Raw genomic sequence first — 72089 nt, 5'->3', positions numbered from 1 at the left:
GTTTTGGATTTGCTCCACTGGAATAATATTAATATTTATCCCTGTTAATGTTCAGGTATCCCTCTGCCCCCTTTCATTGTTTTTTTTTTTTTTCTGTTTGTTTTTCACTTCTCCTCAGCTTCCATTCTGGTCCCCATTCCAGCTGTTAGTCATTTCCTCATTTGTCTCTACCTGCTCCCTTCCACAGCTGCATCTGCTTACCTGTAATTAGCTCTTCTGGTTTTTAGTCTCTCGCTATTTTTGAACTGAAAGTGTCTGTCTCTACCATCAAAAGGAGATTAGTTTCCCTTTCAAGGGAGATGTGTAAAGAGGAAATTTTTGCTCTCTATTGCCCTAACCTTATAGCTCTAATTCATGGAAGATAAAGCAAAGAAGGTGAGTGAAAATTCTTCAAGAAGAAATTCTAAATCAAACAAAACTTTTCCATAGCTCTTGAGCATAAAGCAACTCTCTGAAGCTAAACCCTGTAATTCCCATTTTGTCTTAACTTTTTTAAATGCTTTGTTCTTCTTATCTTTTTAAGAATTCTTTATTTTCTATCTAATTTCTCCCATATTTCTACACACGTTGTCTTCTTTTTGAACAGCCACAGCAAACTAGACAAACACGAGCACAAACACCTTCCCCCAGCTCCTCCACCGCCCCGCCTCCATATCCCATGTGGGTAGTTGCATCAGGAGCCTCTGACTGTTGTCATGGAGCGAAACATCCCCCAAAGGCCTCGGCGGGATCACGCAGCCTTCCCTTTGCCTCCAACAGGCGACGTTAAAAAGCACCCTGCCAAGCTGCCAGCTGCCTTCCACAGGTGTTGTCAACAGGCAGAGGAAACAAGGAGGGGAGGCAGGGAAACAAACACAGACAGACCCTCTTCTTACAGATGCTCACCGTGTCGGGTACGTGTTCTCGGCACGGCCCCTGCTTACTTTCGCAGTCTGCAGCTGCATCGCTGCCGATCGCGTAGCAACCCCAGCTGGCGTCATCATCGGTACCCACAGGAGATTTGGCAGCACACAAACACTGGCTGCATGGATGCACAACCAGCAGGCTAGAAAGAAAGCTGGCGCTTGGTCTAAAACAGCAATTTCACCAGTCAACTTAAGCGTCTTAAAAGAGATCAAATGCTCGATCTGATGGTTTGATCCACATTGTTGGGCAGATACAGTACTTGTCACTTCAGAGAAACCAGACACAAAACACACCCCAGGTTCATCTTGGAATGTAACAATGGAAAAGCATGCAGGAACATCGCAGGAGAATGAAGAGTCAACAAGCATTGATTCTGATCCCTTCTCTGAGTTCACATTGCGATGGAACAGCAAGTCCCCCCATTAGTTGCAGTGCACTCAAACTCAGTTATATAGGATTATTAAGTCAATGTGTTTTGTACACCACCCATTAGAGGTTTCCTGAAACTAGCTAGGAGAACCAAGGATCTCTGGCAACACCATAGAGTCCCTGAAGAGGACTTGGTAAATGTAGGATGGATGTTTTGAAGCAGAGGGCTTGGTTTGATTTTAAACCAAAATTGCAACATTTGTTAAAACAATATGTAACCCTCTGAAGAAGACACTGAGGGAAGCTTTCATCAGATGATTGTAGGATTTCTCTTTTGCCTTTGTCAAATGTACCAAAGAACACTCTTCAACAATAAGATGAGGCAGAAGGCCATAGAGAATGTTGCGCAGCACCAGTCCACTTCCTGCTTGTGGAGGAATCTCTGGTCTGCTTGGCATTCACATATGAACCACACCAGAGTTCAGTTCGACCGAGCGAAGACCGAAGTTTGTAGGAGGACCAGGTGTTGTTTTGGTCTGCAATAGAGCTCAATTGAGCATTCAGAGCTAGAAAAGCAAACTGGAGCAAATGAGCTGGAGTTGGGTTAAAACAGACTGAACTGACTGGTGTGAACACACCTGCTGAAACATTAACATTACTGTATCTGTGAAGTGGGCAGAAGGGTTGTTTTTATAATAAGAAAGTTTATTCTGGATGGAAGATGATTTTGTGCACTAACGTCAAAACTTTTCACCCTGAGGGGCAAAATCCCCAAAAACTCCAGCACCCATATCTTCAATCTCTACGTAAATGTTGCTTGATGTGTGTGGTTTGTAGAAAATCTAAAGCCAGGCCTTTGTCACCACAAGATGATGAAAACATCTAAATCTTTACTTTAAAGGAAGTCACATATTCAAAGTAAAGGATCAGACTTTGTCTAACAGAAGGCAGAATGCTCGCCTACCATAGTAATGTGTGCAGCACAATTAAAGAGCCAGGACAAATACACACAGACAGACTGGAATCAGCAGTCAGCTAATGGTCAGAATGGGGCAGTCTGCTTCCTGAATTGTTAATAAACCCTCTCTGAGACGGAGGGTTTGATTGATTGGTGCAGACCTGTAACAATGTGAGCTTTATTTCTGCTCTCAAACTCATTTACCTTTTCTGTCTCTACTGTTCAGTTCCTCCTTCTTCCTCCTGCTTTATCAGCAGCGGCTCCCAAAAAGCCTTGATGAATCGTCTCTGAATGTTGGAGCGCAGCTATGGAGTCCAAACACCACATTCATCACTGGTTCTCACCAGGAAGAGTCATTTTTACATCGGTGTTTGCTCACTGTAGATTTTTATCAGCTTCTGTTTGAATGGCTGTTGTGGACGATTACCATCTGTGTGTGTAGGTGTGTGTGTGTGTTCTGAGATGTTCTAAATGGGTATGCATGTCCACTATGCTGTCTTTATCACACCCGACTTCAGGATAGCAATCAGTTTTTGCTTGTGCTCTTGCCTAGTAGATAATTATCACTTGGTATGTGTGTGTGCATGGTTTTTCTATTTGTCTGTGAGTCACGTCTCAGACAGACAGGTAAACACACCACCTCTCATCTTGTTGACTTCACCTAAGCTTCCAGATTGTATTTTGACAGCGCCGATCGTCTTGTACCAAATCCTGGAATCCTGCACCAGACACGACGCTTCCAGGATCTTATTAAACAGAAAAGGGATACAGGAGTGAAGAAGTGGCACAAAATAAAATGGACGTGCAGCATGGAGTAGAGTACTCTTTGTTAGAAATGACTGCCTGTTTTTGTACAGGAAGGTCAGTGTGGATAAGGGGAGAGACAGAGATGTTTAGCAGCAAAGTGCTTTCTAATGTGTTGTCAAGGCCGAGACGAAGACGATAAGATAGCGATCCCTGGCAGCTGTGTGAGTCTGGTTGCCAGAGAGCTTCTCCAGCTAATCTATGCACACCAGAGATGGGGAGCCGAACAGCCAGAGATCATTGAGATGAGCGTGAGGAAATGAAAACGGTCAAAAACAAAAGAAGAACAGTATCCTTTTGGAATTGTCTTGATTCACCCAGAGAGTGAATCTTATTGAGTGAGACAGGCCCGTTTAGAAGCCTATCGAAAGCAGTGTCTTTCTACTTTTGAGAAATGCATCTCCTCCTGCAGTCTAGCATCTCTTTCTTCTCCTCCTTACCTGCTCACCAATACCTTCTCTCATTTCTTTTCTTCAAGCCTCCTGAGCTAAGGCCAATCTGTCTGCTCACCATCCATCCACTTCATCCCCATCTTCTTCTTCTCTCCCATCACTCCTCTTTCTCTGCTGCATTTTTCTCCTCTCACCTTGCCGTCTCATTTCTCCCTCCCTCACCCTCTTTTAAAAAGCCTGTTGCTGATCCATCAGCCTTGCTGCTGGAGTGCGCTCCCACTCCTTTCTCACGGCAAGTGAAGTCTCTTTCTGAAGAGGAAGGTAGCCTCTACTCCACTTCGATACCAGCCAGTTATTAATTACTCCCCAATTCCTCATCTGTCTGCAGAGGGAAGTAATTACGTCGCGGCCCGTTTCTCCCCCTTCGCCGGCATCAGAAATGACGCGATAACCAGAAACCCAAATTACTCCCGCTGATGAGACAATCATTGAGCGAGAGAGAGCAGGCCGAAGATTTTTCAGCCCCACTGTGCTTCGCCCTGTCAGAGTAATGGCGCCTTGATTCAGTCTGGGATGTCTTCCCGACATATTCGCCGGGCGTTTCCAATTTCCTTCTCGCAAAACACTAGAAGATGGGTAGGGAGAGATAGGCAGAATGAATTAAACACGGATTTTCCCTCTGTCTTTCTGTTTTTTTCCTTTTCCTACTCCGCTTCTCTATTTTTTGCTCCTTAGAAGAGAGAGCAATCATGAGTTGTTTCCAGCTCCAATCAGCGTTCTGCAGCTGGAGAGGAGTGATGATGGAAGAGGAACATTAGCACCGGATCCTCATCTGCCTCTGAAGACAGAAGGAAGGAAGAAGTGAAAAAACAATTAAAGATTCTTTTCATTTTCAGGCTTTCTGCGTGTTTTTCTTCAGACACACAGGTGTACCTTGATATATTCTGACACTTCCTTCAATCAGTGTGTGGAATGTATATCAATAAATAATTTTCCACTATGTCTCTTGTGATTAAGAAATAGTAGATCCCTAAATGTGGAATTTAGCAACAATTAAATATTTTTTGGGGGGTAAATCCCGCTAAGCTACTTTGGTGCAAACAAATCCAAATTCAATATAAAAACGCTGTACTTTTTACTTTTGAGTAATTTTATCATGAAGAATCGTGTTCTTGTGTAAAATTTCTGGATTCTACACCCACTGAAAAACAAACATGTTTTATCCAAAAATTCACCAGGCACAAACGCATACCTGCAGTTTTGGTTAGTTCCATAAGTTTTATATTGAAAGAAATTGATTTGGAAACATTTTTTGGATGTAAATATTTTTTGTTACTTACATAAATTATTGCCATTTTGGTCCCTAAAATTGTCTACTTAACTTTATATTTTAGTCCATGTGATTATGTAATTTTTACATATTAAATGACTGGTAATTTGAGCACTTCAGTAGACTTTTTACCAAATACTTTTTTACTCTTACTTGAGTAATTTCCTGGGTGGCTACTTTTTAGTTTTATTTGACCATAAAATATATTGAAGTAGTGCTACTTTTATTTGAGTACAATTTTTGGGTTCTGTCTACCTATCTCTGCTTACAAGTTCTTAATATCATGTAAGGTCACATCAGGTCAGGCCTTTTGACTAAGCATTTCTGCTTCTGCCCTTTCAAACTGCACCCATAGAACTCCAAAGTCAAGGACATTTTTAATTAAAAACACTAACATACAATAACACAATTAAGTTGCAAATCAGTTTTAAAGTTATGCGGGTCATAAGTATTCTTTTCCATAAATGATAATGAAAAGAGAATATGTGATCACATTACATAGTGCGTCACCACGCCTTTCTAACAGTTATGCTAATTGCTAATTGCTAATTGTCACAGTTGCCAATTAGCATAATTGGCACTGTGACACAGGTCACGGATGAAGTTGGCGGACGTAACTTGTAACCTGTGTGATCCTGGCTATTTGAGGGTCAGATATTATTCATAGTAGATCCAGATTGTGGCAGAACTGGTAACAGCTATTCAGAGCGTAGATGAAATAAAATTCCAATCTCATATAGTGTTTATTTGTTGTTTGAGATGCCAATTTTGGCAAAAGCAAGTTCAAAATTGCTGATGGTTGCAAGCAAACAACCAGTTAAGCATTTTGCTATCACCATGAACATGAGGGCCTTTGATGATGTGTAAAGATCTGGTTTTAGTCATGCTAGTGTCCAAACACACAAAGTTAAATCCTGCCATTTTTTTTCCACAATGAAACCAAAATTCTGCATCTGAATGGATCTAAAATGTAGCATAGTGTCTATGAAGTGTAGACTGTTCCCTAATCATGTCTGAAGATCTTCAGATCTTTGTTAGTATTCATTTTTAGAACTTTCCTTAATGAGGGTTTGTAGACACACTTTGCAGACGAGACATTTCAGAAAGCATCAACCTTATCTTTACACCAAAGCTGTCAAACTGCTGTTTAAATTAAGCAAAGGAAAATGAAACTAACTGGCTGGAGGATCTTTCTATATTGTATTACAGCAGCTGTCAAGTGCTTATTGATTGGCTACAGTGGATAAGGGTGGCTCCATTTCTTCCAGGCCTGTGTACATTTGACACATGCATGTATTCAAGAGGTGTAGTCACAGAGCTGTGCATGAGGTCTCACTTAATTTGTTCTACAACTTCCCCTGCTTGGCTTCTCAGAGACTCTTCAGTCCAGTTGGATCGGGATCCTTATAGTCTTTTTTTTTTTACAACCACTCGCTAATGTTGCCATGGGGGAATGTAACAGGGCCATAACGAGACGATCTCATTCCATATGCGGAGGATATGAAGGGGAATTTGTCTGCTTCAGCAGTGACAGAAGCAATCTGTACTGTGGGTTAGCTCCAATGAGGAATCAGTAGGAGGAAAAAAACTCAGTGTATTCAGGATTATGGTGTAGGAGCCCATTGAAAATCTAATGGACTAGTCGCATCAAATAGACTTGGTGGGAGCTTGCATGTAAGCCACCAACCACACGAACTCACACCCCGAAAGAGAAGCCATTACCAGCAGGAGTTGGGTCATTACTCTCTGTCCAGTATCCCAGTGTGTGAGCCCCGGTCCTAATGTCTCCAGTCCCAGGGGGGGTTTCACCGCAGTTTGCTCTTTCTGAATAATTATCAGTCAACCTTGTATTAAATACAAAGGCTATAAAAAAGTATGATACTTTATTGTGCATATTAAGCACCTATGAAGTGGAAGGAAGGCCACCCAGAGACGTGTCGGGGCTTGATTTAACAGCTTTCCAGTGAAAACATTTTTGCAAAACTAAAATGCTGTAATTTGTTGAAGTAAGGGATTGGACTAAAGAGTCTGAACCAGAGTAGCTCCAGTTACTGGAACAAAAACCAGGAAAAAAAAATTCACTGTTCATTTTGAAGGCTTAATTTTCTACATTGAGCCTTAAACAACATTAAACCTGGATGCTAGCAACACTTAGCATCCAGTGTTTGGGATGATAAGGACTCTTTGATGTTACTGGGAAAAAAATCTCTTCTTTGCAGATTTGTTTCAATTTGGAGAGTTTTAGGCATGTTCCATTTATGAGATTAAAGTGTGTACTTTGACTAGGTCAATTCAAAATCTTCCTATAGATTTCTAAGCCATTGGGGAGAAAATGGCTGGATAACCCAAGTACCTTTGTGCTTAAAGTCACAAACTGATGACCGGACATCAGAATTTATGGTTCTAATAATTACAGTTCAGATTCTGAGCCATTAAATTATGCCTGTAACATAATTTTACTGCAACCAGGTTACTTTTACACCAGATACAATGTGACGCCAACTTCTTAAGGTTCACTGTTTTGTTTTTTGTTGAATCATGCACTTTGACCTTAACCAAAGTGGGTGAGGCTTGGGAAAAGGGCTTGTGGTATATTGTTCTAGATTTGTTGGAACAGTTGTTAACGAGATCTCAGATTAATTTAGATAGACCACCAATTTCTGAAACTGTTTGCCGCTGTTCCATGTTTTATCTGTTCATGAATAATAGTTTTCTGAGTCCTATAGATTTGAAATGGATTTCAATCTGTTCTTAAATTAATTTCCATCTGGACCTGATGTGTTGATTCTTGAGATCTTCTAGACTACTTTGTGTTGTCTTGTTTAAGGTCTTTATTGAATCTGTTGGCCTTTGCATAATCTGACCAGTGATTATGCAAAGGTACAATCACTGGCCAGATTATGCCTTTGCATAATTTGTAAAAACTCAGCTCAGTTTTTACAAAAAACATGGAGAAAAATACTTTGTACAAGAAAATGGCTTTTGAATAGCTGTGAATTGAAGAGACTATGCATGAAACATTTAAATTGGGTTTCTTAATAATAAAGCCTATAGGCAGTGTTTAGACACATAACATTTTTAAGTAATTAAAATGTTATCCCAGCAGGTGTCAGCTGAACATATTACTAATGCTTTTCCCTGGTGTTCCACACTGTTTAGTTAGTAATGAAATGATTTACTGCCTTTCAACTGCTTGACTGTCTGTGAATCAGAGACACCATAAGATATCATTTTGACAGCAGAAATCCCTTTTAGAAATAATGTTCCTTTCAGCTTCAGTGGTGACTGGGCGTTTTTCAGAAGCACATATCTAAAAGTGCCATGTTGCAGCGCAGCTTTAAACACATATCAATGCCAAGCCCTCAGGCCATGTTGGGTGGAGAGATGTGAGCCTGGCACATAGGCTGCCTGTTCCCTAACATCCCCCCCTCACCAGTCATAATCTGCGTAAGTCATCCTTGATTAACCCCTGCTGAATGACTCTAATTACAGCCAATTAGCTGGGGCAGAATGAGACGCTCTCCATGCAGATGAACACGATGAAGAGGTGGAAGGAGGGATGGAGGGACGGAACGAGGTTGGGGGGGTTGAAAAGGAGATGTAGAGAGCTGGGGGGACGCGTGGGATGACGGAGCGATGGAGGTGCTTGGGGCACGTGGAGAGTGCCGGGATGCGGTGCGAGGTTGCAGGAGAAATAATGAGGGGATGAAAGAGAGGAAGAAGCCACAACGCCACAATGACTATCCGGCTGTGCAGCACACCAGTCAGGCAGTCATGAGTAAACACTTGTAAGGGCAGATTAGAAGTGATGAAATGTGACTTTATGCCAGGGTAGAAACACTGCCGGTGTCTGGTTCACTTGCTCAGGTCGCTGAAAATCAATGCAGTACTTCTATCAAGATATTGATCAAATCTGCGCTTTATGCAAGATGCGGTTTTGGAAGGGAAGACAACTTCATTTTAAGTGCTAAAGGCTTCAGTAGTTGCATGAGGTGTGCCGAGATGGAACACCTGCATGTTCGAAATATGCCTAAACCAGGAGAATCACTCAGAAAGTTCTAATAACATATCAATACTTTGCAAAATCAAGGAGGAGGATCTGAAAAGAGAATGTTCCCAGAGATATAGCTGGAACAGAAGTCTGTTAGGATTAGCATTTGGTAGGGAAGAAGCAATCAAGCAGATAGTTGATGTTTGAAAAGTATGGGACTTCTGCTGTGGTGTAGCTCTGATAGCACAGCCATTGATTCATTTAAAGGTGAGGACGTAGATCTTGTATTCAGCAGTCTGGAGAATGAGATTAATGTGGGCATCTCATCAGGATCTGTTTTGGATATCCTGCAGCGTTTAAATGTTTTTGAATCCTGATGCTAAGTGTTATACAGGCTGGAGAAGACCAAAGTGTGGAAGAGCTTCTTGATTTCAGGAATACAGTAGGTTGCTACGGCAGCAGTTCTGGCACAGACAGGACCAAACTTAAGCTTTTTGTCCTTTTCCTCTGAAAAAATTACTTTTTTTTTTACTTGTGCCTCTGCAGAGTGTTGCTTTTCTATTTCATTGTGGGAGGGTTGCTACCTACTTGAAAGCATTGAATATAACACCCTCTATTTCCCAGCTGTGTTTCAAACCATTATGGCAGATTTGCATAAATTCATCCACACGTAAAAGTCGTCATCTGTATGGATGGCAGCATGCGCTCCAGATATTGGCGACTGAAAGAAACGGCTCAAGGTTGAAAAGCTGCCTTCTCTTACAGCCGTTCCATTCCATGCTGGGTTGAATGAGGCCTACAGCTGGACTCATTGCTGCAACTGTATCTCTTGCTTTCCTACAACTTACAAGTTACGTTCTTGGAATATGAAGGCCACTTTACTAGAACTTACCGGGTTCTTTAGTTGACAGAATTGTAATTCGTGTTAACTCGTCTAGGTCATAAATGTCAGGTAAAATTGCAGCTATTCCAGTCATCTACACAATTTCCAGACTGTGTACTTGTAACCTTTTAATATTTTTTTAACTTACAGACTTATGTCCTACATTTTACTTTTCAGAGCAAAGTGTACTTCAGACATCTGAGCTGTGTTAAAACTTGACCGGCACCCACATCGAACTTGAAGCATCAAACGCAATTTTGATGCGGATAACTCATTTGTTGTGAAAGCACCATTACATCGCTGTTCTGCATAATTGTTCTCTGGAATGTTCTGGAACTTTCAGGTTTCTTTTTTGGGATGTCTAGTTCACTTTAACTTGCTTTTTAGCTTAATTTGAAATTTAATTTGAAAGGAAACAGTAATTTACAGGGAAGTACATGTATTAAATTATCTTCTATTATTTTTGCTTTTTATGCTACAGTTTGTATTTATCATTTATGCAAAGTAAGTAGTAAATAGACATGCAAAACTGGGAAACTCAACACAGAAAAGGTTCTAGGATCGTCTGAACCATAAAAATCCAGCACAATGTATGACTCCAATTTAAATGACAGATACCCTCATTATTGGGTTTGTTGTTTAGATTTTCTATCCCCTCAATCTTTATCCATCCAGACAGCAAACATACCAACTAAATACCTATGCCAACATCCCTCTGGCCCTTTCTCCACTATCAACCAACAGCAGGGTTGGAGAGGCCAGAGTGAAGAGCCCACTCAGACTGCCCAGTGATTGCCTCAGTCTATCATCAGCCAGAAGATTTCTATTATTGCAGATGGATGATTGGTCTGGCTAGCTGCCGGCCTGGCAAAGCAAGCTCATTTCAGAGCAGTTTGAAGTGCAAGCTCCGCTGCACAGAGGCGAGCAGGAGGGGTGCGAATTTGCAAAGGAGGGGCGGGCGGATTTGGTGATTTGGTGTTGAAATAATGGAGCAGAAATGGCCGTAATGACAAGGCACGCTGGTGGCGGGAGCATTATGTGCTAAAGGACGAGGCTGTTAATGTGGACGGCCTCTATTTCCAACAACAATTTAAACGCTAATGGGGAGCGCTTTCCTGCCAAACAAATAGATGCCCCACTCGCAGAACAAGGAGTGTTTTCGGGGTTTTGTACCATGTTGTTGGATCAGTCAAAATCATCTCCGCCTGCGTGTTTTATCAACCTGGATCCAGTTCCAATCAAACAACCCAGTGCAGTCATTGTTTTTGAGAACATTTCACATCATTTTCTTTGTATCACACAAAAGACTGCCTGTATTCTGTGAAAAAAAAAACAAACCCAAAGGGCCTATGCTTGAGATCAACCTTAACGTCATATGACTATCACATGGCTGCACCCGCCTCTCCGTCCTTTGTGTTGTTGCTCTGCTGCAGATCGAATTACCACAACACATTTCAGCCATGAATGTAACTATTTAAAGCACTTCTTCACGGTCCTTCTCTGCAGCAGCAGCTCTGCTCCAGCGCCCTGCCCCGGGGTCAGCTGGCTCTGCTGTCGACGAGGCTCCCGATTCTGCAACCTGCAACCTAAATCGATAATCTTAAGGGAATTTACAGTATCTGACTGCATGGCCTCTGCACTTGGGAGATTGGAGACGCACCAAGGAAATGCAACCCTACATGTTTTTTTATACACTATTGATCTCTGCGTTCATAGGTTTAAAGCCACGTTTAGGGGGACAAGAACAAATGTAGAATACTATTTGTGATCTGAAGTGCTTGACTTTTAAAATAAACAGGTTTGATTATCAGGATAAAATTTAGTTCTTCGTGCAAGTGAAAGGTAGAGATTATAAATTGATGATTTACTCAGCCAACTCTTCACTTTCTTTTCTTTTTTTTTGCCTGTCTGATTTTATTTTGTTTCATCTGTTTACGCTGCAGAGAAGCTTTGAACCGAGAGGCGGCGGCGGCTCGGCGGCTGCCACTGTCACCTGCTAATGTCAGCGGTAATGATGTGAGGCGGCTTTACCTTGAAACGCCGTCACAGAGCCAGGACTCAATCATTTCATTTAAGCAAAACAAAGTGCGACAGCAACAACTGTGAACCAGCCAACACAGAGAGACACAAAGAGAGACAGAGAGACCAGGATACGGTGATGCTTTCCTCTGAAACTCGTTCTGTGAAGACCTTTGAAGTTGTGACATACCTGTGGTGGAAAAAAGAGCAAACTCTACCGGTTTCGGGTGGGAGATCAAAGAGCGACCAGGTTCCCGTCAACTTTTGACCTCCATACCTGTGAGGGATCATCTGGGGTTTGGGGCCAGCTGTCGCTCCAAAGGCTGCCGTGTGTTCAGAGGAAGCAAAAAGGGAATGCAAAGTCAAATAAAGTGCATTCAAGTAAACAATTTTATGTGAAGAAAAGTGCATTTAATGGGGATGAGGCAAGTTTTTCAAGACTTGTTTTCCTTATTATATCCAAGCGGTTTCATGAAAAGTTGAAGAAATATATGAACCAAAATGAACCCCCAGCTCATCCCCTCTGCTCATTGGAAGTGTGTTTTATTAGTGTGCAAGGAGTCCAAGAAGATAAAGGCCTTGAAGAAGATGAAGCAGAAGTTTGCTTTTTGTAGAGAACCGATTGAAGAAAGCATGAAGAACCCTAAAGATGAGCCAGTTTGAGTTTTCTGCCAGATAAATCATAGTTTCACTTAAAATATTCTGGTATTCCAAAGATTTGATGATGCTGCACATCATCAAATCTCCTAATAAGGTTTCCAGGAAATCTCAGCATCACACATCCTACTCCATACTTAGTAGTGTAGTAGTGTACATCAAGAGGTTTCCACATATCCATACCCATAAACCTCCAACCTCATTTCAGCCCAAATTAGGTTACATTTGTGATTGTCTTTTTGTTTTTTTTTCTTTCTTGTTTTGGCTCTCAACTTACCTGTAGATGTTGCCTAAAGATTGTCATGGAGATTTGGTGACCTCGGAGATGACGCTTTGGCATTTGTACTTCTCTTAAAATCATTCCCCTGTAGACATACCACCACTGTACAGAAGACGATTAAATTTAGAGAGAGGTTTAAGTCTTCTTGTATTCATTCCTAATTTCTGAAGATCTTGAGAGAGGGCAAAGAGAATTTGCCTTTGTATCATGTCCTATAATAGGAAGACATGAAATAAAGGTGTGCTAATTGAAAGTACCTCAACAAAATGAGCAACTTTAAAAGCTAACTCAGGTAGGCTACATAGAAATGCATGAAACACCTTTTATATTTTTACCTGTTAAATATTTTTTCTGTGAATACTTTGGCAAAGAACCAACAGCTAAAACTGTATATCAAAAACCCATTTCTCTTTTCTGTTTTATTTTATCAGCCTGAAGTTGTAAAATAATCCAGCATAATTCTGATTGTTTTTAACATCATCAAGCTAATTGGTTCTGATACGACCCGTTCCAGCCTCATCAGCTGGAATTAGCCAAACTGGAACTCTGTGCGCTCCCAGTGTAACTTCCTCCTTCTCATGCATATCATAGATAAAAAATTAAAAAAAAATAAGTGCTCACCATTATCCCTGGGCACACAGCGTTATATTGTGGATGCTGACATTGCTCTTACCTGGCAGTTGGTGCTTTTACTATATTAATAATGGAGCAGGCGCCATCCATCATGGGGATATGAGGCTGCTAATCATGTCAGCTCCCTGCATATTCACTCCTTTCATCAGGAGGAGGAGAGGCACTGCGAGCGAGGCGAACTGCGGGGAAAGGCAGGAGGGACGGCACTGAGATGAACAGAGTGGGGAAGTGGTGGCAGAAGAGCGGGGGAAAAGAGGAAGAAGGAAGGGGGACGGCGTCAGTGTGCTGAACACATGACAGATGCCCTTGGCCTTTTGCTGAATGGCTTCCCTGTTGGCAGGAGTTAACCAGTGTATTTAAACAGGACAAGACGAATGGGACCTCTTCTCCCTTCTGCTCACTGAACCAGCCCATTTCTATTCCAACTCAGCGTTCCCTCAAGTGGGATGCTAATATGGCTAGCTGACACCGTAAGGGTTCAAACTTCATAGCGTCGTTTTGTTGTAAAGTTCACTTTATTGGTTCCATTTCAAGTTGAAACATCAGAAATTAATTGGTTTGTTTTTAGCTTTTGTTAGGATCTGTGTTTTCTGTGTAGCTTTTTAGGTTTTTCTGTTAGTCCAGTTTCCCCTGTGAATCTATCTTCCCTGTTGATTGCTCCCAGCTGTATCCCGTTCCCTGATTACCTTCCCTGTGTATTTAACCCCACCTGTTGTCTTTGTCTGTGTCGGATCCTCGTCGTGTGTTATGTCGTCAGTCTGTTTCCTGTGCCGTCTCTGTTTTGGACATTTCATTAAAATTTATTATTTTCATCATCCTGGGCCTGCCTGCGTCTTACCTCACCTCACCCAAAACCTGAATCATGACAGCTTTATTGGTGCTTTAAGGAAGCGAACATTAGCATTAATTGTACTCGTTTCTCTCTGCTTGTTTCTTTGGGGGGTTTTTTTAGAACAAGCTAATTTGCATGGAAAACGTTGCCTGATGTTTGCAGAAACACACGTCCCACCTGGCCTCAGCTGCTTTCTGCCTCCTGCAACAGAGGAACCTTAAGTGTCTGTGCTTTGCCTCATTTTTGCTCATTTGGCGTAATATGACATCCGCATGCCCCGATGTGTTTGAACAGAACATTTACACAAATCCAGAGGCTAAAATTGCCTTCTGTACAGCATCGTCCTAACCTTTGTCCTGTGAGAAGGTAAAAGCAAGCGCTTTTTTTTTTTTTGCCAAACGTCTGCTCTTTGCTCCACAAAAGAAAAATAAATTTGCTCTTGATTGATGGGCCTGATTAAAGGAAGATAAGATTTTGAAAACATGGCCATATGCCTGGCATACACGCTGCCTCTTTTGGCTCAAAGCCTAGTGGAAGAACATCTTCAATATCCTGACATCTTCCTCATGTTGCTCCTCCGTGGGGAAGAGGGGAGAATGTGGAGGTGGGTGATGAGTTGTTGGAGAGTGGAAGAGGGGTGGATTTCAGAGCGACAGGCCGACTTGGAACAGAGATAATGAGCGCTTGGGGGTGCCTGGGGTGCAAACTCCTTCCTTCCACCATATAGCTGGAAGGGAAGGGAATAGAAGCAGGGTGGAGGTGGAGGGGGGTAGTTAAGGGAGCCGAGGGGCCAGGCGAAAGCTGCCCTCTGAGTGATGTTTGATGTGGCGCTGCTGTTGCTTCCGATGCCAAGTAAAAAGACGAGCCAGCCAGGAGGCCATGAGGGGCTGCTGTTAAGTGCCAATTAGGCAACTATGAGTGGGAGTCAGAGATAGCCATTTGCATTCACCACTCCTGCATTTTAGTAGGGACGAGTAGTCAAATGTTAAAACATCCGTGACATAATTCCCTTCAGTTTTCCTTAAGTTGCTTCCCCTCCTTTCACCCTCTGTCTCCCCCGGTTCCTGTTGGGTAACGTTGCATCAGCGTCAGTTAGAAGAAAAATAGGCTATGATTCGCCGCTCCATTTACTTTTGTCTCTGTATGGCCTTGACCTCAACTGAGGACCACTGAAAGGAATATTTTGCAGAAGCTTGACACATTATGCAAAAGGACAATGACTGTTGTCAGGCGTCCAATTAATGAGAGCATTCACAGTCATTTCATCCTGCAACGCAAAGAGACAGGGTGAGGAAAATGGAGCTTACATCTCAATGTGTGCACATGCCTAACCTTATGTAGCAATAAATGCAAAGTCTAAGGAGATTTTTCATAATGGTGAATTTTTCCCTGATCACTATCTCCCTGGAAACTTATTTTAGACTCAGCCATATGGCTGAACATTGGCATTTAAAAACCATGTTCCTCTTGGCTTCAGCCAAGAGAGAAAGAAGCTGCAAGGTGCTGATAATCAAATACAAATGCTTGATAAGTTGATTACCATCAGGGTAACTACTGTATACAGGTGCGTAGCAGTTAACTGCAAAGTTCAATACAGTACAATCAGAAAAATACTACAGATGAAAGTCTTGACAGCCTCTTCTGTCTAAAAACAGGATAGTAGGTTAATTTAAGAATGATCTTAAATCAGAGGTGGACATATTTCAGATAATCTGCTAATATGCTAAAGAGGTGCTAATTCTTCATTTCGCGCTTTAGCAATTTTGCTAACTTTGGGAACGTTGAGTAGATGCCGCGTCTCCTAATATATTTTTCTGGATAAATTCTAAAGCACTAATGTATTTATTGTCTCATTGAATTATGGAGGATATCAACATGGCTGAATTAGTGCTCTAGCATTAGCTTCTGCTAAATTCTGTTGGCGTAGCACTTTAGTGTTAGGAATAACACAGTAACTTTAACATTTGCATTGTCCGTGGCCTTCAGTCAAGAACAAGAACAAACAAATGCTTCTTGTCAAAAGTGTTTACATTTGTCTCAACAGAACAATTATACCAAACATCATTGAAAATCAACAGATTATCTGGAAGAGAATAATAAGTGGTGAGCTTCATGAAATGTCAACAACACACTCACTGGAGTTACCATGGATAGTTTTCAAAAACGTTAAAACTTCCAACTAGAACAGGTTCAAAAAGTGTGTCGAAGAGATGATAACTGTGTCGTGACTTGCACCACCCGTACATGTTGACCTTATCATTCTTACCAGGCTAAATCAAAGTCAAGACTCAACTTGATTGAAAAGCTGTGGCAGGACCTGAAGAAAAATGAATGTATCGGAACCTTGATGAAGTGAAGTGAAGAGTTTCAGAGACTGAAAAACACCACTGAAAGCTACTGCTGCTAAACATCCTTCTATAAGCAGGTCAGTCATCACTTGAAATGTCGCAGCAGTGTCAAGCAAAATCAAAAAGTGCAACAATATCTTTTCAAATTTCTTCTAAAAAGAGAGGAAATAATGTTAGAGAGTAGCAAACTGCTTCTAAGGCAGCAGCTATGGCAACTGTGGCTATCATGAAGCAGCTGACCTTGTTTGCAGAGAAAGAAGTCATGCATTTATCTGAATGCAGGTGCACACTCCTGTTACAGCACCTCATAATCAGGCTGCCTGATTTTTTCTCCTACTCTTGCATGAGATTGCACAACCGGGTAAATTACTTTGATAGATTCACAATGGCTCCAAATGTAAAAGCGTCACTCGCCATCGCAGTCGCTGACAGTGAATGAGTCTCTTCATGTCCGAGCTCCCAGTGAGTCTTGTTTTCGTGTGTGCCGCTCACATCCCAGGCCTATCAGTAATTTCCCCGAGCCGCCGCCTCAGATCCGCCCGTGCCCCCGCGCTGTCTTTTGTATATTCATGTGTGTACCTTCCTATCTTAATCCTAGCTATTACTCGCATGGCTGGCCATGTCAAGGGGAGATTTGCTCACTCACAGTGAATGGGCCAATATTGACAGCACGCCCACCGCATCAGCGATCAGTGTTAGGGCTTAGTGAGCAGTAGATTCACCGGTTTGAGGCTGAATGCTAAAGGGAGGTTTGGGTGCGATCGGTGTGTTGGGAAACAATCCTCCTAGGGAATCTATGCAAATTGCTAAATGTTATTCAGAGACTGTCAGGTGCGATAATTTACTAGTGGGGGGATGTTATGATGTCCATGTGCTAGTTCTTATAATCTTAATACACTGGATTACACTTTCTAGTGGTTGTAGGCCAATTTTGTGTTTATTTTAAACTTTTTTTTCCACAAACCAGATTTGAAGTTTGATCTCTGTTTTGCTCCTGGTGCTAAAGGCACCAAAGGTACAACACGCTTAATTAGTCTTAAATTTACAGCCTTGTTAAGATAAGAGGTGAAATATACAAAGTTATAAATGTATCTTATTTTAGAACAAACAAACTTTGATTGCAACATAAACCTAAAATTAGAGAAATGCTCCTAAGCCGGTCGGTGGAACCAAATTTCTACAGAGTCTTAAATTAAAAGGAAAAGAGAATAAATCAAGTCTAGGCAAGTACTTGCCTACATTTGATTGTACGCAAGCAAAGGTTCCAGTGGTGTTCAGGGATCAAATTTAAAGTTTAATTGGATGATGGTACTCATCAAAATGTAATCTAAAACTCACTCTTAATTAATAGATAAAATAATCTAATTAAAATTGTTGTTACAAGCTTTAAAAATAGATTCACACTCTTCACAAACACCAAGAAATTCTTAGAAAGGTCTAAAGTTGATGTCAACAGAGTTTTCACAGAGATATGTTAATGGCTACAAAACTCCTCAGCCAACTTACTTGAAACAAATTGCTGCTGACATGACTTGGTGTCATTTTTAGTGGTGGGTGGTGATTGAGAGACCCAGACTGACAGACTGTGGAGCCAGTAGTTGCTTATGTCTAAATGCAAACTGAACTGTTGTTGTGCTAACCCTAAAGCACTAATAATACATGCTAATTAAGCTAATGCTAAAGCACTGAAACAGCGCAGCATTCAGTGGAATGCTAAAGCGCTAAACTCAGCCTTGTGGATGACCATCATTTGTGATGACATGAACAGGAGTCTCTCAAAAATAATAACATTTTGTGAATATTTGTATAATTAACACCCTGGTTGTTCAGGTAAGGGTTATAATCTTACGTTATTCATTTGTTTGTTTCACTATCATTTGCTCAATAAAGTTTCTTGAAGAGAGAGAGAGAGATTGTTGGGCGGGAAAGGAAATGGAGCTGCTTTGTAAACAGTCTTCACTCCCTTCAAAATAAGAGGATGAGTCCAAGTACTAATCATAACAGTCTGTAGCCAAAACTGTTACACAGAGGTAGAACTTTATTCAAATGAAAATTACAAAACAGACAAGTAAATTTATGCTTTGGAATTTTATCTGGTAAAATTCAAGTGCCCTAAACATTTTCAAAGTTAACAAAAGCACTAAATGGAAAAATTAGCTCTGCTATTAGCGGATTAGTAGTGTGCACTCTTGTCTAACTGGTTTAGCTGAGAAAAAAAAGACACTTTCTGTCATCTTCTCCTGCCTCCCCAGGAATGTAAGGCAGCACATGAAAAACAACAGAATTTATCTGTTAAATATTTTAGACTCCAGTCAACCGTGCAGCAGTTGTCTGTATGGGCTGTCGTGTGTCTCCGTCACACCTTTCGTACAGAGTTCCTTACAGGAAAAAAGTAATCGTGGCAGTAAAATTCTGAGCAGGATTCCGGGAGGGGAAGATGGATATGATCAGGTGGAGATGAATGCAGAACGAGATCACAAATAAAAGCTGCATGTGTAAGGATGCGAAGAGCAGGAGGGAGAGAGAGACAGAGTGAGTTGTGTCAAACGGATAAATGTCAGAGAGAGCTTCACCGTCTGCCTGAGCGGGTGCAGCTCTCCCCTTCCCAAAATGCCAGGCGTAAATCTCATGCAGCCGGGGCCCTTAGTCAGTCAGCCTCACTGAGAGTTGTAATGAGATTACAGTCTCCACCAATGCTGCCTCGCATATGGCTTACACGGCTGGAGAAAACCAGCAGCAAAACGCTGAGCATCGAGGAAGATTTGGCCACTTCAGTGTCATTCCTCTCAACCAGCATATCATCTCTGGGTAAAGACATGTCTTTACAAAGTGTGTCTGGAAACACTGGCTGCTGAAGGTCAGATATGAAGGTAAAAAGAAAATAAGCGCAATTTTTTCACTCGGACGTCAATATTCTGTGGAGGCTCTAGCATTCCCTCATTCTTTTCCAGAATAATATGTAGAATGCAAAAGGTTTTATAAGATTGGAAATATGGCTCTACAGCAGGGGTCCCCAAACTACGGCCCGCGGGCCGGATCCGGCCCGCCACCTCATTTGGTCCGGCCCACTGAACAATACCGGATCCGGCCCACCTCCTCATACCAGAGAGCATTCAGTGTTTTTTTTTCATTTATTGTATTTTCCGGTTTATATGTGGATATTTCTTCAACCACCAGGGGGCTTTTGAGCAAATGTGAAACTTACTTTTCCTCAATGGAATATATACTAATCCCAGTCACCGTTTCGCTGACGGTTTTTTCCATTTCCATTCTGGGTAAAAACCGCTCTAAAAACGCGAATATGTCGTCGACCGTCGACTTATGTGGCCCTCGCAGGAAAAAGTTTGGGGACCCCTGCTCTACAGCCAGAGCACTATCTGTCAGGGGGTGACACAAGCATGGGAAGGAAAAAAGGAAAAAAACTAATTATCGTGTCTTTGTGGGATTTTATGCACAAACTCAAACAAAGTAGTGGATAGTGGAAGTGACAGGTAAATTTTACAATTTAAAAAAAAAGAAAAAAACTGAAAAGTGTGGCATGCATTTGTATTAGACCTTTTTATTCAACAGTTGACTGTATGTTTAAGGTTACTGTCCAGCTGGAATTTGGGTCTTTTCTAGCCCTCGTTGTTTAAAAAAAATCTATCTGTCTGTCTGTCTGTCTGTCTGTCTGTCTGTCTATCTATCTATATTACCATATATTTAGTTATTTTCCTCTCAACTCTGTTCAGTTGGTCTAAAAGCACTCCCGCAGCATGATGCTGCCTCCTCCATTGGTCACAGTGGGGGTGGTGCGTTCTGATGTGTGATGTTTGTTTTACATCTCATCTGACCAAAATACATTTTTACAAGTTTCCTGGTTATCATGATGCTGTCTCTCAGCCCCAGTTCTGCCTTTATTCAATATTTATTACACACATATGGATTCTTTTACCAGTTAGGTGAGCTCCCAAGTTTTAGTTAGGGGTATTAACTTAAAGGAAAATAAAAGTATATTCACTTTCACTGTAAAAATAGATATGCTATGCTTTGAGTCTGTTCATCTAATAAAATTGTCTATTAGAAGGTAACAAATTGTCATTTTCACTTTAACTTAGTACCAAGTCAGAATCTCCAAATCAAACACCAAAACTGTTCTGTTTTGACAATGGGCTCCTTACATGTGGCGACCCTCATAGATGGCGCCCTGTGTGGTGAGCCGGATCCCCCATACAGAAAGCTGCCTGTTTGTATTTGTGCTTTAAGTGAACCTCTGACTTCACCTTCCAAGTCTAAATATTTTGCACAAACAGCTCACCTATGCAGCTGGTCGAAGCGCCTCCGCAGCCAATCACCTCCCGAGAATCCATCAAGTCCCGCCTCTAATCACCATCATCACCTCTCCCTCCCCAACATCACCCGCCCACTCGGTAAGAAGGCAAAGCAAAGGGACTTTGATTGACAAATTGCCCCCACGCCCCTTCACTTAGCGGAGCCCCGCCCTCTCCCCCGGCTCCCTATCACAGGCTGTTTTGGCAACACGGATACGCGTGGAGCGTCCGTCCACCTCCAGTCTCCTTTACGCACCGATTATGCGCGCAGGTACAGGGACTCGAACTGCTCTGCGTCCGGCCGCTGCACTGCGCTTTTAACCCCTCCACACGGACCAACATGACACAAGTGGATGTAGAAGTCTGACAGGCGCGTTTCTTTGTGGATCATTCTGCCGCTTCCTCCCCGGTTGTTTTTTTTTTCTTCCCCTTCCTCCTATCCCTCCCTCCTTCTCTCTCGCTCTCTGCCGGAGCGTCAGCATGGATGTCTTGGCGAACCACGGCATCTTTCAGGAACTTCAGCTCGTCCACGACACGGGCTATTTCTCGGCCATGCCGTCGCTGGAGGAGAACTGGCAGCAGGTACGTGGCCGAACCTCCGCCCACCCCTCAGAGCCATGCGCTCGGGATGCAGGCGATAACTTTCTTCCCCCTTTTTTCCCTCCTCCCTAAAATACTTATTTATGCACTAATAAAGCTGTCAGGCGCTTTACCGGAAGATGAAGATCCAGATCTCATAATGCAGACTGAATTGATCGTGAATAATATATGCATCCTTTAGATTAGTCAGTTGTAACCCCCCTCCTCCTCTCATGGATAGAAGTCCCCTCTTATCCATAATAGATACCCTTACATGTCTGGCTTTTTTTCCTGCCATTTTTAATTGGAAGAGGAGTGGAGAAATCATCTGTTCTCTTAGTCCCACCTTTATCCCTTTTCCTGCGTGGAAGTTCCGCTTGAGAAGTGGGAATCACATGGAGCCGGCTGAGAAAACACAAAATCTGCAGTTTGTCTTTTAATTTTTCAGCGCAGCGCAGACAGTCTGTGCATGTTTGCGAGTATTTAGATGAAAATTTTAGATACATTTTGGAAAGATAACAGGAGTAAATGAATGGATTTGTCATTCTACTTTCAGGGTATTTTTTTATTGCAATTTAGAAGTTCATACAGGAGCCACCTGCATGCAGTCAGCCAGAGGAATAAGCAAACTTAGCTGCTTAGGTCCTTCTCACCTGCAGGGGGAGCACCGGAGTTTTTAGAAAAGTCAGGTTTATAAATGTATATTTTGTAGCTTTATTGTTGGTTTAACTGGAGCACCCAAGTGTAATTCTATGCTTAGCTAGGTCCTCCACACCAGCAGGGGGGGGTAAAGCACAAAAACTCTTAATACAATTCAAGTTTTGTAAAAGACACAGAACCCTAGTCCATAGCAGAGGTAAAAAGAGAAAAGGGAAATGAAAAATAATTACAAATGACTACTAATAAGGAAAATGTTAGAAAATTTACCTTAACAACTGTATATGTTATGTGTTAATGCTACTAACAAATAAGTTAGCTAGCATTAAACGCTATGCTCTAGAGGTTTAGAATTCATACCTAGCAATTTTTTTAATGTTTGAATGCAAAATATTAATATATAACTCACATGCAGCCAATTAATACAATCTTTTCAAACTTGTACCACTAAATGATGATTATGTTAAATGTATTTTGCCCAAAATGTCAGAGGATGTTAAAGAGATGTGAGAGTATTTGGAGAAGAATTAAAGATTAATTTTGCATACATTTTCCAAATCAAAGCTACCAAATGAATTAGTTTTTCCCAAATTCCTGCTTTCTTTTTTTTTTTTTGTTTGCTTTTGCAGTTTTTTAAGATGTGAGAAAACTAAGCAGCTAGTTAAGTCCTCCTCACCAGCACGGGGGAACTAGAGCACTATAACTGTCAGAAAATGTTTTGTAGCACTAACACCAGTGAATAATTGTAATATTCTACTTTGTTAACAATAATCCAAAGTTCTAAGTACGTCTCAATTGTAAATAAAAACATTAAATACAGATTTTTAAAAAATCTTTCTTAATATAGAAATCACTTCAAGGCAAAATGTAATCCACTGATTTAAAAAAAAAAAAAATTATAATTTTTTTTTTAGTTTTATTTTTTTTTTACCTGTAGCTATATTTGGCGTATATCGTAGAAAATGTGTGACTTCTCACATATTTCATTTGGTCCCTATTCAGCTTTGGGCCTGTTCTGACTGCATTGCTGCTGCTCTCCACAGCGCACATGACTGACCAGGGAAATAATGCAAAACAGAGAGAGAGAAGGAAGGAAAATCAATGCATGGAAATATGATGCCGTTATTGTTCTTGTAATAGTAGCTTCAGGTTTTTTTTCCTCTCTGCTCCATGCTGGAGGAGGCAGGATGGAGGAGGGGAGAAACCGGTGCGTGACCGCAGATCTCCTCTCCGTGGCCGAGCAGTCTAATTGGCATCCTACTGTTCGCCACCGACGCATCTTTTCATAACAAGTCTCAAACTCCCTGCCTTCACTGTCAGTGCTTTTCTTTAAAAAAAAAAAAAAAGGAAAAATCGCATCGTGTACCATATGCAGCGCTGCTTTTCACCCCACAGCCTGCGTCTCAAAATCAATACCTGATGCAAATGGAAGAGGGAGACAGCTGTGTGTGTAGGCTGGGAAAGCTCTTATCTGTGAGCAGCGAAAATGTCAGTTTTTGCTTTGACGGGAATTGTTTTTCAGCACGCTCACTCCGATATAATGCCTGTTTTGGAGAAAAAAGGGAAGCACTTTCTGTTTAAAAAAAAACACTTTGAGTTAAAGCTTTTTATTTGCTCTCATTTGGCAGCTTGCATCTATTTCCTGCTCTCACTTCAAGAGACATCATCACAACAATATATAAGGAAAGCACCTAATTTAAAGTTAAGAACCTTTGGCTTTATTTTACATCTCCATCCCATTACATGGTCTTTGATAACATTAAACAAATTCAAACATTTTTTTTACACCAATCTGGCCATATGTGACCTTGGGCATGTATCATGCAACAATGAGAAAATAATAACAGATACAGTAAATTGTTCTGTCATCATTTCAGGTGCTTTATGTTTTTCTTAACCAGTGTAATCAGGAAGCTTCGGAGGCTGAGAGTTCACCTATCCATCCCGCTCCATCACAAACTAAACTAGTACCTTATAGCAGTGGAGCGCTTTGAGTTTCTCAATGATCCTACAATTCAAGTTTCCTTGGCCAGATGGTAGATTAGTTCTGGGTGAGAGGCTGCAGATTAATTATTATTCAGTAGAAACACAAAATTGGCTTAAGGTCGGTATGGTTTGTGTCTGGGTTGCCCTATGGAGCCTCTTACTCAATGACTGCTGGACACTGGCTCCAGTTAACCACCCGGGTGGAAAAGGTATGAGAAGTAGAAGAGCATACCATCCTCCTGTAGATACTCCCTCATTAGCACCATAGTGGTGGCAAAAGACAGAATAAGTGGCCTTTGTAATGGTTGGTTACTAAAACTATCTTTGGGTACCTGGAGGCTAAAGCTAATCAACAGTAGACAAGTCAGTAAGAGATTTTCAATAAGTTGAGGTAAAACTACAATCCTGTGTTATCCAATGTGGAAAAAGTCTGCAATTTGGTGTATTTTACAGGTGAGAAAACTTATGAAAAAGAAAATGGAGGAAAAGAAAAAATATTTTTACTTCAAGATCGCACAGTTTCTCCTTGCATCCACACGTTCTATAGTGATAGTCCAGCCTGTTCGCACAGCACAGACATGCATGTTGGATTAGTTAACCGATTGCAATTAATCTGAAGTGTGTGTGTGTGTGTGCATGCTTGTCTTCCTGTGTCTAGGTTGCTCTGTGATGGACTGGTGACCTCTCCAGGGTGTACCCTGCCTCTCACCCAATTACTGCTGCAGCCCTCACTTTACTACACACCAATCCCCAACCCAACTCATGACCCTGCATGGTTAAAATCTGTATCAGGATAAAAATAGGCAAGAATAGGTCTGAGTTCACATGAAATCTGAAAGTTATGCAGTCTTACATTGAAGCCAAACTAGATCCACAACTGTAGCTCCACGGTACAATACATCGGATTATGTCATGTAGATTTCCAAGCCCTGTTAAAGTACTTTAGTTGGTTAAACCTGATCAAATGTGGCTGAGACAAATGGAAACAGAATGAAATTGTGGCCAAACTAGATATTGGTGATTGAATCCTTTTCACCACTCTTCCATTTTTTGCAAATGGAGTCCTGAAGGACGTCTCTTTTTGTCAGGTTTCACTGTACGCCCCAAGTGTGAAGCCACCTGCTGTGACCAAAACAGCACTGTTTAACACCCCAAGATGAAAACAAGTAGCTTAACAGCACTGGGGAAAAAAGCAAAAAAAAAAAAAAACAGTTTCCATTTAGAAGCATTTTGTAAAAGGGCTTAAAACCTCAATGTCCTGCTGTGAATCACTGAAGTAAATATCTCAGAAGTTTTTTTTTTGGCAAACAACCCCTCCTTTGGATAAAAAGATCACACTGCTTCCTTGTGAGCACGAGGATTATGACTGGCCCCACATTATGAAATCCCCTTTCCCCATGCAGAGCAGAGATGTTCTTGGCAAAGCACTCATTGTGCTCATTGTAGCCGGATGAGGATGGCACAACACAAGCCCTGCTGAATGCAGGAATTATGAGTCGTGGCTCGCCTTAAAAGCTTTGTCTCCTGCAGTGGACCCATGGCTTTAGCCGTCCCTTCTGTATTCCGGGCACAATTTAGAATTTGATGCTTTTACAGCTTCTGATGGTGAGATAGGAGGCCGTTGTAGTCGGCACCTAAATGGCTCCCTGAGACGCGATGGCAGGAGTGATGACTGTGTCCCCTGTTGGTGTCTGCGAGGCATGATTCAGCCGGTTATAGGGGGATGGGGAGCAGAGGAGGGAATAAAGTGTTTTGGAGGTCTGCAGATGGTACATTTGAGGCTGCTATTTGTTCCACTATTGAAGCTAATGGCGCCAAACTGAACTGTGCTGCCTCGCGTCCAAATCCCTGTACAGTTGGTTGTTCAGATTTGGTTTGGAACAAACAGCAGGGCTGAGCGGGATTTGGAACGAGCAGAGCTGGTCAAAAAAACTTCCTCATTATGCGAGGAACCCAGTTTCCCTGACAGCCAAGAGAGAGCGTGTGTTGCTTTGCATCTTCGGACCAAAAGAAATGGCTCGTTATCTTGGCTGCAATATCCAGTAGACTGACATTTGCTCAGATAAAGCCTGATTTAGCTTCATGGTAAAAAAAATGAACTGAAATGCATCCTCAGACACATTTAAGAAGGAGAATTATAGATTTGCACAGCTTAAGCCTTTTCTAAACAGCTGCAGATTTCATGATAATCAGTTCAAATCATTTAAATGATAGAGTACAAGTTGGGAAAATACTTATGTGCTTCGGGAGACTCTGTAAAGGAGAGCCAAACGATTTCAGAGGAAAATAAAGTGGCGTGGAACAATTCTTGACCGCTAACACTCAAGCCTGTGAGGAACTGGAAACATCAGGTTTAATGTCCAGAGTGAAGTGAATTTGAAATGGCACCAGACAAATGTTTTCTAGAGAACGATGTTGAACTATTTCACCACAATTACAAGAAACATGTCTAGAGAAATGTGGCAAATTCTTGACTTACTGTTAAGCATGGTGGAGGCAGCATCATGCTGAGTCTATCTTATTGTAAGTGTTACAGTTGTACTGTACTAGTTCAGCTTCACCTCTAATCAACTACTTGGACACAATTGTTTGTTCACACTTATAAAAAATAAGTTTCAGAATACTGGATACCAAAATTTAGCTGGTGTGTATTTGGGTATTTGAGTCTTGTGAACGAGAGAAAATCTACAGTAAATTCAAATATCCAGTTCTTTTTTAATTCATTGCATTGTTAAATCAATAAAAGCCCACAAGGAATAACATTCTTGCCCATATGTAATACATTTCTAGTTGACATCGTCGACTTTTCAGCTGCCCCTAGTCCCAGCACTTGACCCTGATGGAGGGGATGTAACCGAACACCAACCTTAGTGGTGTATCATTGACCTCTGGACACACTCCATACACTCCAACACATATATCATCCTTCAGGGCTCCAGCACACACAGTCCTAGGACACGCATGTAAACAGAGTTCCTGATGCTTACCCAAGCAAAAATATCTGGATGAGGCTGCTGGGCGCATTATGGGCCTGGCAACCTATGTGACTGTGGCATTTCTAAATACGGACAGATCAGCGGGACAACCGCCATATGCAAACAGTGTTCACAGACGCATCCACTCACATCCAGTCCATGTTGGCGATTCAATAACATGCACATCTCCCAAGTGGCACCTCAGTCTGCAGGATAGGGTGTAGTGGTGGCGGGGGGGTGTTGGTGGAAGTTGCAGAGCACGCACATTCTCCCAACCGCAGGGTTTTGCATTTCACAGTTCGGTGGGCTGCTTGAACTCCCCGCCCTTCCCCACCTTTCCACCCTGCACTACCCTTAGGGTTGATGGGCACACGCAGACAGACATTCAGAGAACAAGTGTGTAGGGAGGAATGGAGCTTCATGATGAGCAGGAAGAAGAAGCAAGGGATGCAGATAGATGGAGTCATTTAGCATTTTGACGGAGGCCTCCGAGGGAAATGTTTCCCCACGTTGGGCTATTAAAGCTGTGGTCAGCAGCAGTGGAGTGCATCAGCATTAAGGACCCTCTCTGGTATCCTCCGGAGAGATCATGAGGATTAAGGGACAATAGTGGAACTGTGAAGCTCCATCTGCATCCATATGCAGCCTTGTGCATGTCTCACTGTGTATGTCTCAATATGTTATGTAATCGTCAATAGGCCACAGCTGCTTTCTCACACAGCATCCTGTGTTACTCCATCTCTTCTTTCTCCTTTCCTTCCATGTCTGAGCATTTCCTTCTTATAGAATTAGAGTATGGATTTTTTTATTTCAGCAGAGCTGTTTCGTTAGCTTGAGTTATGTTTGGTTTTACCCACATCATATAGTTGAAACACCTTGGCTGCCAGGTAACCGTGCTCTCAGGTGTTCCGCCTGGCAAAGTAGGAATGCGCCGACCAGTTGAAAAACGTGTTTTTCAGGCAACTTTACACTGACTGCTGCTTGATGCCATGTTACGCAAACAGAATTCAGTTAGTCTGGAAGCACGTTTCCTGAATGTGTTCCCGTTTTCTGACATAATGCTAAACATCTTCATTGGACGATCTACCCCGCGATGATCAGATGTGGAGCGCAGAGCTGGACTCCTGCCTCCAAGCCGATGGCAGTCAGATGATTTTTGAAGATGGATGCTGTGTAGAATGTATCTGACATGGCCTTGGCTGTGATGCGGTGAGCCATGAAAGGAAGTTTTTCATGTGTGCTGCTGCTCAGCGCGCCATCTCTGCTGGACTCTTTTCAGCATTCTCAGCCACAACATTCTTCCTTAGTGCATTGATCCCGAGAATGTGAAGCTATTGGTCATTGTTGCACAGATACATTTTGATCACAAGTTTTTAATAATTCCATACATACACCCCTCACTAATATTCCATGGTTGTATTTATCTGTATTTATCCCGGATTCAGTCGGGATGTGGGTTGGGGATCATTGTCTTGTTGAAACACCCAGGTCTGTTTTATATCTTCTTGCAGATCTTGCCTCAAATATTTGAAGAAATTTGAGGCAGTCTCTCTTTATTACTCCACACACTTAGATGCAATGTGTCAGTGTTCTTGGCTGCAAATCAGACCCTAAACATGATGCTCCCACTGGCATGCTTTAGAGATTTAAAGCTACTTCTAACGGTACTCTTAGATCTTAGGAACATGCAACCTTGCTAGAATTAAGCATTGCATAATATGTTTTGATGGATGTTTGGGATTATTATCTTGTTATGCATTTGAGGTGAAGTTGAAGTGGTGTAATGAGTGTAATGGGATGTTCAGCGCCAGGATTCATCAAGTTCTCCAGAGTTGTGGTAATGAATCATCCATTTCATTGAGGAGTGTGGAACATGACATGCATTGAAAACATTTAAGACTTCAGCTCTTATGGGTCCAGCAGGGTGTTGACAAACTGTTGACATATGGTTACAGGAAGTTCGTTTTCAAATCCACCCTTCAAGGTCTATGAGGTGGAAGCCATTCTGCTGATGTGTATGCTACGGTGTTTTGTCATTTGTGGTACAGTAAACCTGAAGCTACTATTGCAATAGTACAGTAAAAAAAAATTATCCTGACAGAGAGGAACGACTATTGTGAGTTCACAAGTTCGCCGGAGGAAGAAATAATGATTGACAAGCTGCAAAATTTCATTTTATTTTTCATATTGTAAGCCAAAAACAAAAGAACAGAAGATGAATGTTCTCCCAATATGATGACCAAGAAGGAAGGAGTTTAGTGTTTTGGTCCAACAGTATGTACTTTGGACAATTGCACCTTAAATTTATTCATCCTGCAAGAAAAATCCAACAGTTTACCTCATAAACAAACACAACCACAAGTTTCTGACCAAGCACACAATAGTTATAGCTGAGAATAAGACGACAAGATTTTCATTACGCTTTCTCCAGAGTTGACATGTCCATGTGGGGAGCTACAAATTTTGATTTGTAGATGATGTGTGTTTTTAAACTTCTTGCAGCTTTTTTCCTGAGTCCTCTAAGAATGTCATTGTTATTTTCAATTTACCGAAGGTATTCTTGTCCTATTCACAGCCCATCCAGTTTGTGTATGTTGTGTAATGAGATGTGGGAGCGACCCCCTGACCCAGTAACATCTATTGTGCCATAGGAGTGCTTAGTGAACTCTGCCACCTCTGTCTCATCACTCAGACAGCATAGAGGCGATTGCCCATGATAGGTGCCGGCTACTGCTTTATGGGCACTGATGAAAAGGTGGGGAAGCGCTGATGAAAAAAAGGACAGCCGGGGAAGTGTTCATTTGTCTGACGATCTGCTGACAGAAAGGCAGGCGGTGAGGGGTCTGTGTGGGGAGAAGGAGGCAGGGGGCGGCGGGAGAGGAGCAGTGAACAAGCACATCTTTATGTATGGCTTCCGTCTGCGAAGCGCTCTGCCACCTCGGCTTTGATTAACAGCGAGGAGAGGAGCCAGTCATTTTTTTCACCTCACTCCAGCACACATGGCTTGGCAATGACTTTCACATCATTTGAGGCGAAATCGGGAAGCCGTTACAGCACCTTACAGTGATCCGACATGCTTTGCTGCTGCCATCCGGCTTGGCAACCAGAGAGAGAAAAGAGAAACGGAAGACAATCTTCAACCCTTGTTTTAAGCTTTGAAATAAGCAATAACTCTCTGTCTTATGACTTTGTTTTTTTATGCTTTGACAAAATCTGAGAAAAACGGTTTGACAAAGAGCTACATTAATCTTCAGTTAAAGTATTTCTCTCTGCAAAACCTTGAAAGGGAAACCTTTACATCAATGAAGATCCTAAATATAGAACCTTGAAAATAAAGAGCTAATGATTAAAATGTGATTTGTTTTTGCTTTGTAGTGAAGAGCTAAGACTGGAATGTAAAAACACTATCTTGGAGTTCTTGCATCAAGCTTTGTCTTTATCAGCAAAGGTCTTCAGTTCTGCAACAAGTGTCTCCTGCCATGGTTGGTATTCCATCCAGGACTAGCAGTCATGGAGGCTCAATGCCTGGGCAGACACGCTAATTGTCTCTGTGTGCATTATGCTTGACGCACACAACGCCTTAAAATAAAATTAAAGACGCATCCACTCATCTAATAGAGGGCCTGAAACCGAGAGAAGGCAGTCAGTGTAAAGGCCAAACCAGTAAATCCGTTGCTAAGGGAACCAAGGTGCATTCTCGTACAGTGTTCTTCAAGCAAAACCAGCAACTGGTTGAAATTAGCAATGAGTGGGTGTAAGACTGATCTCCCTGGTGAACAAATTCACCTTGTTTGCATTGATTAATTCAAAAATGTTGAGGAAAAGCACATGTAAAATACCAGCCATGAGTCATTCTATGCAAACATCTCCTTTCCCTACCTTTTTTTTCACTGTTTAATCAGCCCACCTGCTCACGTGTTTGGGCATCCAGTGACCACACATACACACTCCATGCAGGCATTTCATAGCACTAATTGGCTCCGAAATCCAAGGCATCGCATCCCATCTTCCTACCTACCTGTTGCTAGGCAGCCTTGGCAAGCAGGAAGATCAGATTTTTGTTTGTTTAGCTGTCAGCCTGCAAGGCTAATCTCACCTCAAGGGAGTCCTAGTCATCCAGAAACTAGAGACCCAGTCATGTGGACCATCTCTCTCAGAAGGCAGAGCTGGAAGAATGGGGAGGAAGAGATGGACCGGAGAAAGAGGCAGGGGCAATTTGCCCTGAGTAAACACCGCTGCTTGTTGTTGTCATTCGAAGCAAGTTATCAATCACAGCCTTAAGCTCTTGGTGCTGACAACCACAAAGGCAGGACGTCCTTTGAAAGCGGTTGGAAGGTTGTCATGAAATTTCTTGGAATTCAGTGTACAGGCAGAGAAATGGATCCATGTGCTTGAGTTTCTGCTTTGCTACGTAAGCACCTTTGCATGCAGTGATGTGTACGCTTTGCATGCCGGCCTCAGTGCTCAGCTGTTGTATTCCGACATGCAAAGCCAGCTTGTGTATGTTTACATGTCCTCCATCTCACTGCTCCAGAGCTGTCCAACTGGTTCACCGGCAGACCGGATGGTTTTATCAGACATACCTCACCGTCCGCTGTTATCTCTCCATCTTACCTTCATATCCTGCTGCCTTTTCTTTAATCTCTTTATCTTCTTCCTCTTTTATTAGATCAAACCTCAAACTTCAGTCGAATCTTTTTATCATCTTGTGCACTTTTCATTTGTCCAAACTGGTTTCCTTCAGTTAATCGGCCTGAAACCAGGTACGAGGATACAGATGTGTGGTCAGAAATATATAAACTCCATTTTCCATTGATGGCAGCTGGAACTAGGTGCGCTGGAAATATTACCAGGGTGACAAATTACCCTAAAGACACTGGTATCTCCAGCTAACTGGGTACATTTTGTAGTTTAGGTAGTCCAGCTCCCTCCAGAGTTGAATTTTCTCTGAAAAAGAAATAATGGATTCTGCTTGAACTTGGATCAGCCCAAGGTTTTGCTGTGAAATATAGCACTTTAATATATCCGTGTATAAAAAGGCTGTGTAGGTGTCAGAGCAGACAGACAAAGCAGCTGTGGAGATTCTGCACCTTGCTCCGCTCTTCGAATAGGCTGGGAAGTGCCCTTGTGTGATTTAATGAGACCTATGGGAAGAACCATTCGTCAGTGTGACAGCACACCTCTGTTTCCCATTGTTCTCTGCTGGTACTTGAGGAGAGCAGTGTGTGTTTTAGCCTTAATGATGGGCTGGCAGGCCTTTGATTAGATGAATCTCCTGGTGCTAATTAAGATTTAGTCTGCCAAAAGACATCTGTGTTTATGCCTTCAGCCCACTCAGAGACCCTGGAAGTACACGCCAGTGTGCACGAGCAATTTAACGGAAGGCGATTTTGATGTTTTGGCCCAAATGGTGTTTTGGCAGTAACCTGTGTTTGACATAAATGCAGGTCATGAGAAGCAATATTTACACCAAAAACAGTGAGGTTTAGTCCCAAATTGCTTAACTGTTTGTTGTTGTATTCAAGTTCCCTGTAATGTCTTGACTGTCTATAGAAGCCTAGCTCTTAAAAAAAACTGTTTTGATTTCAAGTTCCAAAAAATTTGCTTCAATTCCTAAACACAACAAATATTTTAACGTTTTCTGGTGTTGAGATTTTCTGAAAGCTGGTTTGTTTTTAGATAGGAAAACAAGTTTGAAGCTAAAATCTTGACAGTTTTTCAACCTTAACTAAGGTGTACTGTTGCCTAAACCAGGACATGAAATAAAATAATTTAATAACTAATTGGTGTCTTTACTGACAGAATGCAACCATGAAAAAATAACTGTTATAGCTTATCACTTACCAGCACAGTCCTGCTAATCTGCTAGCACAGATTAGCAGCCTGTTAGCTAGCTGCTAATGTGCTAATTGCTGAGCTAATTTTTCATTTAGCTCTTTTGCTAACTTTGAAAACACCTTACATGTAACACTTACATGAGCAAACAACCATGGCAGTTAAACAAATACATGAAAAAATGTAAATATATGAATTATTTTCAGAGATTCCTCATGCGCCACAGTGTCCAAAAACAATTCTGAAAGTATTGATATAATATGTTCTAACACCAATATATCATGGTGGGTATGAACATGGTCAAATTTAGCACTCTAGTATTAGCTTCCCCTAAGTATCATATGCAGCCCTTTAGCGTCAATGGAACCTTAAAAATATTGTGAGTATTTTTCCTGATTAAGCAGTTTGAAAAATGATGTGATGTAAGATTCATTAGAAAAACAGAGTGGTTACCAGGCTGTATTTAACATCTTTGCACATAATGATATTGTTGTTTATAGATGACAATGGCTCACCACCCATCACGAATAGGTTGATTATTACTTGGTAACCCTCTTTTTTTTCAGTTGTATATTTGAGATGTTTGGTTTCTATGACTTCATTCTCTCTAGATACAGAAGACGGCCTACTAACCGAAGTTCACAGCCAGGTAGTTAGAGAGCCAGCTGTTACATTTTGAGGAGAAGTTTGTTGCCAATGTTGTATTTACACAAGGCGCCCCATAGAGACTGAACGTCAAAACTCTGACAAACTTGCTTTTGAAATCTGCTAAAGGATGATAAATTAAACTAAACTTTACTTTTGGGAGTAAATGATAGAAATGTTAACAAGAAGCACTTTGTGGATTTAAGCATTTAGCGACTCCTGCTGTGGATGTTATTTACATCCATTTTTGAACTAAGCTGATGCTCTGGCATGAATATTTCATCCAGTTTTCTGTTGGATGTTTTCGGGGAAAGCATTTGATGATCCGTGCTTACAAGAACGAAGGGATCCCCCTTTGCTGCTCGTCCCTGCTCTGCAGTTTACTGCCATGTGTTATTCAGTCTATTGCCCCAGATATTATTTCATTGTAAAGCGATGCCAATTAGTAAAGCCAGCCGTCAGTGGCTCTGGTCTGGCTCCCTCTACGCTCCGGCGGGGACACTTATTTGGGTCGGCTGCTATTTTCGGCCCCGGCGATGTTGCCAGGAATACCTCAGGGAGCAGCCACTGTTTTATAAGAGAGCACATCAATAATTTTCAACCGTGTACGTGTGTGTCTATGAGGAAAAAGGGCGGAGACAGGCGGAGGTTATTGGGTTTACATGCGCTGTATCTTTACCAGAGCAGGTGTTCCTTACAGGGTTTAAAAAAAAAATCTTGAACTTGAACTTTTTCACATTGTTACATAATGGAACAATGTGAAAAACATAAATGAACATTGGCAACGATGTTTGAACAAAAGGAATACGTGGAGTGCAAAAACTCCAGGAAAACAAATTTCAAAATCAGATAAACCGTAATCATACAGCTAAAGCTATTGTGGTATGATATATATCTAAGCTTTTATATTTCGCTTAAATGGCCTTGTAGCAGTCAATAGCTAAATCTAATAAATAAAAATTGACATTCACACACACTCAGCATTCCATGGTGAATAGGTGAGCTTCATCTAGACAATCTTGACAGCTTCATAAACACATATTTGGGTCCGTATGAAAACAAATATTTTCATCACATTGCTTCAAAAGTAGCATCGTACATATAGGATTGTTCTCAGAAAACTTTTCATCCAAACAAATCAACCCAGAGCATTGCTTTAAACACCAGAATCCTTCAAAATAACCACAACTTCCTGTTAGGGATTAAATATGGCAACAGGAGGTTAGTTTGTGTGGACAGATAAATATGATGAACTACTTCTAAGTGTATTAGAAAATAAAGCTGATAAAACACAAGACGATGTTGGTGTGGATATGGTGCATTGGCAACGCAGGCTGTAATGCACCAGAACCTAAATCTCTGTTTTCCCATAATCACACACACACTTTGTTCTGAGTTTCCACAAATCATTGTTTTTAAGCAAAGTTTTTATGTGGATGAAAAGCCAAAATGCATAAAAACGTATTGGTCTTCCCAAATATCTGGCTACATGTTGTCTAGGCTTAAAAAACTTGTAGTTTTATAAACCATGCTGATTTATAAAATAAAATCTTGGTAAAGTTCACAGAAGTCTGTGGTTGTGTTGTGACAAAATGTCTAAAAAAATTTTTTGACGCGACTGCTTTCAAATACCAATCTGACCTTATAAATTAGAGCTTAAGGTAGTTTTACCCCCAAGTCGTCTGCTTTCTTTATCAGACCAAACCTACAGGGTAAAGTCACTGACTTCTCACCACCGTTCTAAGTGTGTCTAACCGCCCTCCCTCTCTGCTGAGCGGCCGCACATTGTCGGGATGAAATTGGGGTGAAAAGTCTTCGCGGTCCCCTTCTGCTTCCCACAGAAAAACCAGCCGCTCTGCACCGGAGAGGTTACTGAGTTCAGCCTGCCTCTCTGCCTCAGCCCCCGCCTGGTACATACAACCTTAACTCACACGCACTCTTTCTCTCTGTGCTATCTCTTGGAGAAGAGCCACAGCAGACGGGAGAGGAAACATCTTTCAATATTTTAAGCAGCTTGCCTGGGCTAATCTTCGTCGTTCAGGTCTGTTTTGAAAGCGTCCCTGTGGGATAAAGGGAGAACGACAGTACCCACCTCTGGTTTGGATGCACATGAAGTCATCCGGTTTGGTAACTGAACCGGTTCCTTGCAAACTTGTCGCATTCAGCTTTTATTTATTTATTTATTTTGGCGCACTGTGCCACTGACCTGCTTACTTAACCTTAAATTTGGTGGCATAATGAGTGCCAAAGCTGGCAATCTGTGTCTTTACAGTTGCACAAGCTCAAAGCAAAGCTGACTTTTCATTCAGGCTTTAAGAAGCATGTAAGAATGAAGCATTTGGACTCTTATCACTGTGGGCACCGCACCAGAGTCGACACTTTGCGCCTCGCAGATGCAACTTCCAACCAGTCCTCTACGAGTAGGTGGTTGAGTCTTTCCGCTCCGCTGTTCCCTTTATCAGAACCCCCTTTCTCACTTTTGTTTCTCTTCCCCTTCCCAGCCGAAGCCTCCATTGTCCTGCACCCATAATTGTGCGCGGTAATGAAGATTAGCTCGCCTGCTGAACACAATGGGGTCCCCACATCCGGGTTACAGACTTCCCAAATCCTGCCCCAAGCTGCTAACCCTGGTGTAAAAGCTCCTTCTAGCCACACGTTTTCATGGTCTGGTTCATTGAGTCAGAAGCACAATCACATAAGCATGACCAATATTCAATGTGCCCCCCTTCCCCGATTAGATTAGGGTGGTTTTGACAGCTGAGAGGGAGCGCTACGGCGATAAACAGCATCTCACCCAAATCCATTTACAGAGAGACAGAGTTCCTTTCCCCAGCGAGCGCAACATGGCTCCAGTCAGCAGGATTACCCTCCTCCCCTAAACCCCCATGACCCGCTATTCTCCGTTCCTGTATCTATCTCGTTCGCCTCTCCATCGGTCTTAAGATGCGTCTTCTCTTGTGTTGATCCTATTTCATCCTCACCTCTCCTACCCTCCACTTAATACCAGAACAAAGACATTCTCCACACTTTGTCACAAGCTATTTAGATGGCGCCAGAGAGGTCTCTATATGCAGTGTGCTTGTTGTATCCAGAGACTAAGAGCCCTTAATAACACCCGTGTCAGGCTCAAGGTCGGTACATCTTCGTTTTCTTGGGTTTGCTCGCCGCGCTGCTGTTCAGAGGGAACATGTGTAGCTTTGTCTGAGCGTAGGAATGGATTACACAAATGTGACCGCGGCTGAAATAACGGAGGAAATCAAACTGCATGAAATACTTGAAAAGGGTGTTCTTCTAGCAGTTTAAAGAGGATAGAAAAGTTTGGAAATTCAAACCAGTCAGGATGAAGATATGGTACCTTAATTTATGAACTGTTCAGAGCCGAAAATACTTTTATGATTGGCGATGGATTGTGTTCAGGAAACAAGAGAAGTCCGGTTGCCTTTTACTTTAACACTTAGGATTGATATGTCTTAAATGACTGAGAATATCCACCAACAAATGGATGCTCCGCTTTACCTCAAGGTTTCAAACAGTGAAAACGTCTGAGGCCACAGAAACTTTAAAAATGGGTATTAATGGCAAGAAACATTCTAGACCTTCTTTTATTCTTTGTTTTCTTTCAAAAAGAGATGGCCAACAGCAGAGCGCTTTATTCTTGTTTTTACTCCGGCCCCCAGGTTGAACTTTGAAGTTGGGCAATTGACAGAAATAGTATGAATATCAAGTTGTGGACTGCAGCAATTTCCCAACGGCTCTTGCTCAAAGACACAGAGGGACAAATCTAGGCCTGAAAAAATACACAGAGTGCAAGAAATAGTTCAGGGTGAGAGGTTGAATCCATTTACAGACTTTCTCTAATTAATTTTATCCTTTACAGCAAATAAGAAACAGCATTTGAATAAGAAGTAGCATTTTATTTTTAAATGTTTTATCCAGAAATATTTGCCTTCAAGCTGACTTGAAGTTCACAGCAAAGAGAAGTGTTGCTGCTTATGTAACCCCTCCAGAACATCCTGGTTAAACTTCAGGCCTGTGTGAAAAACACAGCAGAAGTGATGAACTTCATCTAGGCGGCCAAGTCTTGCTAATTTCCTAGTTTCTATTTCTCTTTTGCCGTGTTTTGGCCTGACTACTCTCCCCCAAGCCTGTTTGAGGTGAACTGTCACATGAACAGATGGACATTCGGCATACTGTTAAACAAGTTATAAAAGAGAACTTTTATTAGCCTGAAACATTTACATTCACTGCATTTCTGCACAAAATCAACTTATTTCATAATGGAAGCTATAAAAAGAGACATTATTGTTTGAGATAAGGCAAAGTAAAGCCACTACTGTTTTGCACCTATGCTGCTGAGAAGATTGCTGCTAAAAGAACTGCTTTTTGGACAGTCAAGAACTTAAAGGTGCGAGCCGCAGTTGAAAAGGTGTCAGGACTAAGATAAGAAAACTGTCTACAGAGAACCAACAACATTGCTGTTCAGCATTTCAGAAGAAAAAGTTAAGAAAACACAAGATGATGTTGATTGGGAATCATGTCAAAGACTCATCGTTTCCCACGGACGTAAAAACAAAAATGGAGAATTCTCCAATCTCCACTTTGGTCAGAGTTTTTGAAAAATAATCCTTTTTAGCTATAGTAAACAGATTTTTTTGTGTTGATGAAAGTCCAAATTGTATAGAAATTTATTAATTTTCCCAGATGTCCAGCAATGTGTGGACTAGGCCACACTCCTTTTTCAAATTAAACAAAAATGAGCTTTTCTGGCTTGGTAATACTTCCAACTAGGGATTCACAATATTGTATTTTTGCTAAAATTCTGATATGCCGATATACTAAAACTCATTTGGCCAATAACCAATACAAATATCGATATTTTGTCTTATACCTATTTACTGAAACTCAATGGTTTTCTCTACTGTGGAATTAAAATACTGCATCAACTTATCCTGCTACCAAAGTGCTAAATATGAGGCTAAAAATACACTTTCAACTCATGGCATTTGCTCTCTCTAAGACAATGACAACACTCAAACAGTGCACATACTGTGCTACAGGTGTCATTGTCACTGATTTGTTATATAAAATAAATGCCTTTTATTTCAGTGAGTTATTTTGACAGAATGGTCGACGTCTGATATTAAGTTTTACAGCTAATGGCCGATACCGATACCATGCCGATAAAATCGCGCATCTCTACTTCCAATTGTGTTTAGCTGTTTGTAATTTCCCTTTCTCTGTACCTTTTTCCAATGAATTTGCCAAAGATTCAACATTTTCCATGCATATATATATATATATATATATATATATATATATATATATATATATTCCACCTTGTTTTAGCGTCCTCACATTAGCGCTGTGCTAATATTGTGCTAAAGGAAGACAAGAAGGGAGGTCCCGGGTGTCAGCTTGACGCGGACGCGTGCCTCTCTGTTGTGTCTGCTCACAGAAAACGACGGGAAAATGTCTCCCTGCTCCATTAAGCAGAGGTCACCAGGTTTTTTTTTTGTTTTTTTTTCTGTGCTCCGAGTGCTTCATCATTGTGGCTTTCCTGCCAGATGAAAGGTGCTTTGAAGATCACACACAAACACACACACATGCTCGCATGTCGTTAGTGTGAAGATGCCTTCCATCAGACAAAAAACAAAAACAGAGGGAACAATCCAAATATAATAAGCCAGATCAGCAAGCAGAAAATGCTGCTTGCAACAGTTTGGAGCCTTTATTTGTGCACCCATCCAGACCAGGATTGACTCAGGATAAAGCAGCTGGCAGCTTTACAACCAAATGTGCATTATTCCCTCAAACTCCGTCAGCAAATTGCGCTTTAACAACTGGCAGCGTGTGTTATCAGCCCGCAGCTCGCTCTGTGTAAAAGCGCCTGGAGGTGCTAGCTTTGACGGAGGAGGCTGATTATTACCGCGCGGCTAATGTCGTCTGATAAGGCCGTGTGTGTAATTAAGCCGTTTCCGCGGTGCCTTATCTGGAGCTAGGTGGCTGCCTGGAGAGATGGAGCTGTTAGTCAAACGGGAGGAGGAGGACAGATCTGCTCTGTGGCATTTAAATTCCTGTGTTTGCTTCAAACTTTTTACCTCCAAAATCATAAGGTGCATTTCAATCATTTAGAACCATTTATATGCAGTATATTGCCTCAAATATTTGTTCATCCTTATAAATCATTGGGTTCTGGTGTACTGGGGACTTCAAGTAACATCTTGACTTTATTCTGATTTCTTACAAAGTGAGCTTTGGACCACAGTGACACTTTCCTGTTCTTTGTTCTGCTGTGTTATCATTTTGTCATTTTGTACGGCACTTTAGTGCAGTTCCAACCTGCTTTTGAAAGTGCTATATAGATACATTTTACAAGAATTTTACAAGAATCTTTTACTCAGGAAGGACATTCTGATTCCCGTCTCTGGTTCAGAAGTTTCTTAAAGGAGCGATTAACTGCCAGGAGCATCTCGTTAAAACGAGGAAGTTTCTTGTTTTATATAGTCTCGTTTTAACCAGATACAAAACCTGTTAAATCGAGATGAGTTTAATTTGTTGTTATAGCGAAAAATGTTGTCATTTTAACAAGATTTTAATAATGCCTTCCTGACTTGATGAGAAGGCATGCAGGGCCTCACTTTGACTCTTTCTTCTCACTTTGTTTCTTCTAGAAATCCCAAAAGATTTTTCTGTTTTACTCTTATGAACCTTCTTATTTAAAAGAGAAGATATTTTGATTTTACCAAGATCTAAATCTTAAGTTATTTTTATCTTATGATGAGAAACTTTCCTTGTATCAATGACGCTCCCTGTCAGTCTGCTAGTGATGTGCAACGTTTTCACATCACACTTTTTCCTTCCACTCAACTTTCTTTGACAACACCTGGATAAGGCTCTGCAAGCAGCCGGCTTATTTAGCAGATTCCTTTTGCGGTATGTTTGACATTTGCCAAGTCAGCATCCTTTCTTGTGGCTTTGTAAGGTATTTCTAAAGAAAAGAAAAAATCCTGAGTTTGTCATTTGTCGTCATGACCCCGCTTCCTCCGTCTGCTCCCATATGCCTCCTGGCCGAACCCCGCGCCTCCCGCTGCGCTCCCTGTCGGGAAAACCAAAGCGCCACTCAGATCAAGAAAATGATGAATCTCTATGCAGGCTCAGCGCTGGAGGGCAGGAGGATCCCCCCTCCCCCCTTCCCTCCAACCTCCTCCGTCTCAGCGGGGATCCGCCGACGACGCCCAAGCTGCTCTCCGAGGAGTTTCAGATCTGGGGGATCTTAGGAGACCACGGAAGGAGCAAAAAGAAAAAGAAAAAAAAAAAACCCTTAAGGGGAGATTAGGAGACAGACAGTCCCTGGCAGGAGGGGGTGGGGGGGTGCTCCTGAAGTTCGGCTCGGGAAAGCTATAGATTACCGTCTGTGTCAGCTGCGACGCCCGCTGCTGATGAGCTCCTGCGCGGTATCATTTTGTATCGATTAGCGCGCACACACCCACACACACACACACACACACACACACATACACACACACACACACGGAGAAAGCGTTGCCTCGATGGCCACTGCCCCGGGCTACTGGTCATTTAGCTGTCACCTCAAAGTGATGGCCTGGCCCGGCACAGCAGATCAATGGGAGACAGAGACCCAATAACGTGTGGCGGATGGATAAAAAACACACACACACACGCACACACACAAAGAGAAACACTACGCTTTGAATCAAACGACAGCCCAAACTTTTACCTCGATAAAAGTGTCGGACTCATCCGCTGAAATACAAGCGGCGATAATAAAGACGACTGTAAACAAAGTCGGTCGAGTCGTAAAAAATGAAATCAAAAGAACGGGAGGAATCATGAGACAATTTGGTTAGTGGGAGACGTTTCATATCGATGTCTGTGCTGATGTGATTGTTACCTTACCTGTAGGGGAGGGGGGGAAAAGTGATTAATTTCTCACGGGGATTTTTAATCACAGAGGTACAGCACTCATCCAGTCCAGTGAAAAGAAACCAAGGCCTTTTTTTCTGACCACTCGCTTTGTGTGATTTGAATAAAAAAACAACACGACGAGCAATAAACAGGCCGCCACTCGAATGCGACACAACAAAAGAAGCGGAGGGAGGCCGTGGAGGAGCGGATGGAAATTCATCCGTGACATGAATGTTCTGACTTTCGAAATGAGCAAACTCCGCCTGTGAAAGTGGCCAAAGCAAATAATCAATGTGTCACGTCGATGACAAAGGGGTTGTTTTTCCAATTTGTGGCGAACGATGATGGCAATCAGAGGCGCACGCTGTGCCAAGGCTGTCCTGCTGCGGTGACACAATCCAAAGAAACAGAATGAGAGCAGAGCTCAGGAGTTCAGGAAACCACGAGAATTAATGTTTCAGAAATGATACTTCAGATTTTAACACCTTTGGTTTGTACAATAAAACCGGTTACCGTATCTAATTTTAGCATTAGTTTGTTGCAGCGTATCCTCAACCAACATAAAGTTTGAAAACACCAGTTAAAGCCCCACATCATAATACCTCCTCCACCATCGGTCACAGAGGAGTTTATGATGTTGTGCCTTTAGGTGTCTTGTTATAAAGTGAAATAATCTAGTACTTTTTCATCAATATTAAAGAATTATTTTACTTAAACAAGTCTATATATCTTGCTAAAAAGTTACTTTTAATTTAGCTTTAAGTGCAGTAAGATATGCGCACTAGAAACCAGACCAAAACTACTTGGTGAGGTTTTGTGTTTGTGTAGTGTAGAGGGTGTAGAGTAGGGGCTTCGTAGCGTTACGTTGGTGCACAGATAAAGACATACTTAAGATAACTTAAGACAAACAATAATTTAGTAAATATAATACTTTTTTAAAATGTAAAACTTATATTTTCAAATTTTAGACTTTCTAAGTCCATACAGCTCAAGGTTTTAGAAGAGTCTACAGCTCGCCTGCCGTTCTTATGGTATCATATCTTTTTCATGCATATTGTTTGCAATATTTGATTTAAAACCGATTTTGCGTTAGGATAATACTGGATATGATATCAATAAGCAATTTGTGTTTTACATAAAGCATTAAGATGAGCAGGCAAACAGAAAACTGTCGTATTTTATCAGGAATTATGCAACCTGACGAAGAGACGACGCTGCTGGGAGTCATAAGTCGTCTTTTAAAAGATGTGACAGCACCCCTCCACCCCCCTGCTTCACCCTCCATGTGTTTAACAATAGAGCTGCATGGCCCCCCTCCAGCTCAGGGGCCTCTTAAAAGTCTTGCCCTTTTCAACCCTGCTGCCATAAGAGGCGAATATTATTCATAGCACCTTGTCTCCATCATGGCATCTGTAAAAACCAAACACGATCACCCTAAAATTAATGAGCCGCATCCTTCCCATCACATTTATCTGTTTAGTGGTGTTTTGGGCCCTCCTTTAGGGCATATGCATGCTCCTCTGTTCATATTTATAACCCAGGCTTTTTATTAGCGACGTGGCGGGGCGCTAACAGTTGGGAGGCAGCAGGAGCTTTGATGCGATGGCAGGCGGCTCGGCGCGGGCCAAATGTGAAGGGAGGAGATGGGAGAGAGGATGGGCTGCCAGAAGCAGGGCCTGATGGAACAGGGGAGGGGTGGATGGAGGGAGGAGAAGGAGGAGAAGTGGAGATTTAAAGGGAATAGGTGGAAGTAAGTGGATCAGGTTTGCTGCGCAGACTTTAGAAAGCGTCAGGTGTTCAGAAAATATCTGGTGCAATACAAGCCTTTCAAAGCTGAGGTGTCTAAACACAAATGTGTTCTGTATAAACACACAGCTTTCATGTGTCAGGTATTTTCTTCTGTCTTAGTATCAATTATGCATGGTTTTGTAGTAAATATAACCTGAATAAGGAAATATGAGATCTTTATGAACAAGTAAAGCAGAGGTAATTATTCTGAATTCTTTATGCACTGAATTGCTGAATGGAATTAAAGCTGAAACATAGTCATGGCACAGGGATCCTACACAGTCTGGAAAAGACTTTCTTTATTGCGTTATGCCATTTCCTTCATTCCATGTGTCCTTTCTTCCTTATTTCCTTCCTTGTGTTCTTTCTCAACATCTCTCTAAACTTAAGAAACAGGAATTAACCATAAAAGATAAGCAGATGAAACGTCTCGATCCTTTCAGCTCCTCGCTGATGCCCACATCCCTTCAGTCGTTATCAGCCTCCTCCTAACCTTTCACTGCCTCCCCAATTACAAGAGACGTTACCTGACAAAACCAGGAAAACTGGCTGGTGATGGCCAGAAAGGTCAGCGTGGGTTTGATGCACCCAACACGATTTGATTTTCCTTTTTTCTCTCTCGCTACAGCTTCTTTATCAGTGGCATTTTGATATATCACAGTCAGAATGTTGTGATGGCAAACAGTTTAGATGAAATCGTCGTTGGATTTCATTCAGCCACTTCGGGTTCACCACAATGCTTACGCGGGAAACAAAAACAGAGCCATTGCTAAAGTTTGTGATTTTTTTCTTGAGAGGTATTCTGAGATTATTTTTGCACAAATTTACAGTCAATATAAGTAGCATTTGGAACTGTTTATGTTATCTACCTAGAACACAAAGAAAAGTCGTCCCACGTTCTTAAGGTGATACAGATGTTTCTGTCGCAAACTCTTGGATTTAAGGGCCAGAAATTCATGTTGGATTTATTCACACCAAACATATATATGTTCAAAAGGTTTTGGGAGGTTAGCCAGCTTTGTTTTACCTTCAAAAGAAAATCTTTCGTCTTCTAACTTTACTCTTTATTGAAAATATTTGGAGACATCATGAGTATACAGGTGAATACTGGATAGCAATGTCGTCATCTCCTTCAGTCTTGCTCTCTGTGGCTTGGCAGAGTGTTTCATCAGTTTACATTTTCTCTTATCAATCTTGGAAAAATGTCTAACTTTAGTCACTGTAATCACCTTATATGGAAACCTGTAGTCCTTGTTGCTGAATCAGGGATTTACGTTTTGAGCGTGTCTCTTCCTACTTTGACACTTTAATGATTTCAAAAGAAGGTGAAAGAATCAATGCAGGTCCATAGAGGCATCAGGAAAAATGTTACTTTATTTATCCTATCTGGCAGCCTGATAAGACTTCCCCTGAATAAATTAGTTCCTTGATGCTGTTGGTGCTCTCTGCAAAAATCTCTTAACAACCATCCATGTTTATACATGTGCATCCATCCATTTCCCACTCAAGAGTTTATTTCTCACCATTTAAAGAGAGTGAAACCATACAGTAGTATCCACTTGAGAGCTTAATCCAGAGGTTAGAGCTGTCACGCTTGTCAATATTGTGAAATAAATTATTCATCAATCCTACCCCACAACGGAGAGCCGCTTCTCTTTGCTGGAGCAGCCGAGGATGTTGGATCAGCCACTGGATTTGTCTCAGCTTATCTTGGCTGCCATAAAGGACTCATCCCAAGAGCCCTTTAGGAAACGGACCCTGGCTTTGCGCGGAGCCAACTGCTGCAGTGTCTCCAGATCGGCGTTTGTCCAAACTGGACTTAATCCAGGAGCATTCCTTTATCATGGCTGTTGTGCCAAACATTCGGCGCTTGATTACTTGCCTACACACGGATGCAAGTTGCCCACTCAATGCCATGAAACCAGCAAGAAGACATGTTTATGCATGCGCGTAGGTGTTCGCACAAACGCGCAGACAAGAGCTGCATAATTGCACATGGAGTGTGGTAATTACTCACATTCACTCGCACTTGCCAAATTATGGGCATACACGGTCAAACTTGCTGCATACAGTAAAGCGTACCCTCATCACTGCCCACCGGGCGCACAGGAACTGCTGATCAGCTGCATGACCTTCTCTGCAACAATGTTAATGCCACCACCTGGGGGAAGAGGGTTAAGGAAGGCAGGAAGGGGCTTGATGGAGTGATGGGGAGGAACACAGAAGCTAGAAAAAGGTGCATGATAAGCTTGTCATACTTGCCACCTACTCACCTGGAATCTCTTTTATCCTCCTTACCTTGTCAGCGTCCCTCATTCCGCATGCATGCTGGGGTGTAAGTACAGTGCATGCCTGAACGTCGGCACGCTGTGTCACACACGACATCCTAGTCCATCACCATGGGTCGCAACCTAACATTTAGCGTGCACGAACGCGAGGCCCTGCGGTTTGCCCGCTGACAGGATCCCGTTACGCCAAATGTCACGGTTGCAAAGCGGATTCGCCCCCCGCAGTGAGAATGAAGTCAAGACCTTCCCTTGCTCTCTCTTCCCCTCTGCCTACCTATCTCGCCTTGTCCTTCCATCACTCCTTCTCCTTCATCGCCCGCTCTGCACCGTCTCTTGCTTAGCGCCTTCTATCCTCTTTTCTGCTTCCTTGAACTACCTCAAGCACACACAGTGCGGTTTGCAGTCCTCAGCAATTTGCTGAATAAAGTCCCCTTCCACTTGCTGGTTTTAGAAGATAATTAGTCCTCAACTGAGGTAGAGGAGGGGACGACGAGGAAAAAGGAGGACAGAGGAAAAGGTTGAATTCAGGAAATCGATCTGGGTTGAGTTGAAGATGAAGTGACGAGAAAGGTTGAAAGATACTTTCAGATAATGTTGCGGACAGAGCAGATTCTTTTTCTTCTATAACTCTAAAAGCTAAAGTGCTGGTATATTCCCTGCTTCCCGTGTTTCCACACCATCAATACTTAATTTAGCCCTGAAAGTAGGCATAACAGAGGATAAATCCCTCTTATTTTATTGGGATTTCATTGCCTTGAACCAACAAAGACAATTCACTGCAGGAAAGAAGAAAGATGTAGGCGTACAGTGTGAATAGGAGATACGGCGCATTACCTTCACTTCTCACTGTAGATGTGTCCTGAACAGCTTTTTAATTTGAAGCCCTGTTTTGTTCCTAGAAAGAAATAGCTTCGAGGAGCAACCGCACTCCCTTAGCAACAGACACCCCTTCTATTTTTAGAAGGTGCAAACAAGGAAAGAGGCGAGTTCGGAGTGGGATCCTAAACGTCTCTGATGTGTTCAGTCTGTGCAGTCTTATTCCTGATAATGGGACCAGCTACTCCTGTCTGTCAGTGCCTATTTACGAAGAACGAAGAGGCGAGTTGCACGCACCCTACGGAGCCGCTAGCCTCCATCTCGGCTGTCAGAATGGGTTAGCGGGTACAAGCGAAACACAACCATCCCTGGGATCAAACCGCCGCCGTTTCCGCTCAAACATAATAGCTTCATCCTTGGACACGGAGCGTTTCGCTCCCCGCGCCGGGCCCTCGCTGCTTAGAGTCTTGCCAGCTTGTTGTGAAGTAATAGACTTCTCAGGATGCCAGTTCACAGGAATAGGGGATGCAAGTCTTTTATTTGCTCTCCGTAGGGAGAGGTGTTTGGAGTAATAGGGATGAAGCAGACCATAACTACAGCTGAATAAATCTCCCTATCTCTACCCAGGGGAAGCTGGTTCGTCAAAGCTCCATAAAATGTTGCTCGGTGGGGGTTTTGCACAGTTTGGGACTTCTTCCCCTGCTACCCACTCTTCTCTGCAGCAGTTACAATCAATCAGGGTTTAATCAGCCGTCTTGCTGGAGTTTTCAGGTAATCATGGCTGTCATTGTGGCTATCTGTGCGTGTGACAGCTGTGCAACGCAGCAGAGCGTCATGCAGGGTTTTTTTTTCATGTTGGAGCATAACGGATGATCTAATGGCTGTTGAAACGGCTAAGTGGTACGTGAGAGGGAAGACGGACATGCCTGAAAGTTGCCTGATCTGAATGTAAATGAGTGTTTCTCTCTGTGCCGCAGACCTGCCTGGAGTTGGAGCGTTACCTGCAGACGGAGCCCAAGCGTCTGTCAGAGCTCTTCGACCAGGACCTGGACGGCCTCCTGACTCCGGCCTACTTGAAGGAGGACGGTGAAGAAGACCTGTCTGAGGCTCTGCTCCCAGGCCTCCCTGAGCCTCCAAGCCCACCTCCTGTCACCCTGTGTCCAATGAGGCAGAACCTAACCTCAACAAAAGACCTCAAACCCAAAGGGCAGGGGCCAGAAACTTCAGACGGAACGGAAGGGGTCCACCTGGCCCAGCTGAGCGCCGTCACCTCTCTAACTCCTCCGTCTTCTCCGGAGCTGGGCCGGCACCTCGTCAAACCCAGCCAGACACTGACGGCCTCCGCGGACGGGACGCTCACCTTGAAACTTGTGGCCAGGAAGGTGGGGCTCAGCGCCGCCCGGCTAGTGGCGGGACACGCGCTTCCGGTCCAGGTGAAAGAGGAAGAGGAAGGAGCGGCGTGCCTAATCGGGGGAGAGCTACCAGAGAACAAGAAGAGGATCCACCGCTGCCAGTTCAACGGCTGCAGGAAGGTGTACACCAAGAGCTCCCACCTGAAGGCCCACCAGAGGACGCATACAGGTGAGGGGAAGCTTTGTGGCTCTTCTTTAATCTTTAATGTTTGTTTTCCAGGTGAAAGGTGGATTTTGTCATCCACTAACCTCGTCTGCCTCCACAAAGGTCTGAAAAACAGGCACTGATGTACGAGAGTAAATGTGAGAGTAAATCACAGCATAGTAGCATCTGCTCATGCTCCGTTAACAACAGTCACCCTACTGGTTCCAACTTAACGACTTTGTCGTTATATTTGGAAACTTTTAAGACAAAAAAGTTTTATATCGGCCAAAACCAGAATCAACAGGTCAGGCTTTTTAAAGATCAGTGATCGGCTAGAAAACTACAATCGGTGCACCCTGAGTTTTATCTGTATTCTTCTAAATTTAAGAAGCATGGTGGCTGTTTTTTCTATGTCTGCTCTGGATGTCTTTTTAAGCTTGATGAACTTGTCTTGGTGTCATTTCTTTGTTTTTGTTTTTTGTTTTTTTTTACTTCTTTTGTTTTATACCAGAGAGTTTCTTACCAAGGCAAAGGTCCAGTAGACTTACCCAAACTCTGTGTTTATGTTAGTGGTGGTAGGGTAGAAAAAAAATTCCCCTGACCATCCTTCCAACAACCTGCTGGCATTTAGCGGTTGCCATGGTGATATGATGACCCTCCAAGGCTTATCCTCCTGCTTACCGTGATGTATTGCCCTGATGAGATGTGGCCACATTTTCTTATATTCAATGTCTGACTATGAAAGATAAATGTATTTTTCTTACTTGACTTCCATGTTTACTTGTCTTTCCCATTTTGAATTGTGGCTAAGGAATTTGAGTTTAATAAGAGGTGTTTGGGTGCCAATAAATGAGGCATCTGGGATTTTATTTTTTTTTTTTGACATTCTGGTATTGTAATAAAAGGTGAATTTATTTGACGGTTTTATCCCTTTCCTGGTTCTAGGACATTAATAACTATGGAGGATCCTCTACAGGCCCACAGAAAACGTTGGTTCCACCGTTAAACAAAAAAAAAGCAATGAAAGATAAAAACGTGAATGACTTTGGCAGAACCTTCTCCTTTATCGCCCTCCAAGTAAATCTCCCTGCCATACTGGGGCAGATCCTCCTTGTCAAGGTTCCTCTACAGAAGGAAGGAAAGAGGAGGTGGGGAGGGGGGCTCAGAAGCTATAACTCTCTGGCTCTTCCATCTCAATCCCGAACCACTCAGACCTCTGTCAGGGAGCTGTCCTCCGACTGAGTAACTGCACAATGATGGATGGATTGACCTGGATAGGCCGCCATTTCCCAGCTTCATCCCAGGCACCTGTCCTCCGTTCGTTCCTTAGGTCCGAGGTGGGAGAACATGGTCTGATAGGATCATTTTTAAGACAATAGAATGAGGCAAAGGGATAACACTCAGGGTTTCTGGAATTAATTAGCAGGATTTCTGACGGGCGTTCACGCTGAACTCCTGAGACTTTCTGCTTCAGATCTGGTTGCTGAGGTGAGAACTGTGTTTTTCAGATTCTATTAGAAATAATTGCGCTTAGCAGGTCTGGTCTCCAACCGCCTTTAAGGAAGGCGCGCAGGAGCTATAATTGGATGATTATTGACATTTAATACGTATATAGCTGTTTCTTCCAACCGGAGGGATACAGAAACCAACGTCCATCACGCCAAACACACTTACAGCCACTCATATTAGATTTCTCCTCTCCCCGCCATCTAAACGGATCCCCCCGCACCGCTGACAGATCACCAAAGCAACCTCGGCAAGACACCCCCTGTGTTTTTTTTTCTTTTCTTGGGGGTTTTTTAGGGAAAAAAAAAAAAAAACAAACAAAAAAAAAAAAAACCCCCAAAAGAAACAAGTTGTCAACCTTTGCATGCTGGGGATAACAGAGACATGATGCATGTGTGATCACACCCTCAGTGGTGTGCAGGCATTGGCTTGACTGCAGCAAGAGGCCAGCAGACGTGCCATTGTTGATTCCTCCCAGTGTTGCAGGTCTACCGCTGCTGGGATTTACCCATCATGGCAACTGGGACAGCAGGCAGAGGCTCGTTCTGCTGGCGATCCCGGTTAAATGTGGTCAAACACAAATCCTCGGCTGCATTTCGAGATTTTCCTCCTTTTTTGTTGCCAGTTTTAATGTTGAAGTGCAAACGTGTCATCCTGTTTCTCCTTTATTGGTTTTCAAAGCCGAACCAGGGCCTGAGCCAGCTGAGCCAGGGCCTCAGGCTCCCAGATCAGCATGGCACCTCTGGCCCCCCTTTCAAGAGCACTGCGATTAGAGGCCCAAACGTACTTCTGTTTCAAGAAGGAGACGATTGATTATGTCAGAAAATATTTTAAATATTTTATTTGTTAAAGTAATAAAATGGCAAGATTAAAGATTTAAAGAGGATTTACAGAGCAACATAGATCCATGTATAGTATGACTTTACGCTTGTATTACGAATTTACTCTTGTATTATTATGAATATTTTCACATTATTACAACTTCTTTCCTTTTGATATAACTGTTCGCATATTTTTACAACTTTATTCTGAAAATATTCTGACTTTATTTTTGCTCTTACATAAGTGTTTAATTAAAAAGTTCTTAGTCTGGCATTAGTACCCTGTTGTAGCAGCTAACAGTTGTTAGCTGCTGCTAACCACCACCCTGGGCACCATTTTCATAATAACGCATGGCAGTCGCAGCATCATGCTGTGGGAAGATGGACTTCATATTCTGGGACTTTATTGAAATCCATTTGGAAGGAATTCATTTCTCCAACATGGTCCATACATAATTTTGTATTTTAAACGGTGCCTTCAATTTTTTGCTGAAATTCGAGGAAAATCTAAACTTTTTTTGCAAATATTTGGAGTCAAGTTACCTCAGAAAAATCTGTGAAGTACTGAACCTTGAATAAGTTTGTAATTTCCTAATTTAAAAAATATCAAATGCCAAAGTTTTCTTGTTCGGAGCCTTGCACTGAAAGAAAACCTGTCTTGTTACTCAAAGCAGTGAGGTAGGAAGACGAAGGAGAAACTGTTGACAAAAGGAAACAAAAGTAAGACGAAGAGCAGAAGAAGAAGAGATAGAGGCGCTGGGTGAACAAAGCGGAGACAAACGGGGGAGGTACAGTACAGAACCTCTTTGGAGCCTACAACAGTGCCACAGGCTCCCTCATTCACTGAGCCATTATCCTGACAAGTTTAAAGATGTCATTACTCAAATCCTCTTTTTCTTAGTTGTTATTTCCATAAATTACCAAACGAGGGGAAAAAGGCTACGATTTAATCTGGAATTAGACGGGCTGAGTGGAAATGACAGTGCCCTGTAGAGCTTTTTTTGTGAATAGGCTTATGGCAGATAAGGAATGGTACAATTAGATTTTGAGGCCGGGGTGAAAAAAAAAAAAGAAAAAAAACGAAGACTGTTGGGTTGTTCTGCCTTCTGTCTTCTTTCTCATTACCTTACCTCATCCTCCATTCTGTCCTCCTTAAAGCACGTCTTTCTGGAGTACACCGCCAGGCTGCATGTTTTCATCTTCATCCTGCTCACATTCTGCCATTCTCCTCTTCACCCTCCATGTTTCGATAACGTATTGTTAAATAACAGCAAATAAATTAGCTCTATTTCTTTGAAGAATGTGATTTTTATTAATAGGATTCCCAGAAAGTCCAGAAGAAGAAACTATTTCATAATTATACATAAAGGAAGCATAGCAGGAAGGGTTTCATGGACAAAGGTTACTGCTGAGGTAGAGTAGGTGGGGTCAACTAAGGTCAACTGATCTCCTTCTATCCATACATCTAGAGGTTCATCATCCATCCATCCATCCATCCATCCATCCATCCATCCATCCTCCACAGAACTACAACTGAATGCTTGAACTGCCATATGTGATAATGGTTCAGTCAAAATCTAGATGTAAGATTTGACACCTGATGTTCACATTCAGCCCCTCTCCTGCCTACATGTCAACTCTGACTGAGCTACTTTGCAAAGAAAAAAACGGCCAAAATTCTGTTGCCTGTTTCATTAATCACAAACAGAAAATCCCTTTTATTTTTTTGTCGTTCCCCTCTAACCTGTGTCTTTCCTCTCCCTCACTGCGGTGCCGTCCCAGCCTGAGCGTCTGTAATGACCTGGGAGACCCGGACGCTCTGCCCGGGTTCTGGCTAATGGAGGGAATGTAATTAAGTTCCAGCGCTGGCACCTGAGAGGCTGCGGAGCGGAGCGGAGCGCAGCGTGCACGGCGCCGCTCGTGCTTGCACACGAGAGAGCGATCGGAAGTAACAGATTACATATAATGGGATTACGGTGACTCAGGGAAACACCCAGTTATCAGATTACACATGAGAAATGTGTTTTGGAAGGAGACTGCACATATGCCGCTTCCTCAGATGAATAAAAAAGCAGCTGGAAAACAGATGGAGTTCTTTTTTCTTGACACACAAATTAACACTTTCCATAAATAATCCACTTAACTTCATAATCTTCATTCAGTGTTTTCATTAAACTAATCCAAAGTTAACAGTAATATAATCTGATTATGGCTGAGTTGGGGCTAATCTGGATTATATGGAGCTGTCAGTCTAGAACGGCGTTGGTGAGAGGCAGCAGGAGCCGGCTGCGTTCGTCTGGTTGTCGGACGGTTTCTTAAGGGAGACGAGCGCCGTGGTGGTGGGGGGGCTTGTTGCCAGGCAACGTGAGCAGTGTATGGTTGGAGGAGTCAGTATTTGAGTGGCTGTGTACTGCTGCAGGCTGCCGCCCCGCCCCTCTCCTCCACCACCACTATCACCACCAAGCAACTGGCTCCGCGCTCTGCCAGCGCGCTCGCTAATTGGCCGGCGGCGTGGCGGTGTGCTGGTGCCAGATCCAGCCAGCTGCGCCGACTGCTGCCTCCTCGTGTTTCACCACCACCCCCCCACACACACACTCTCACACACGTACAGATGCGACGCACCCCTCCCCCTTGCAGACATTGCTAGGCAACACACACAGGCATCCCTGCCTCCTGGGGATTTCATTGGCCAGAGGCGGAAGGGGTCAGACCTGCTGAGGACCGGGTCCAGGGAACCGGACTAACTGCTGAGACCAAACCAAAGCGAACTGAATTACACCTAGCAAAACCTCGTCAGACACAGTGCCATGTTTATTAACAGTGAGGGTATTATATATTGGCAGGAATACTTTTGAAGTGCTTTTACTCCATTTAATTTAATTTTTGTCAGCTGTTAAATTTTGCTTGATCTGAAGAATTCATGTCTGAAAAAGATGCAAACCAGATGTAATCTGTACGGGGGAAAATACTTTATGAAAGGCACCATATGTAATGTATGTTCTACTGTTTGTAATTGAAAAGTGAAACGGTGTCCATAAATACATTTTAAAAGCTGACCTGTTTATGTTTGAAAACATTAAATTTGATCAAATATGCTATTCATTGTGGTTGTTTAGTGATTATTTGTAATCACTAAACTTTTTTGTGCATACAGTACTTTGTTTATCCATTATTAACCAATGTGGCAAAAACTCTTAAAATTTTACCTCAGAAATTCAAAGAGATGTTTCTGCAAATAGCAGAAGTGCAGAGTGAAGATGAATCTTTTCATCACTTGGAGATCATCTCCTCCTCAGTGGTCGGACCCCTGACCCCTCATTTCACACCTTTCTAACGTCTCTGAGTCCTGCTAATTAAGTGTTCCTCAACATGGCTTCTGGCTGATCCACAGTCCTTGAACCGAGCATACGTTGTGAGATCTGTTTCATCTTTAGATTTTTTGTGGCTTGCTTGGCGATTCTTGTTGATTCCCACTGAATTAGCAGCAGATGTTCCCTTTGACTTGTTTGCTTGGACATACTGTGCAAACATAGATTTTTCCTTTTCTTTTTTCTTTTTTTTTTGGGAATTTCTACATCCCGTGGTACCGATAATGCCGTAAAACAAGCGCCGTCTTTGAACAAGAGCTTGACAGCAGTTGATCCATCGATTGTGTCTCCTTTATGGTCACATTGGATGGATTAAGCTGGCGTTGGTGTGGAAAGGACTCAAGCTGTGCTGGTCAGTGTGTCTGGATTCAACCAGATGGGATGTGACTGATGCAGTTGACATCTTCGGAGCTGGACGCAGCTGGTGTATTGTGGCTTCCTTGCCATTATGTGACTGGCCTAATTATCACCACCCCCTCTTCTCCTCCTCCTTCTTCTTTCCCTGCCGGCATATCTGCAGCCTCCCCTGCCTTAATCCACTTCTGCGGCACTTCTCTCCTACTCACACTCATCTCACCTTCTCTTCCCAGACTCTCATCCACCTTGGCTCTAATCCCCCCCACCCTCCCTTCTACCGCTCCACTTCTTGCAACCCCTTCTCTGCTCTTTTGCATGTTCAGCAAGATCGTAGACCAGTGGGAGCTTCTCCATTCCAGTTGAACATTTTGTTATATTTTCAGTCTCCTAAAAAAGGACAAACACACATACGATTATTTGTTTGCTTTTTCCAATGCACCTTGGCAGTAAGTTTTACATTGTTGGAACTATGTTCATTTCCCCATGAATGAATGAATGAATTAATATACTTTATTAATCCCAGAGGGAAATTCACAAGAAATTTGTAAAGAAATGCCATTGCCGGTCAGTGACTATTGACTGGCACAGGCTATAAGATTGGATGTTTGAATACTGAAGGAAGAAGATGCATTGACAGTTTAACAATTCACTCCATTGACAAATGGGACCTTAGCAATGTGTGAAAGTCTGGCACCAGCCAGGTCACACACTGCCCTGGGATGATGTCTCATTCTTCAGCCAATGTATCTGAACTCAAGGCTATAAAATGTCTTAATTTGTTTAAAAAGTGTTGGCCTTAAACACATTAATCACAGGTTTCAAATGTTGTCATGGCAGGACTATTTCATCTTGTATATGGAGTTTAATTTCTTGCTTGACTCTTCTGTCAGGCAAAAGTAGCTGCTAACCCTAACCCTTTGCATAACTAGCACAAAGTTGCTGCCAAGAGCCTCAAACGGACCCCAAAAAGGTCAGTTTTTGCAATGCTTGATTGTGAGATTTATAGTTTTTTTTCTGTATTAAATTTCATTTAAGGTGCTGTCCTGAATAGTTACAAATTGGACTTGCGTAAGCCTGCAGATATCTACAACATCAGTTATGTTTCAGTCTTACTATTATGTAAACTTTGAGCGAACTTTTAAAATGTCACAAAACAGAAAAAAGAAAATGCGAATTTGGCACGGTTCAGAGCGGATCAACCGGGCTACGCGCAGCGTGAGTTCGTCAGATATTGATTCTACGCATGGCTGTGATAAACATGATGTAGCGGTTGCTAACTAGCATGGACCACACATTTCAAGTTGTAATTGTTGTCTTGCTGTCTGGAGACGTAGAGACAGAACAGCAATTGGAATGCGCGCCTACAGAACGTTTTCAGCAGATATATTTTCATATTCCATTAATGACTCAACTCTTTTTTGGAAAAAACTAAAACCAGCTGAAGTGAGTATAAAAACTTTTTCTTGCGAAATTGTGGAAGTTATTTTAAATTCTACCGTTTCCATCAACCTCTTCTAAAGCAAGACTTCAGCAAAACGATGGAAACACATTTAATGACAAGTCTTGTTTTTTCCATTGAGAGGACTGGAAAAAACATTTTCATGTTTTTTTCCACCAAGCAGTTTGGTGGAAGCCAAACTGGTTCCACCAAAAGCTGTTTGGCACTGCCAGTTCTACACATTCGTAAATATAAAACCATTTAAGAGGGAACCAACTAGCTGTCTAACAGTGTATCAGGCATTGCCAAGATATATCAGCCAAACATAAATTTCCTTCTTTTTTGTGCTGAGTATATTTAAATCTGATATTTGCTGCTGTGGTTCATAACTAAATAAGAATATGATGGGTGATGAAAGTGGTGCTTATCTATATTTTTTCTTTACTTTCATGCTCCAGGTGAGAAGCCGTACAAGTGCTCATGGGAGGGCTGCGAGTGGCGATTCGCCAGGAGCGACGAGCTGACGAGGCACTACCGCAAACACACGGGTGCCAAGCCTTTTAAGTGCAACCACTGTGACAGGTCTGTCAAAACACAACTTTCCCTCCTTTCACGCCGTTTGATGTGTTTTTCTCCCATTTTCCTGCTGTTATTCGTGTTTTCTGCAAAGTTTGCTACCAGATACTACTAACACACTCTAAACTGTTTTGGTTCTGACCCAGTTTGAAAGTGCGCTGGCAGGATTACTAATGTGTGCTTCTTTGAAACCTGCAAAGTCTTTCAGGGGAGAACCCAGAGAGTGCTCACTCTGCTTACATTTAGCCTGGTGCTGCATATTAATACTGGATTGAGCCTTGATATGGAGGCTGCTTTCAGATTGGAGCAAAAGTGCTAAAAGGTGTGGAATCAATTAATGCCATCACACAAAAGTCTATGACATATTAATCTTCTGTTTTGGACCTGTAAGGTGGAGTTTTTATAAGATCAGTCATCATTTACTGAAATTGTTTTACTTACCAAAACCAAAGGAGCACTACATTTTTCAAGCAGAAATGTATTTTTAAGCATTGCACCATTATTGCACCAAAATAGCCAATATGTTATTTTGCTTTTTTTTGTCATTATATCCAGACTGTGCTAATATACAATACATGTTGTGTTAATGCACTTTACAAGACAAAAAAGTCAGGTACTGAAGCACTGGTCCAGGGTTACTTTTCATAGCATTAACAAGACAGAAAAATCTCTGTTTTAATTTAAAGTCATTTTTTATGGCTCTCTGATATCCATGAAGAATTTAAAGTGATAGGAAAGAAGCGCAGTAATTACAGTGAGAAAGTGATTTTCATTGTCTTTAAAAAATATTGTTTGTAAAATTTGTAAAATGTAAAAAATATATTTGACTTAAAATATACTCTAAATCTGGGCAGTAATTTAATATTAATTAAGTTTTAATTTACTATAAGCACAAAAGTGTTGATATATAAAAACATGTTTTGTATATAAAACCATGTTTTAGTTAGTAGAAAAAGAATTCCTGTAAGAAAACACATTTTTGCAAGCCCCCAAATTATTTTACAGAACTTTAGTTTGGTAAAGTGGTAACTGTTACGGAGTAAAGCTTCTTCAAACAAGACGGAGGCTCGTATGTCTTTTACTGAACCTTTCTGTTCAGTTTTTATTGAAGAAAAAAATGGCGACAGCTGATAACGGCAACAGCTGTTCATAACCTAGCAACCAAAAATCAACAAAAGCAAGACAGTGACAAAACAGAACCAGATCCTGTTAAGCATTCTTCAAAATAAAAGACTTCCTCTATTCAAATAAATCATGTCTCACACTTAAATATATTCCACTTCATCTTTGTAATTATATACAATCATGTTCAATACATTTAATAATAATCACCATGTAAATTATGCTTAACATATAATTGTAAATCAGTCACTCATCATGCAAAATATACTGAACAACATATAAGTGTAAAAAAAAATCATCACAACAGTAACAGAGGAGAAACTTTAACTTCAGTGACCAAAAAACTAATTTAAATAATATTTAAAAACACTGCAAGACAAGCATTTCATCGAAAAAGTTAACTGGATATCCAATTGGTTGCTGGTTCTTGAAGTAAAATGACAATAACTAGCCCAGAATATACTCGGAAACTATGAGTTTACATACTCATTCAAAGTTTTACTGTATTTCTTCCTTACAAAAAGAATTGCTTAAGCTCTGAAATATAGATACAGACATATTATATATATTGTGACCTATATTATTACAAATAAAAAACATCTTCAGATTTTATAAAAGATTTTTGTAATTTCTTTTTGGCGAAATGTAATGTTTGAAAATACAAGGACTGGATGAAACTGATTTAAAATATTTTGAGAAAATTGTGCAAGGTTTTGTGTATATTTTTATGCATATCATGACCAAAATAACAAGGTACGATGGAGTATTAGGGGCAAGCTAAGGAAAACATTTTAATTACATAAATAAACTCATATGATATCATGCAACTTTATTCTTGTAAATGCATTTAATCTTTTTTTTTTCTTAGTCTGGCCCTAATACTACATTGTAACAAAGAATGTTTTTGTTTTATTATTATTATTATTATTATTATTATTATTATTATTTATTTCTTTTTTTTTTTATTTGAACCGTCACCAAATTTCTTAATAAATAACCTATTTTAATGATATTTTGGTTTCTTTTTGCAGCATAGTTCCAGGTTGATCGTTCTGTAAATTATATACAACAATCTTAAGTTATTCATGAGGATGGAACTCAATGAAGATGTCATCCATTTGTCAAATGCGGCGTAAACTATCAACTGTATGGGAGCTTTTAAGTACAGCGACAGTGTGGAAATTGGACACAATGGAGGAAGTTAGTGAATATGGGACCTCTTGAATCATGCATAGGTTCATTATTAAAGGACAAAAAGAAATCCCTTCTCACCTGGGGTACTTTCCCTAATGTCGATAAGATTGGGGGGTCTTTGAGTGTGTGTTAATGAACAGCAGGCCAGACAGCGACAGCTAAATCAAGTCCCAGCTGGGTAGACTGTAAGTACAGTATTTCTCCCCACCACGAGCCCACCTCCACCCGCAGGCACACCCCTAATTTGGGCCCACCTCTGTCATGTGTCAGAAGGCATCCAGCCCTTCCAGCCTAAAGACCCAAACACACACATGCCCCCTGCTGAGATTAAAGAAGAGGGGAAACAGTGGAGACAAAAAAAAGTCGAGAGGAAGATTGAGGATTGCAGGGGGTGTTGTGGGGTGAGACAGACCTACGGTGTGCCAGCTGGTGTCGTGCCCCCAAGTCGTGACTCATACTTCGCCATCTGTCTCCGAGAGTGTACACACACACTCACACACTCCTAATGACACACGAGAACAGTGATGAATGACTCCGTAGCACTTTGTTCATTCCACGAGTGTGTATGGGTAAACACACACATAAAGGTAGGACAGAAAGTGGTGTGACATGGAGGTTCAACCTGTCTGTTTGGCAGACAGGACAAACTGTTGATTGTCTTAAAAACAATCAACAATTGAAGACGTGGATATAATTTTCATGGTGAAGATCAAATAGGCATCTATTGTCTTTGGTTGCTTTACATTGATTCAGTTCAGCCATATTCACTTATTATAGCAGTAAATGCCCTTTGCCCTGCCACTTAACCACTACATGTAGTTTGCTTATGCTAGTAAGTGGGTAGGAGGGAGTACTAATAGTTTTTTTGTGATGTAGAGAGGGCAAATTAGTTGGTCCCTCCTCACAATCATACCTGCCTGTTACCATTTTATCCCCTCTAATTTCATTTCATAACATTGAACCCAACTTCTGTATATCAGTCAATATACTAAAGTCAGGTGTTTTAATGAATTCTGGAGATAAATATTAATATGCATCATTAGATAATTTTCCATAGTTTGGATATTACAGCCTGATTTCATGAGTTGGGGTTTGCTGGTGTAGATCCACAGTCATTCAGGACATGAATATCCTAAGTGTTTGAGTAGAAGGCAACAAGATTTCTCTTGATTCTTGAAGATGTTTCACCTCTCACCCAAAAAGCCTGTTAACTTCTGAACAATGGTTGGAAAAAGCAACCCTTGTTCAGGGTATAATTTGTAGTCTGAACAATCACACTAATAGGGCCATTAAGGTCCTAGAATGAATAATTAAGGAAATATAAGTCATTGGCCCTGCCCTCCATTTAGGTCAATACTTCTATTTTTCTCATTTGGTGCGCCAAACATATCCCTAACCCTGCTGCGTGACTTGTTTTGGTCACATTTCTGAAGGTGTGAAAAGCTGTTAAAACTCCTGGAGAGACGAGTCCAAGCTGCACTGTAGGTGTTGGAAAGATGAAACCTGAGGTCACCTCCTCCGTAATGTTGGTTTTTAATGATTAACATGGTGTAAAACAGTCTCTGTCTGACAGTTTTGTTAGGTTTAAAATGCAACAGAATGTTGTAATTGGAAAATGTCCTTTGTTTCTCAGATACTTTCTCCAAGAAAAATATTTCTGTTGATTTTAAGCCAAACAATGCTTAGTCTCCAGTAGACTGGTTGGAGCATTGTTCCTTGGGATGAAGATGGTGTCACGAAGGGAACCTATGGTCTCAAAGTGACATCTGATTCTGCAAATGCACCATGGGAGGTGTAAAGAGGACAGGCATTCTCCTGGAAGAAGTCCTTTTGTCTGACAGACAGATGAAGGCCCTCAGTCCAAAGGGACGTCCGCTGCGGGATCTCAAGAAAAAAGCCCCGAGATTATGATAGCAACAAACAGTGCCATGTGGAAAACATACCCAATAAGACTTCCTTGTCATGGCAAAAATTCTAGAAGCCATCAGAACCATTGAATCAGATGAATTTTGTTTCATCACTGAATGAAACCTTGTGCATGTATTCAATGGGGGAATGTTAACTCCAGTCAATGAAGACCTGAAATTTGATTTGGTCTTGGGCTGAAAGACTTGAGGGCAAAAAGTTTGAAACTTCGCCTGGATTTTCTCCTAAAAAAAAATGAAAAACTCGATGCTGACTTTCTTTGCAAAAACTTGATACTTACTTTGGACTTGGGACCCATACAAGTCTGACTTGGGACTTAAGTCAGACTTGCCCTCTGACAAATTGAGATTTGACTGACTTACCTTTTAGAGACTTCACTTGGACTTGTCTCTCAAAGGCTTAAAAGTTGAAGTCAAAAATATTAGAATTGACTTTGAAAACTACTACTTCTACCATGTCTCTGATCTTTTTAAGCAAGAGGACTCAGTGATGGCTAACAATGCACTGCCTTCTTGAAATGGGTGAAATGAGGAGGCCAAGGGGAAGTGGTAATGCAAATAAAATGATCAATAGTGAAATAAGACTCACCCTAAAATAACTCTTCCTCTCAAATGTTTCTTACACACCAATTACCAAAGCAAACAGCTCCCTGTTATCTCTTACAAAGCAACCCTCTTATTTGGAAAGCACTTCTCATGGGAATGGAGCAGTTGTTTTCCTCTACAAACTCTCAGCGGAAGCATAGTTTATCCAGACATGCATATGAAAAAAAATTTAAGGGTCTGATAAAAGCTGCATAAATGTGTGTGTGTGTGTGTGTGTGTGTGTGTGTGTGTGTGTGTGTGTGTGTGTGTGTGTGTGTGGAAGCAGGCACAGGAATGAGCCAGCTGAAAGCCTTTATTATGTCAGTTTGTGGCAATCAGCTTGAAATCCTCATTTTCGCAAACATTTTTCAAAAACCCCTCGCTGATAACAAAAGACAAGAGCAATTTCATTTTTCACCGTGGAGCGACGCCCCAGCAATTCCACCAGGCTGGTTTTTTTAGATGAGAGGCTTCGAGCCGTCTAATTTAGCTGTCGTTTCCCTGCGCATGTTTTGCATGCCGCCTTTTATTCCCCTCCTCTCCTTCTCTTCCTCTCCCCCCAACACTGTTTCAACAGATCCATCTGCAGGCTCTCTAGTTATTCATGGCGCAGCTGAAGTCATTAGGAGTTCTGCTGAAAACGCTGATTATGAATTAGTTACACATATACTAATTGCGTGCGCATTAGCGGCTCAGCACTCACTAGCTAACAGCAACATTTAGCTCCATCTACAAAACAAACTTCTTCCTCATGCTTTAGTAACAAGCTAACAAGCTGTTCTCTGTTTTCTCCTCCTTCTTCGGCTGCAGGTGCTTCTCGCGGTCGGATCATTTGGCGCTGCACATGAAAAGACACATCTGAGGAGTCGGCGAGAGGTCAATGGGAGCGAAAGGAGGAGATGGACTATCGACAGCTGAAAACTAACAAGAGGAAGACAGAGAGGGTGGATTTGGAAGACACTGGGAGGACCAGATAGGCTGCCTGATCATATGCAGAACTGAGCTCAAACCTTTTTGGTCCACTAATACAGAATGGCAACACCCTGTCTATGACACTTCAAGGGGTTGGTGGAGGACATCATGGCAGCTCTTTGTTTTCTTCATCCAATGAGTGATCAAGCTGCATCGCTCAACAATTGTACAGTCACACGTTTTCAGCATTCCTACTCTTCAGAAATTCCACATATTCAAATAGATTTTCAGCATTCATCCTGTCAAACCTGCCACAGCCTTTAGAATCATTCTTAGAGTTTTGGGCAAACGCCAAATGGATCTTTCTGCTCTTCTGGCTTTGAAGTCCTCAGAGACGTGTTGCACCGATGTGTGGTTGTCTGTTGCACTGACTTACCCCCCACCCCAGATCAACTTCTGCTGAGACAAACTTATCAACTCCGGGAACGTCAGAGGAAACTGACCGTCTGGAGAGATGCAAGGCAGCTTTCGAAGAGTGTGTTTCCTTCTTGAGATCTTATCAGTTGTTGACAAAAACGGTTGCACAATTGACTCTTTCAACTTTTGTAAAAAACAAAACAAAAAAAAAACAAAAAAAAACAAGAAAAAACAAACAAAAAAAGTGCTCCAATGTCCAAATGAAATACTGGCTTTCATGTGCCACCTGAGCACAAGTTTAAGCAGCTAGCCCACTGCGACAGCACACCGAACACAAAACGAGATCACTATGTATTTAAAGGCTATATTGTTTCTAAACAGATCCTGTTACTCTTTTGAAAAAGACCATTTTAAATAGACACCTCACAGGAGAAGAACTCACAGGAAATGGATGCAGCCAGAAGGAAAGAAAAGACGGATGCCTGAAATGATCTCTTTGGGCTTTGAGAGTGATTGGCACCAACCAAGCCGCTGGACTGAGACGGTCCAGCTCACATTCCTACAGAACTCTTCCAATTAAGCGTCTCTCTGACTTGACTTCAAATAAAAAAAATGTATTGGACATCTCTCTAAATTTGGCTCTATGTACATCCAAGAAGATTTCTGCTGACTCCCTGACCAGCATGTATGTCGGAATGCTGATATTTCCCCCCGCAGGACTGAAGCTTAGGAAGGCACATTCAATCAATCAATTGGGCCCTGTCAGAGAAAATCAATGTGAATGTATCTGTTGCAATCCTGGCCATTTTTGCAAGAGCCATTAAAACACTGGAGGATGGTGGTGGAGACCATACTAGACACTGTTTCTGTTCTTTTTCACATTAGGGAAAAATGACTGGACTTGGAGAAACTGGCTGGTCACAGCTGGTAGCTTTTGACATTTTAACGGCTCTCATGGACCAGCATGAGTGCAGATTTTCAGTGGGTGGCTAAAATGGGTTAGGGGAGGGTGGATCTGCTCAGTCAGCAATGGTAACTGCCCCATCAGCTTATGTAACTGTGGCAGAGTGAAACCCACACGCACAACTAGTCAAACATCCACACCAGGATGTTTAGCATTTATATTGTGTAACATGGCCGTTCTCATGTCAGAGAAACAACTAAAATCCGATTCTTAGATGTCTTAAATTCACAGATGCATTTGAGATGGACATAAGATTGCACACAAGCTTGGATGTCAATTGATTAGCTTTGATTTTGCTGTTTTATTGCCTTGAAGGAAAAGTCTTCAGAGTAAAATGTCTGCGTCAGGGTTACAGCTCTAAATATATGTGTTGGGGGGGTAAAGCTGAAATAAGTCACACAATCCTGATCTAGAAAACCAAACTTTAGAGTTTTTGATGGGACAAAGAAGACTGAAAATCTTAAAGCACAAATTTTCCAGCTAACACCAGCTGTCTTGAAGAAAGGCCAAATTATGAAAATGTTTAGTCCAAAAACCTTTGATTACAGGACAATTGCTTGAGCCGTCTTAGAAAAATCTCATTGTCTCATATCATGAAACTGTTCCAATTAGTTTAAAAAGATAACACTGTTTAAGGTGTCCAATGTACAGTCAGGAGTTGAGGAAGGTAGGATGAGCAGAGTTGGTAAGTGTTTGTGAAGTGGGGAACAGCAGAAGCAGCACTAGAACAAAACTTACTAGTTCTTATGTTTGATGTGTAGCAGATTATATTGAGAGCAGTGGCCATCTTGCAAAAACTCTGAAATGACCATTTTACAAATCCACTGCACAGATTACCACATAAAACACTTTTTTGCTAATTGTAGTTTCAAATTTTACTCCAAACGTTAGAAACCTTAGCAAAAAGTGCAGCCGACTCGTGAAAGAAAAATATTCTAAACTGGCAGAAACTAGCAATGCCGTTCAACATGATAGCTTTGTTTGATGAGCATCCCTTTTCAAGCTGATTGAAGGTTTGTCACAAGGTTTACTTTTTATTTGGCTAACATGACTTAGAATAAAGTATGCCAGCCTGCAGTTTGGAGTTTTGAGTGGCGCTAATGTAGGCGGAGCTACATGATTTGGCACGCCCTTTACTAGTCCTACCCAGTCCCAGCTAAGAAACATTCACGGACAAACAATTCACATTCACAGTTTCAAAAACTATAAAAGTGACATATTTTACTCTGGAGATTTTGAAAAACAACTAACTTATTTATTAATTTATGTATTTTTTGTTAAGTCTTTAAGGCCATCCAAGCTGCATTTTCTTCATCATATGTGCAAAAACATGACTCTTCCAATAAAGCGAACAGCGTAAACATTTCAAATTTCAAGCAGATTTGCTGTAATGTAATTTTCTGACTGTACATGAAAGAGGAAACGAAGAATGGCAGTTTCACCTTTTCTAAGGTGACTCCTGACCACTGATGGCAGCTCTATGTGAGTGTTTCAGTATTTAAGTTCGATATGCTTCTATTGAATGAATCTGTGTGTTTATATATAAGCTGGAGACTGTTCCGCATCGATTGAAATTGTGGATTTAAACAAGAACATTGGGGGGGATTTCATGTTTGTTTGCTTGACTTTCTTTGAATTTTTAACAAGAAGCTGATCTGAAATGTTAGCCCGCCTCTTTTTGGGCAGCTGACGAAAACAAAATTGTTCTCCAGGAGTCGTAGGAAACTGAAATCTCGAAATGTGAATGTGTTTTCTGGGGGGAGGGTTGAAAAAAACAAGTCTTCATGTCGTCTGTGAGGATGCGTTTACGTTCCGTGTCATCTTAATGATTGATTCAGTTCTGCTGTGCCTGTGTGTTCTTCGTCTGTGTTTTTTGCACTCTGACTTTTTTTTTCTTTCGAGAGAAAAAAAAATCACTTGCATATCTGATGTTTTTGTTTACCTGTCTACAGTCCTAACAACCATGCTCTACCATGATCATAAAGTCTGTACAGTAGGGTTTTTTTAGCACAATATCCACACACCGCCGCTGAGACTCTGTAAACACTTTTCACCAACACCTATAGACGCATTCTCTGCTCATTCCTCGTATTTTTCACTGATTTAAAAAAAAAATTCTTTCATTTGAGACTGCAGCTCGAGCTTTTTCTGCAGAATGTGTGGGGGTTACATACATTACTATGTGTGACACCACCTCCGTTTCCACCAGGTCTGAATTTTAAATCAAACGCACCTCCCCTTTTTCTACCAGCACACTCTCTTTTCCCTCCATTTTCCCCGACACGATCCCTTTTCCCTCTCTATTGTCCTTCTGTTTGTGTTCCTCTGTACAAAGTGTTTCAAATTTATCATTTGTATATTATGACGTATGAGTACGATAATGTTCTTTATTATGGAAAAATGAGAAAGATTTATTTTTGTTACCGGTTTGTTTCATAATTCCTTTTTTAAATTGGTATTGTAATATCTCTATGCAAGGAAACTGTTCGGTGAATCGTTTTTATTTAAGAATGTAATTATGTGTAATAAATGGTAGAAGCAGTTTGGCATGGAGTATTCCTGCTTCTTCGGCTGGTCTGTTCCCCCGAGCGACAATGCCCACCTAATCACCCATCTTCACCCTGGATATTTTCCCCCGATTTCTTATCGAGTCTCAATCAAGGAGCCCATTCAGCGTGCTAACAAAGACCGACCACGTTGCTTTTTCTTCTCACTGACCAACACATTCCTTTTTTTTTTTTTTTTGCATTTTTAGAGGTCTGGCCACAAGTTTGAGAGCTAAACATGAACACAGACGAGTCAAAAGGAGGATGGGAAAATTTAATTTACACCCTCCTGTTTCTGCTAAGCCCAAGAGGAATGAAAAGAACGGCTGATTTATCTCCGTTTTCGATCAAACGCAGGAAATAAGCCGGAATACCTTCGGTTTGCTTCGGTGCACGCTCTCGTTGTCTCCCTCCAAGGGAGCTACAGCGTGTTAATTACATCTGTTACCAACCAAGGTGATGACTTATCCACTATTCCTGCCTTTTGACCATGACTAACTGATAAAAGGGTAATCGAATAACTAATAGCTAATTAGGGAGTAATTACTCCCTGGTAAATGGCCCTATGCAGTGTATTAATTCTCCTTGGGTCTGGCAGTGAGAAACTCCCATAAGGTTTTTTGTTTCATTTAATGCTCCCTAATTGAAATGGGCACCCTCATCAAGAAGCTTACATGTATCTGTCGAACTTAATGTACTTTTATCTGTAATTACAGACAGACTGCATATTATCTACCTCCCTACATCGTCTGCGTGAGGCTGCAGAGGCCCCATTATGACACAAAGAACCATGAAGCCATTTTTCAGTAAAGGCCACGTGTCGTAGGAACGCTTTTAGAGCGTCATTGTCTTCTGGTGCGATGGACGACAGCGGGAATGTGAGTTTACAGACAAGCTAACTGGTTTGGATCTGGGAACTGTTGGCAAGCTTCAACAGTTTGTAGTTTAGACAAACCGGTAATCTGTAACTGTTTTGTAATTGAAGTGGATGGAGCGAACTGGAGAGCAATGCAACACCTAACGGAAGACAAAGTATAAGAGAATCCTACTACGGTTTCCTCTTTTGTCCCTGAGATGAAGCCCGAACCGTTTGGTAGCAAAAAATCTACATCAGCTATTCTCTACAAGGCAGGACAAACTGGGATGCCAATGAACAAAACTTAAATACTTCTTATACACATTCAAATGATCCTAAAATATGTCTGTTCCTTTCACAGATTAATCCCACTTGCTCTGCAATCCAGTCCAGGTTTCTTCTGATTGAGTTCCTTTATCTACAGACGAAGAATTACTATTTCTTGCCAAGAAAAAATTACTTTACTTAAAGTCAAACTTAGTTTCACAGTCACATCAATTGAGTTATTCCATATTTATTGCATTACTCATGCAAAAGCAATCACTGATTTTTCCATTAGTTGTATTTAAAAACATCATAAATCCTTTCAGGAGTGAATTTACTCGCCAGACTTTATGAAAAGTAGTAATATGGCAGTTGAAAAGGTAATTAGCAGATCTGATGCTCTGATAGTTAAAACTCACAACATGATAAAGAAGCACCTACTAATATCATGCTTATGATAGCTACTGCTTTACTAAGCTGAAGGTATCCATCCATAAGTCAAGCAGGGTAATGCAGTTAAAGAATAGTGCAAATTCAGTGCACCAGCTTTGATGTTTGATCAAAATCGACACTTTTTATTTTAAACTACTAAAAATTTTTAGGTGCGATGCAAAGTACTCATGTTTTAATTACCACACTTTTTGCGTTCTCTAAAATTTCTTAGGATATTTGTCCAGAAATTTACTGGAAAGCAGCTTTTGGTGCAACAAAAAAATAAAAAATAAAAATAAACGCTTTTATGTTTATTTATTAAACAATTTAAATGTCTCCTCAAATCCTGTATGACTTTCTTTTAAAAAGGCAAACGTGGAAGAACAAGTTCACACTGTTTGACTCTATGACTACACAAACCCTTTTCTTCTAAAACTGATTATTTTTTTATTTAAAAATTGTACGTTTACAAACGTCTTAGTTTATTGTTAGACAAATTAAAAAAATCTAAATTAGTAGTTTGGAGTGAACATTTTTTTCTATCCAAACTATAGCCTGACTTTACCTCAACACCTACAGCCCATTGACCTTTGACCTCCCATGATGAATCCACCTGGATGTTACTGCAAAGAAAAATTTGATTGCTTTCCAAAGTCCTGCAGCTTTAGCACACAGATCTGTAGTGGAAAGAGAAAAGACATGGTCATATTATGTTGTGAACAAATTAAAAGGAAATTAAACGGAATAAAATAAATATTCAAACATAGTCTGCAGTGTGCTAGCTAGCCTGACTTCTCATTGCTAGTGCTAACAGAAATACAAACAAGTTCACATCAGTTTCAAATAGATTCTAAAAATTGGAAGTATATTAACAATCTGTGTTTGGTTCATTGTTTGATTTTTCAGCTTCAAAATAAAACGACCAGAAACAAATAATTGAGGCCTGATGATCTTTCCATCTTTTCCTGCATCGCTAGTAATAAAAAACTATGTATTCTATTTTGGACATAGATAGCTGAAGTAAAGATCAAACATTGTGTATTTTTATCTAGTTCGATTTCACATGAAGGAACAACTAATTAATTTTGGCATTTTGTTTTGGAAACGGAAAAACCAAATACAGAACAAAACTCAAATTATCTATTTAGCTGTTAGCTGTTAGCAGTTAGCCGTCGTGGTCTGAACGTCTGACCGGTCCAGTTAAACATTTTATTATTCTTCAAACCTTGCCTGTGGCTGAGCATTAGGGCTTAATCTGATATAGCTGATGAAATCCATTATATTATTCCGGTCAATATATCCACGAGGGTTCACGCAGTTTAATTAAAAAACAAAATTAAACATGCCCCCACATGATCTTCCTTCCTAACAGCACTTGACAGTGAATACAACTGAATTAACGCAGACACAGTGCAGTAAGAGGTGGATTTGTTATCCGGATAATTACACCGGGGGATGCCAAGCAGAAAAACGTGAATAATAGAAAAGATAAGTCGATAAACACGTCTTTTTCAATGCTTGATTACATGTACTCTGTCACCCTGTCCCCGCTGATGTTTTCACACATCGCCATCAAATGATAACATCTTTGTAATTCTAGAAGGACAACAAGAAATTAAACATGCATGGGTAGCGTTTTAATTCTGTTGACACCATATTTCATTAATGCTTATTCGGGAGCAAGTTAGTTATTATGCTGTTGGTGTTGAATTCAGATTTGTTTACTCAGAGATCAGTATTTAGATCCAAAGATCTAAGTACTGAAAAGAAAGCAACAAAATGCAGTTTTGATAATTTGAAACGAAACCCAGCGGACGTTTCATTTCTGTCTCCAGATTTTTTTTTTTTTTTTTTTTTTTTTTTGAGCAGTGATTGTTTAGCATCCTGCGGGATTATGAGCCGTGCCCTTGAATCTTCTACTTGCTCTGCAGCGCTAAACACCTGAGCACATTTTCGAAGCGGTGCCTTTTGTTTCATTTACAATGATTCGGTTACAGCTCCCATCGCTGGAGGAGAACATAAATGGTGGAAAAGTGCTGAATTGAAACCCCTGTAATAAAAGGGGGAAAGGGGATTCTTGAGGCAAAGCGGTGATTCACCTGACGAGCTGAACATTAAGCTTTCTTTTTTTTTTTTTTCCTCTTTTTTTATGTGGTTGTAACGGGAGATTTTACAGAGGGAGCTGCCAATGCCCGTGGGTGCTTTATAGGCGTCTGGCAGCCATATTGGGATGTTTCTGTCAAATCTGCCAATGGAGACGGAGACATACTGAGAGATCCAACAGGTTTAACATCTCCTTTACTCTCATCTTTTTTATGCTCTCTATGAAACTAGAGTGATAACAAGGATAGAATTACAAACAATTTCATATCTGATAGTGCAAACCACGAATTCTCCAGTTGCAGTCCTGCGGTGGTATCATCAGAAATCCAAACCTAGAGATGCAGACCGGAGATTCTCGAGCAGCCAACTGCTTGGGTATTCTCAATTATCGGGAATATGTCGTTGTGGCTCTCTGTAATTAAAGTCTAATCATGTCGGTGGATTCAGGGAAGCATCCTCATCAAACTTTCATTAATCTGCCTCCTTGTGATGGCTAGCACCAACCCAAATGGTCAAACAGATACATCAAGACGGGGTGTTTTAGGAAAACTTGGATGTTTAGTATAAGGCTTTTTATAAGCGTTTAAAGGAAACGAGTGAGGAAAAATAGAATAGAATTTTGAGCCCCTAAAATTCTTCACTGAGCCTTTAATAGATCAACATTCAGATTTAATCCTGGATATTAATTCATAAGAGCACACACAATTGAATATTTAAGAAATGAATCATGTACCTTTGACAGGTTTAGCATTCTGGCTTGGCCAGTGTTTTTGAACTGGATACATTAAATCTTCCAAATGTTTTCAGGTTGATTAGAAAGTTAGCTGCTCAATAAGTTGGAATTACTTTGTACTGGTGTTTTCAACAAAACTTAAAAATTGGTTAGCAGCATGGCCATTGCTTTCCTGAGCAATATGTTTTTAAAAAGTTCTGGCTTCCACCACCGTCTGAGTTTTCTCCATTCTACTCGGGTTGTTTCCAGTCAATATTCTACCAGGACCAATCAGCGAACAAAAGGAGAAATCATAGATGATTACCATGACAACCAGGTAATTACAAGTCTTATAAAAAAGACAACAGAATTAGCATTGGACAGGGCATGCTAATGTAACATTATACTTAGCATACTATCGTTACTCTCTTCATAGCAAAGTTTTGAATATTTTACAAACACACTCACTTTATAGAAAACTTTTCTATTTTATTAACCTAAACAAACTTTTGGCGCAGCTGAGAGTAAATACATGATGATTTTATCCACAAAGAGCTGGAAAACAGCTTTTATTACCCACATTTCTAGAATCGTAGCATGTATATAAATTATTTACTTACTCTTTATGACATCAAAACTGTATTTTGACAGCTTTATCACAACATTTAGCTGTAGACACAAGCATTAGCATGCTAATTTTAACATACAGTTGTTAGCTTCGAATTATAGCCTTTGGTTGATGCTCTGTTGTTAATGCTTTATAATTCATAAAAGGATAAATATCTATGAAAAGCTAACTAGCTTAAGCACTGAAACTTGCAAAAAGTAATTCAAAAGTAAGCATTTTATAGAACTGAAGCTTTCCTATGAAATAACTGATTTGACTTTGTGGTTTTAAATGCAAATACATTGAACATGTGTCTAATAAAGTCAAATGATATGACCCAGACAACTTATCACTGCATTTGTGTTTTAGGCCACCAAGTTTTGGTTGAAGCAAAACTGAGAGTGCAGAAAAAAAAAAAAAATCTGTGTTTTATGGACGCTATATTAAGACTAAAATGCCGTATGTGGCCCTGGGTCTGTATCTGCACTTGTTCTCACTCTTTCCTCTGACTGTTCCCTCCTCTGGGATAGTTTGAAATAAAACTACAGGCGAGATGTTTGTGTTTGAAGCAGGAACAAGCAGCTGGAAAGGCTGGTGGTCCCATGCTCGGAGTCAGATCAACCGGAGCGCCATGTGAGAGCACCTGGCTCTCTCATACACTGCCTGCTTGACAGACAGCACAGACACCTGGAGGTCCAATGAGAGAGCGCCGTGTATGAGCCACTGCTGCTCTACAGGGCCATGCATTATGCAGGAAGCTTTTTCCTCTCCTCCCTCTGTCTGTCTCCCCCTCTGCCCCCTGCTCTGCGGTAAAAATAGATCAACAGACCTTAGCGTTCAGCTCTTTTTTTTATTTTTTTTATGCCTCTCACTTTCACTTGGATCCCACCAGGTGCAGCGACTGCTGGCACGCGCCCCACATTTCTTCGCCTCGGTGTTTGTGCTTCCGAGGCTTAAACGCGTAGGTGTTTACACACTCTTTTCAGCATGTGTGTGTGCATGTGTGTGTGTATACATGTCAGCCTGGGTTGTTTCATCAGTTTGCACTGCACTCAACTTGCAATAAAAGTGGGATATTAGTCTCACAGTGGTTTTTCTGGTTATTATCGAAGGAAGGATTTTGGAGGAGGTATTATTTGGCAGCGGCTGGTGGCGTGACATTTGCAGATATTGCATTATAGCTTGTACTTTGAGCCCAAAAGCATGTGAACTCTCCATTATCTTGGAACTGAGTGCTTGAATACAATTAGAAGGCACACCAATGGAGCAGAAAATCTAACAAAAACAGAAAGGGCATGTAATTTCTTTTGAATTTTCTTCAAATTTTGCTGTGGTTTCCTTTATTTCTACTTCTTGTTTTCTTCTCTCTGTATGTAAGAATGTATGTAACCTTTATTTAACCACCTTTGTCTCACTGAGGTTAAAAATCTCTGTTTCAAGAGAGGCCTGGCCAAATCAAAACTACACTCATCACAACCATTTTAATTTTAAAAAATTAAAATGCAGTTCAGATCATAAAGGAATAAAAAAAAGAGCAAAAACAGACATAAAGATAAGATGCAACTTGATATTAGTCAAAGTATTTACATAAAAATAACATATTTACAAACTGCTTAAGAG

The 72089-nt window shown here is 41.4% G+C and overlaps 1 protein-coding gene and 1 long non-coding RNA gene across 2 annotated transcripts in view; both read left to right on the top strand.

Annotated features, from left to right (window-relative positions):
• LOC103148690 (uncharacterized) overlaps nucleotides 1-4425 on the top strand; it is a 4758-nt gene extending 333 nt beyond the window's left edge. Inside the window, exons 1-2 of the long non-coding RNA XR_477384.2 lie at nucleotides 1-375; nucleotides 587-4425. The exon at nucleotides 1-375 is cut by the window's left edge and continues 333 nt beyond it. This is a non-coding gene — a long non-coding RNA (uncharacterized LOC103148690). The remainder of the gene's footprint in view (nucleotides 376-586) is intronic.
• Nucleotides 4426-20901: 16476 nt separating this feature from the next.
• LOC103148688 (Krueppel-like factor 7) lies at nucleotides 20902-65505 on the top strand. Its single transcript, XM_007567564.2, has 4 exons — nucleotides 20902-21294; nucleotides 47185-47788; nucleotides 55713-55836; nucleotides 61467-65505. Exons 1-4 carry the CDS (start codon nucleotides 21193-21195, stop codon nucleotides 61516-61518), a joined length of 882 nt encoding a protein of 293 aa, XP_007567626.1. The 5' UTR covers nucleotides 20902-21192; the 3' UTR covers nucleotides 61519-65505.
• Nucleotides 65506-72089: the final 6584 nt, after the last annotated feature.

The sequence above is a fragment of the Poecilia formosa genome, unplaced genomic scaffold (genome assembly GCF_000485575.1).
Source record: "Poecilia formosa unplaced genomic scaffold, Poecilia_formosa-5.1.2 Scaffold210, whole genome shotgun sequence".
NCBI lineage: Eukaryota > Metazoa > Chordata > Actinopteri > Cyprinodontiformes > Poeciliidae > Poecilia > Poecilia formosa.
The sequence above is the reverse complement of the archived record's forward strand: the minus strand, read 5'-3'. Positions and strand labels throughout refer to the sequence as shown.

What these genes read in the sequence shown, in the direction of transcription:
- LOC103148688 (XM_007567564.2), top strand. Translation starts at nt 21,193, where the DNA reads ATGGATGTCTTGGCGAACCACGGCATCTTTCAGGAACTTCAGCTCGTC. An exon ending in CCACCAGAGGACGCATACAG is followed by an intron (nt 47,789 to 55,712) that starts GTGAGGGGAAGC and finishes TTCATGCTCCAG; the next exon opens with GTGAGAAGCCGTACAAGTGC. An exon ending in AAGTGCAACCACTGTGACAG is followed by an intron (nt 55,837 to 61,466) that starts GTCTGTCAAAAC and finishes CTTCGGCTGCAG; the next exon opens with GTGCTTCTCGCGGTCGGATC.